The following is a 72,089-nucleotide window of genomic DNA, read 5'->3' on the forward strand; positions in this document are numbered from 1 at the left end:
ACATTTTTTGTTTTTTCTGTGTATTTTTTCTTTGATATGGTGCAGTTTTTTCTTTTAATTCAGTTTTATATAATTTCAGGAAACTTTCATTTTGTTACATTTGATATAATAAATAGATGTTCATGAAATAAATATTGTATATACAATAAATATGTAAATATATATTTCCCATAACAAATGATAAATGGTAGGTCTTCCTTAAGGGACAGATGTTATTGCACCCAAATGTTGATAAAATTCAGTTGCAAATTGAAATACTGTCAAAATAAAGTAGTAAATCGGTATTTATACAAATGATTTCATGGTTTTCAGATACTATAAAAGGGAGCCAACTCATTCATTTTTAAGTAACTGCTTTAAAAATACAATTGTTGTAAAGGTCAGTGGAATAATGTATAAGATTAAAAATACAGAAGAAAGTAAAATGCAAAATTATGTATATGGTAAATATTATAATAATTCATATGCATAATGATCACAAGTTGTCATAAATACATGGCATTTCATTGTATTCATATGATGTTTCATACAATTATTTTGGTGTATATAATTCAATTAATTGACTTTTACTGTATTGAAATTTTCTACCTATATCATTTTATACACTTTTTGTTAATTTTTGATCTACCTTCATTCCTAATGGCATAAAATCAGAGCATTCCCAGTTTGTAATCCTGCCTATGCCATGTGTACTTAAAACTATACATTCGTTAGATTTTTGTTATATTTGGAAATTCATAGTAAATAACATTTTCTGAGAATCATTATCCCAAAAGCAATGGCAAAATTAGATCATGATCCCATATATTAGAATGGTAGTAGAGATAATTGCAGGGAAAAAAAATTTTGAAAACACAATTACCGAAGAGAATTCTATTTAGTTTTTGCATGTCATACCAGTTATTTAATAATGTATAGATACAGCAATTACCACAAAACATTGGAATGAGTTATTTTATCCAAGAAAAGGTTAAAGTTGGTAATCTTTTTGCAAAAACATATTCCAGGAACACAGAAGACTGCAGCTTATAAAAATAAAGTTATGTTTTCTAATATTAGTTGCTTGCTTCATGTGGTGTTTTATGTTCTGTTACTAAATATCTATAATAGAGTTGCTGATTTATACTTGTGTTAGCTGACTCAACAATGAAAAATTCCAGCAAAAAAATTATATAAGGAAGAGCAACTGCCCTGATAAACATTTCCTTAAAATAACCTAGATTTGGAAGCAATTATATCCAGTAGTAGTTGTACTTTCTGTACTTTCTTCTCAATCTCTAAAATATCTCCATTAAAGCATAACTCATTTAAAGACATCTTCCCATAAAAATGGAAATTAAGCAAATATACTTTCAGTGGAGAATGAGCCAACCCAAACAATTTTCTGCAGAGATGTGTTTGTGTTCAGTTTATTTCTTAACTTAACCTCTAGGGAGCAGTTGTAGAAAAATTGACTCTGAAACTATTCTCTAAGGGTAAGTTATCTTCTTGTCTTCTACTTGGACTGAAATCCTGTCAGGTAAAAGGCCACCTCACCTTACTGACTGCTTGTACTAACACCTTTAAATGGGGTACTCTTTGGGATAAGTACAAGACAGAATTTCAGGAGACAAAGAATGAATTGATTTTTATTTCATTTTGTATGTGAATACCCTAGTGATGAACTATGGTAAAGAAAAGTGGAAAATTTAACAACCAAGAAAATATTCAAAATTTTAGCTGTTTCTGCAGATCTTTTCAATGCTTTCTCATTATTACAGGGTTTAAAAGCTTTGTGTTTAGTTTATCTAAATTTTAATAGATTCAGAGCTTTGATTTATTGTATTATAATTAATAAGAGATTGCTTAATCTCAGAGTCAATATAGTTGACTTACAAATGGAAATCTCCCTTTCCAATAGAAAAGATCACCCAGAACATTAAAATCATGAGGTCTAATTCTCATAGTCTGTATTCATACTGAAAATTAATATCAAGAAATCCATAGTACCTTCTTTCTTCTATGAGCTATGATGTGATCTAGAGTCATATTACAATTACCTGCAAATAGAAGATATTCTGTTTCTTACTAATAAAAAATATAGTCTGTTATTCTGGTTTCATCAATCTCATGTCTAAATTCCCTTAATGTCTAAAAGAAGGGGCTACCTCCCTAAAATTTGTTGTATTATGCCTTGTAAGAAAAGGAATGATTTCTTTCAATTTAATTTAAAAAAGTATTATAGGCAAAGCATGTGCAAAGCAATCTGTTATGTGCTGAGGATATGAAGATGAATAGAGCCAAGATCTGGTCCCCAAGTACCTTAGAGTCAAACTATAATACAGGGATATACAATACACATCAAGCATGTTGAGTGCACCACCGGTGGGAAAGTTCAGTGGGCCCTTGTTGATTGTGACAGAAAAGGATGTCTAAGGTGATGTTTAACCAGGGAGGACATTTGTGCTAAACTCTTGAGAATGTGTGAGAATTCACCAGATATTGATGTAGAAAATGCATATTCTATAGAAGGGCAACAGCACCAAATATATACAGTTCTGATAGTGCATAGCTTATATTATTCATTTACGAAATATTTATTGAGTACCTATTTGTTGTCTGAAAATGGGAAACACTCATGTATTACAAATTCAGGATATCTATCCTCAAAAGCTCAAAGTCGGTTGGGGAATATATGCAGTCATCTATGACAATCCAAGACAACAGAGTTCAATAAGGGCCTATTAAATGTGGTCACATGAGAGATTTAGAAAAGATATTTAACCAGTTTGAGTTAATAATATGCAGTTTTGTAAAGGAGAGAGCACCACCAATGTATATAGAATGAATTTAAAATTAATCAACTTTTAGAAACATGCTGAAGGTAAACACTGCAACCCCCCAAAATCTCTTTAAAGATATAACTATGTGTAACAGCGTAGCAACTCTGAGAAGTTGAAATTAGGTGAAAGAGAGATATCATGAAGTGCCCAGCTATTTGAGAAAATTCATTGATTATAGAATATTTCTTTATTTATTTTTAATTATTTTAGAATATTTATTGATTAGTTACTATATGTCAGGTTCTACAGTCATTGTTTGATATACAATGAACAATATATTTTCTCTTTCCTCATATTGGACAGACAAGTACTCATGAAAGTGCAATTAGAGTGATAATTAAATGAGTCTTTAGGTATGAGGAAAAGTTTCGTGCAGATGAAATGTTTTATTTAATTGTATAAACCAGGTTAGTCAGCAAAGATACGGGGTGGGCTGAAGAAAAGAGACATTCCAAAAGTCAGGAATGTTTTGTGTAAAGTAATAAAAGCAAAGAAAGTGTGGAACTTTCAAGAAACTCTAAGTTATTTAGTATGGTTAGAAAAAAATGTGAAGAGGGCCAGATGAAGCTGGAACATAATGAAAGTAGATCCTGGAAAATCCTTTTACATTTTGATAAAGAGTCTGGGCTTCATTCAGAGGGAGATGAGAAGCCATGAGTTAGGAAGATTGTTGTCCTCATATCTGGGTGCTGGAAAAGGCATTTTCCTGTAGTGTGGATAGATGCTATTAATAAGGATAGGAACCAAAACAGGGGACTATTGTAGTCATTCAGTAAAGAGAGGATGGGGGTCTGGACTAATGTAATGGGGATTAAGGTATAGATTTACAAGAAAAATTGTGGGTACTGCTATTTGCTCAGTTGTTTAAAGAGAAAGATAAACCTAAACTGTAACCAGGTTTGGGGCAACTGTATGAAGTGGTGCCACTAAATGAATAGCTGACACTTGTCAAAGAAAAAGTAAGGAGTAAAAAGTAATACCTTTAGTTTGGATGTGTTATTTGAGAAGAATAAAGCACAAGATGAAAATATAAGGAAATAAAAATAAAATAATCTTTGGAAGTGGAGTGATACGATAATGACATTTTAGAATGATAATCAATGAAAATTAAAAGAATTGAAGAAAAGTGGTGATGGAAACAAGAAGTTTTATTTTTATAGATCAAGGTAGCATAGATAGTAGAAGGCTGAATATGTGAAGATTGATAATGAAGTTCCAATGACACAGTTTTTTGATCAGATGAATATGAGGCAAAGAGAGGAGCAGATAGACCGACTCTCAGGTTTTAATCTTGGAAGACGAGAAGGATGACAAACTAAGGAGATGACATGGATAAAGTGAAAGTTTGAGGGAAAAGATAGGGAGTCTCAATCAGCCCTCATCTGTTTTAGATACCTATCGGGAAATAAGTAGTACACAATTTTGAATGTCAAGAAAATCTCAGGGCTGGAGAATTATTGTATTTAGTTACTAGAGTCAGGGGGAAAAATGAAGTCAGTCAAAAGCATTCATAGTTTTATTGATCTTTGCTATCATTTCCTTCATTTCTTTTTCATTTATTTATGATCTGATCTTTATGATTTCTTTCCTTCTGCTAACTTTGGGGTTTTTTTTTGTTCTTCTTTCTCATTGCTTTAGGTGTAAGGTTAGGTTGTTTATTTGAGATGTTTCCTGTTTCTTAAGGTAAGATTGTATTGCTATAATCTTCCCTCTTAGAACTGCTTTTGCTGCATTCCATAGGTTTTGGGTCATTGTGTTTTCATTGCCATTTGTTTCTAGGTATTTTTTGATTTCCTCTTTGGTTTCTTCAGTGATATCTGGTTATTAAGTACTGTGTTGTTTAGCCTACACGTGTTTGTATTTCTTACAGATTTTTTCCTGTAATTGATATCTAACCTCATAACATTGTAGTCGGAAAAGATACTTCATACAATTTCAATTTACTTAAATTTACCAAGGCTTGATTTGTGACCCAAGATATAATCTATCCTAGAGAATGTTCTATGAGCACTTGAGAAGAATGTGTATTCTGTTGTTTTTGGATGGAATGTCCTATAAATATCAATTAAGTCCATCTTGTTTAATATTTCATTTAAAGCTTTTGTTTCCTTATTTATTTTCATTTTGGATGATCTGTCCATTGGTGAAAGTGGGGTGTTAAAGTCCCCTACTATGATTGTGTTACTGTCAATTTCTCTTTTTATGGCTGTTAGTATTTGCCTTATGTATTGAGGTGCTCCAATGTTGGGTGCATAAATATTTACAATTGTTACATCTTCTTCTTTGATTGATCCCTGGATCATTATGTAGTGTCCTTCTTTGTCTCTTGTAATAGTCTCTGCTATAAAGTCTATTTTGTCTGATATGGGAATTGCTACTCCAGCTTTCTTTTGATTTCCATTTGCATGGAATATCTTTTTCCATCCCCTCACTTTCAGTCTGTATGTGTCCCTAGGTCTGAAGTGGGTCTCCTGTAGACAGCATATATATGGATCTTGTTTTTCTATCCATTCAGCTAATCTATGTCTTTTGGTTGGAGCATTTAATCCATATACATTTAAGGTAATTATCGATATGTATGTTCCTATTTCCATTTTCTTAATTGTTTTGGGTTTATTATTGTAGGTCTTTTCCTTCTCTTGTGTTTCTTGCCTAGAGAAGTTCCTTTAGCATTTGTTGTAAAGCTGGTTTGGTAGTGCTGAATTCTGTTACCTTTTGTTTGTGTGTAAAGGTTTTAATTTCTCCATCAAATCTGAATGAGATCCTTGCTGGGTACAGTAATCTTGGTTGTAGGTTTTTCTCTTTCATCACTTTAAATATGTCTTGCCACTCCCTTCTGGCTTGCAGTGTTTCTGCTAAAAGATCAGCTGTTAACCTTATGGGGATTCCCTTATGTGTTACTTGTTTTTCTCTTGCTGCTTTCACTATTTTTTCTTTGTATTTAATTTTTGATAGTTTCATTAATATGTGTCTTGCCATGTTTCTCCTTGGATTTACCCTGTACGGAAATCTCTGTGCTTCCAGGACTTAATAAACTAATTCCTTTCCCATATTAGGGAAATTTAACTATAATCTCTTCGAACATTTCCTCAGTCCCTTTGTTTTTCTCTTCTTCTTCTGGGACCCCTATAATTTGAATGTCGGTGTGTTTAATGTTGTCCCAGTGGTCTCTGAGACTGTCCTCAATTCTTTTCATTCTTTTTTCTTTATTCTGCTATGCAGTATTTATTTCCATTATTTTATCTTCCAAGTCACTTATCCGTTCTTTTGCCTCAGTCATTCTGCTATTGATTCCTTCTAGAGAATTTTTAATTTCATTTATTGTGTTGTTCATCATTGTTTGTTTGATCTTTAGTTCTTCTAGGTCGTTGTTAAACATTTCTTGTATTTTCTCCATTCTATTTCCAAGATTTTGGATCATCTTTACTATCATTACTCTGAATTCTTTTTCAGGTAGACTGCCTCTTTCCTCTCCATTTTTCTGGTCTGGTTGTCTTTTGCCTTGCTCCTTCATCTGCTGTGTTTCTCGGTCTTCTCATTTTGCCTAACTTACTGTGTTTGGTGTCTCCTTTTTGCAGATGGCAAGTTCATAGTTCCCATTGTTTTTGGTGTCTGCCCCCAGTGGCTCAGTTTGGTTCAGAAGGTTGTGTAGCATTCCTGATGGAAGGGACTGGTGCCTGTGTTCTGGTGGATGAGCCTGGATCTTGTCTTTCTGTTGGGCAAGACCACGGCTGGTGGTGTGTTTTTGGGTGTCTGTGACCTTATTATGATTTTAGGCAGCCTCTCTGCTAATGGGTGGGGTTGTGCTCCTATCTTGTTAGTTGTTTGGCATAGGGTGTTCAGCACTGTAGCTTGCTGGTCGTTGAGTGAAGATGGGCCTTAGCATTGAGATGGAGATCTCTTGGAGAGCTTTTACAGTTTGATATTACGTGGAGCTGGGAGGTCTCTGGTACAAATGTCTTGAATTCGGCTCTGCCACCTCAGAGGCACAGGCCTGACACCCGGCTGGAGCACCAAGACCCTGTCAGCCACGTGGCTCAGAAGATAAGGGAGAAAGAAAGAAAGAAAAAAAAAAGAAAAGAAAAGAAAGAAAGAAAAAAAAAAGCAAAGAAAGAAAAGCAAAGAAAGAAAAGCAAAGAAAGAAAAGAAAGTTATTAAATAAAAAATTAAAAAATTATTAAAAAAAATAAGTAATAGAAAAGAAAAGAAAGAAAGACAGAAGAGAGCAACCAAACCAAAAACCAAATACACCAATGTTAACCAGTGCTAAAACTATACTAAAATAAATAAATAAATAAATAAATAAATAAATAAATAAATAAATAAATAAATAAATAAATAAAAACAGACAGACAGGACCCTAGGACAAATGGTAAAAGCAAAGCTATACAGACAAAATCACACAAAGTCCACCACCTCAATTTGGGATGATTCATTGTCTATTTAGTTATTCCAGAGATGCAGGGTACATCAAGTTGTTTGTGGAGCTTTAATCTGCTGCTCCTGAGGCTGCTGCTAGAAACTGCCCTTTCTCTTCTTTGTTCACACAACTCCCAGGGTTCAGCTTTCGATTTGGCCCCACCTCTGTATGTAGGTCACCTGAGGGTGTCTGTTCCTGATCTAACAGGAGGGTTAAAGGAGAAGCTGATTAGAGGGCTCTGGCTCACTCAGGCCAGGGAGAAGGAGGGGTACAGAATGGGGGCAAGCCTGTTGGGGCAGAGGCCAGTGTGACGTTGCAAGAGCCTGAGGCATGCCATGTGTTCTCCCGGGGAAATTGTCCCTGGATCACAGGACCCTGGCAGTGGTGGGCTGCACAGTCTCCCAGGAGGGGGTGTGTGGATAGTGACCTGTGCTTGCACACAGGTTTCTTGGAGGCTGCAGCAGCAACCTTAGCGTTTTATGCTCTTCTCTCGTGTCCGCGCTGATAGCCGTGGCTCTCCTGTCTCTGGAGCTTGTTTAGGTGGTGCTCTGAATCCCCTCTCCAGGGCACTCTGAAATAATGGTCTCTTGCCTCGTAGGCAGGTCCAGACTATTTCCCGGACTCCCTCCTGGCTAGCTGTGGCACACTAACCCCTTCAGGCTGTGTTCACGCAGCCAACCCCAGTCCTCTCCCTGGGATCTGACCTCTGAAGCTGGAGCCTCAGCATCCAGCCCACACCCACCGAGGTGGGTGAGCAGACAAGCCTCTCGGGCTGGTGAGTGCTGGTCCGCATGGATCCTCCATGTGGGAATCTCTCCGCTTTGCCCTCTGCACCCCTGTTGCTGCATTCTCCTCTGTGACTGCAAAGCTTCATCCCCACCCTCCCACCCCATCTCCACCAGTGAAGGGGCTCCCTAGTGTGTGGAAACTTTTCCTTCTTCACAGCTCCCTCTCAGAGGTTCAGGTCCCATCCCTATTCTTTTGTCTCTGTTTTTTTCTTTTTCTTTTGCCCTCCCCAGGTAGGCGGGAAGTTTCTTGCCTTTTGGGAAGTCTGAGGTCTTCTGTCAGTGTTCTGTAGGTGTTCTGTAGGCATTGCTTCATATGTAGTTGTATTTCTGATGTATTTGCTGGGAGAAAGGTGATCTCCATGTCTCACTCCGCCATCTTGAAGGTCTCCCTCAACTTTAATTCTTTAAGTCACCACTTACTGTATTTTAAGTTGACTATCAATATTTGTGTAATCAAAGTGGTAAAATATACTATTGTATAGAACAAAGATATTTTAGATTTGTATTAATTTCTGTACAATCAGTGAATAATGAGAGCTCAAAAAATTGTATATATAGAAATTAAACTCTAAAACCTAAATCTTGAAGTACCAATGTAAGTGTATACATAAACACTTTTCCCAGATGAAATTATTCCCATTGTATAGACTAGAAAATTGGAGCTTCAAGTGGATAATAATTTTTCCATTGTTATATTACTGTTGTGTGGCAGAATTACACCAAGCACAGACTAAGGATAATAACTGACGATTTCACTTCCAAGATCATCAAATACTCCTGAAGTGGATCTGTCTTCTCTCCTTCTCAGTCCCTATGTATTTTTATATGCCATGCTCCACACCTGATATATGTTCCCATCTTAATTCCTGGCCACAATTCTTGTAAGCCCAGATATTAAAAATGAAAAACTGTGATGTGGCAGAAATTTATAAAATATATGAGTAAGTGAGAAGAAACATGACACCTGTTTTCACTTCTCAAGAAATATAGGTGAGGACATTTTGGATCAAGTGAAAATCACTTAGTAAATTTGAAAATTGTTCAGCATTGCTAGGAGAAGCTGTGAAAGGCAGACATCAGTGTTGGCTTTTGATAAGAATGAAGCCATGGGGGCTTCCCTGGTGGTGCAGTGGTTGAGAGTCCGCCTGCCAATGCAAGGGACATGGGTTCGTGTCCCAGTCCGGGAAGATCCCACATGCTGCAGAGCAGCTGGGCCCGTGAGCCATGGCCGCTGAGCCTGTGCTCCACAACGGGAGAGGCCACAACAGTGAGAGGCCCGCGTACCTCAAAAAAAAAAAAATTAAACCATGGACTTCCGGAAATTGAGGACTTCCAAGATGTTCACATTTTCCATTGTTCATTTCAGTGACTTGAAAAAAATATTAAAAATATATTGTTTCTTCAAGAAAATCACAAACAAAAACACACAAACATACTCATATGAAAGAAAGGTAGAAATAAAGAGATGTAAAGAATATAACAAATATTAAAGAAATAGAGAGGCTGTTGTAGTATTAATAACCAGACAGAGGGAATTCCCTGTCAGTCCAGTGGTTAAGACTTAGCATTTCCACTGCATGAGGCTGGGGTTTGATCCCTGGTCAGGGAACTAAGACCCCACAAGCTGCATGGCACTGCCAAAAAACAAAACAAAACAAAAATACCAGACAGAATTTATGACATAAAGAAGTTCTGTACATAATAATAAAAGGACAAATTCAACAAAAAAGGAACTTAGCAAAGAGAATAAGAAAGACCAAGCAGAATACTTAGGACAGTCAACTCCTGGTGAAAGAGAAGACTTGTAAAAGGAAGATCACTCCAGTATATAAAGAAATTAAGAGTCAATTACAAGGAAATATTTCAAAAAAATGAATTCTGAATTATTAACTCTAATTAATGCAGATAATCATGTTGAGTAATGCATTATTAGCATGGAATGTCTAAAGAAAAAATAGTATTCACAAATAAGTAATGCAGGATCTTAAAAAAAAAAGCAATGAATGTGAAGAGAGAGGAAAGAAAATTTAAAAGCAAAGGAAAAAAACCCTTGGAGACCTTATCTGATGATAACACAAGTTCAAAAATAAATAAATAAACAGGGAGGTAGAAACATTTAATAATAAAGATAACAGTATCTATAGACATCTATAGATTGAAATCATTCACCAAGATCTAGACAGGATGGATTAAAGAAAAAAATTACAACAGAAATGTTGTATGGAAAAATATCACTTAAAATAATAATGTGATAACTATTTTCATCTATCAGATTGATAAACATTTAGATTTAAAAGATTGTTAATATTTAGTGCCCTCATGGTATATGGGAAATTCATGTTCTGGTTTAATTTGTGGGACTGAATTGATGGCAATTTTTTGGAACAGAATTGCACAGAGTACATACTTTTGATTAGCAATTTCACCTTAATATTCTATAGAATGATTTCTACCCGGTATAATTATCCTCATGCTTAAGCACAGGTTTGGATACAGATAGACTAAGATTTCAGTAATTCTAATCTATCTGCAGGATAATCTAATAAAGAATAATACATAGTCAACTTTATGATTAGGTAAAGTGGGAAGAGATTTAGAAGAAATGTGGTAAGCTTAATAACAAGGTATAATCATTTATACTGTTTGGCATTACCAAAATGAATTTTTTTAAACAAAGCTATCTGCTAGGTAGTATTTCTTTTAGGTGAAAACTGGTTGATAAAACCAGGCACAATAGGTAAGCATGCAAATATATTGAAATGTATTAATAAAGTCTGTATTCACAGAGGAATGCATACTATATTGAAAGGATTTTTGGTTTACTCATGTCCTCAAAATAGCTTGATAACTGTTAGGAACAGTATATTTAAAAGTTCAGTTTAAAGTACATGTATCATTTTCACGTCTGCTGGCCTTCACCAAGGAGTCTCATATTTTCTATGCCTTAAAAAAAATCCCCAGTAAAAGGGCTTTGAGTGAGGCACCAGTAATGTCTACAAAGTAACTTTTAAATTGGGGATATATCCAGTCTTCAAAATAAGCATCATAAAAGTTTTTACCATTTGTCAAAAATCATTCCTTTTAGGAAAACTGTATTGAAGGAGAGTAAAGGGCTTAACATATTTGGGTTAATATTTCATCATTCATTATTTAATTTCCATCTCTTCATGAGACTCCTAATATGGTAGGACTCAAAATATTCTTTTGTGTTTAATGGTCTTAGTCAGTAGTCAGCTGAATATTATAAGAATCATTGTAGCTGTATCATCTATCATCACTGTAATCATTATTATCAAATATTTATTGAAACTACATCAGATTTATTTCACTCAACTGTGTGTCTTTATATGATATTCCTGACTAAGTTACAGTAATTTTTAAAAATTTATTTATTTTTTTATTTTTGGCTGCATTGGGTCTTCGTTGCTGCGTGCAGGCTTTCTCTAGTTGCAGCGAATGAGGGCTACTGTTTGTTGTGGTGCATGGGCTTCTCATCATGGTGATTTCTCCTGTTGTGGAGCACAGACTCTAGGTATGCGGGCTTCAGTAATTGTGGCTTGTGGGCTCTAGAGCGCAGGCTCAGTAGTTGTGGCGCATGGGCTGAGTTGCTCCACGGCATGTGAGATCTTCCTGGATCAGGGTTCGAACCCATGTCCCCTCCGTTGGCAGGCAGATTCTTAACCACTGTGCCACCAGGGAAGTCCCAAGTTACAGTAATTTTAATACAAGGTTCATACTCTGAAGATTTATTTCCTTTACAACACAATTATAGAGGGAAGAAAACAGATGAAATTCTACAAACTCTGTCCTTTTCTCATTTAGCATTCTGTTGTTCCGTGTGTTGTGTTGAAGTCCCACCAGGTGGCTTAGTCTTTAATTTCAGTAACAGCTATTTACTGTGGGTTCTAAAATGGCATTCCTATTGAAAATCAAAACTAAAGGAAAAAGAAAAAAAATTTTTGGAAAGTGTTTTATATGAAAAAGAGAAAAGCAATTCATTCACAAAAAGTGAAGTAAGCCTGACAGGATCTTCTAGCTTTTCTTTTTCCTACTTATCTATTTTTATGTCTCTAAAAAATATACACATACAGATTTCTAATAGAATATTGATAGAGTATAACAGTTGATATTAACAGAGTTAATTAACAACATTGTATTACAGTATTTAATATATCAACATTAGTTAAAAAAACAAAACACCTATGTCAGCAAGGTGAAGAATCCAGAACAAATTTTATCAAAACATTAAAAATTACAACTGAAAAATATAACATGTTTTGGTTTATTGACTGATTACATTTCACAGATCTATCAAAATATCAGTGCTTTCAAAATATGTAAATGAAATTGCAAAATATCCAGTGTTTTATTAGTAAAAGATCAAAATAAAGAAGTAAGTGAGGTCAGGATATTTACTTCTCAGTTTTGCTTGCTGATTTGCAGTGAGTTGACTGTCTCCCTCTATAAAAGCCATAGTTCTATTCACAGAATCCTCCCACTTTACCATCTTTATATTTTGGAAACTGATCTTTTGTATCCTCAGGCCTTGGGTTGGGAATGGCCCCCTTCATATTCCTAGCTTCAGGGTACTTCAATTTCTTAGTGGTTTCCTTAAACTCTGACCACATTTATGTGGTAAACAGTCAATTTATTTAAGATTCCACAAATTACACAGTTTGGGAAGGCCATTTGTTGATAGGAATCTAGCTGATACAGTTAAAGATTCTAGGCTGGAATGACAGAAATATAGTTCAAAAATAATTATAGCTAGGTTTAACTTAGTTTTTTTGTTGTTGATTTTTTTCTAATTTTTTAATGGATAATACAATGTTCTAAATAGCTATTGACCAGAGCACTATGTAGACTTTTTATCTTATAAAATGTAATCTTATAAAATTTTATATTTTAATATTCATAGCACTGAGAATATTTTACATAATATTAAAGTCTAATAGTGATTATTAAGAAATGACAATATTGGGCTTCCCTAGTGGCATAGTGGTTGAGAGTCCGCCTGCCGATGCAGGGGACATGGGTTCGTGCCCTGGTCCGGGAAGATCCCACATGCCGCAGAGCGGCTGGGCCCGTGAGCCATGGCCGCTGAGCCTGCGCGTCCGGAGCCTGTGCTCCTCAGTGGGAGAGGCCACAACAGTGAGAGGCCTGCGTACCACAAAAAAAACAAAAACATAAACAAACAAAAAAGAAATGACAATATTAACAATAGATTAGTTTCTCTTTCCCTTAGATTGAGTTTTACACATAGGTAACACTTTACTCCTATGGAAAAAAAAAGAGGAAACTGCTAAAGATTATCATGCAAATTTCTCTGCCTTGAGGACATGCACTTTATGAAAATTATAGTTGGAAAAAGACTAGGCATCTATGATGGCAGGAGGAGGAACAATATTTGCTGTTTTAGATTTGTTTTCTGTTCATGCTAAACTAATCTCTTAAATTGTTAAGATGTTTTTCAGAAAACTCAATCACAATCAAGCCATCATGATTTTCTCATTTGTCAAATAACTAAAACATTCTGTATGAAAAGTAAAGTTATCTAAATTTTTAGCTTGGACCTTATATGAAAGAAAAACGTGCAATTTTTAGAATGTTGTAAGTTTTAATAGGTAAAACAACTATGCAGCTGTGATTAGTCATGGGCTAAATGCCTCCTCAGAAGAGTTACATAATAAACCTTTTATTCCTCATGTCTGAATCATGAATATTCTGTTGAACGCCTTCATTGTGTGAGGAAATTTAGAAAGTAACGGATAGATTCTTTCATGCTATACAAACATTCCTAGTGTGGTAAGTACTGAGAACTGCATTCTGAGTTTTAACAACTTACAGAAAAGTGAATTGAATTTCTGAAGCCTGGGAAATGATAAGAGAGAGGTGAAAAAGAGATAGTGTGTTAATGACCCTAGAGAGTTTGAAAATGTTATGGTCATGTCTTGAAAGAATCTCCTAAAAGGAGATAATGGGCATGGCTGAATCTGTAAAGAAAAGATCTTGCTATCAAGTGCCTGAGAGCATGGCAGTCAAGAGCCAGGGACAATCAGCCAGAACCTGAGTAAGTTATTCCATTCCTTCAGAGTGAGGCTGTGCCTACACTACCAGAAATGAATTAACCAATGCCACTTTTTTCCCCCTCCACACTAACATTAACAGACTATTCTTTTTTCCTTTGTTCATATTATTGTAATGTGTGTTAAAACTCACACATCGTGAAAGATATATAAAGGATATTTCATGAGGTTAACTGACATGGTATTTGGGAAATGAAACCTAAGATTTGTAATACTCCAATATTGTAAATTCATAGTTCTTTCTCCTGTTCAGTTAATAGCTTTAAATCAATGTATTTTATTTCTTCTTTATTTCAGTCATGCATTAAAATATGTACCCTGTAGGCACTGCTATCACCCAGAATTATGTCATATTTGATATCTCAAACTCTTGAATTAATCAATTACAATATTCTTATCTTTCCTGACTTTTTATGCCAAACATACTCATGTTACCCTATGTTTCCCTCCCAATTTTTAATTTTTCTCCATGTAATTGTTTTCTCTCTGTATAGACCAAATTTAGGCAATCAATGATACTGTTGGAGGTGCTGAACATAATTACCCCATTTCTTTCTTTCTTTTTTTTTTTTTTTTGACCACACCGCACAGCACTCAGGATCTTAGTTCCCAAACCAGGGATGGAACCCATGTCCCCTGCAATGGAAGTGTGGAGTCCTAACCACTGGACCACCAAGGAATTCCAATCACCCCATTTCTTAATCCATGGCTTTAGCTTCCACTTGGCATTAAAACAGAGGCAATGAAACTTGAGGTTCTTGAATATTATTCTCCTCACCTAAATGACAAGATAATTTCTTCATAGCTAATTTTCTTGTCTCTGCCTCAGGACAAAAGTTCTATTCATTTACAAGTTGTAACAGTGCCAGTGTTGAGGAGCAGAGGAGTGAAGTCCTTGTAGACTTGTAAACAACTGTGTCCCTTCAGGCTTTCATAAAATACTATTCAAAGATGGTTGAAAGCATCCTTCTCAAATTATGTTGCTGCTCCTTATAAAAATTCTGGTCCTATTGTTTTCCAAAACTAAAATCTCCACTTTGAGTTATCTATTTCATCAGTGCTTCTTTCTCTTCCTTCTTTCTCTCTCTCTTCATTGTATTCTACTACATGGTCTATATATACACATTCAAGTCTCTCTTTTATTTTATTTTATTTTTTTTTCAGTATGCAGGCCTCTCACTGTTGTGGCCTCTCCTGTTGCGGAGCAACAGGCTCCGGACGTGCAGACTCAGCGGCCATGGCTCACGGGCCCAGCCGCTCTGCGGCATGTGAGATCTTCCCGGACCAGAACACGAACCTATGTCCCCTGCATCGGCAGGCAGACTCTCAACCACTGCGCCACCAGGGAAGCCCTCAAGTCTCTTTTTGCAGGAATGTTGAGCTGAGTTTTCCCTTCAAACTGCCAGTAACTCAACAGTCATAATTATTAGAAAGCTCTAACCCATAACTCTTTACCTCTTTTCATAATCTCAAACTCCTGGCATCCTGGACTCAATATCCATCATTCTTATAATACTGGTTCCTCAAAACTCACCATGCTTTTTCTTTCTTATGAATTGAAATTTTTATTAAGAAGATTGCAGATTCACCTGCAAGTGTAAGAAGTAATATGGGTAGATCCCTTGTGCATTTTGTCCAGTTTCTCTCAATGGTAATATTTTCCAAATTGATAGTGTAATAACACAACCTGATGACATTGATACAATCTAGGAGCCTTATTCAGATTTCCCAAATTTTATTTGTACTTACTTGTGTGTCTTAAGTTTTACACAATGTTATCACCTGTGTAGGTTCTGTATCCACCACCATAGTCAAGATACTGAATATTTCCAGCCCTAAAAACTTTCTTCCTTTTAAAACCATACCTACTTGTCTCCTGCATTCTGCCTCTGTCCATAATACCTGGAAACAATAGATTGTTCCTGGTTCTTTTCTATTTGAACAATAATCTTCCAGGATGGAAGTCTTCTTGGATTTTTCTTAATGAAGACTTACACCAGACTCTGGTCAGGAAATTCCTGGCTCTTTTATGAAGTCTCTTTGATTTCCTGACTCCTTTTATGGACTCAGTTCTTCAATTCCTCAACAAGAATTGTGTGAGAAACCTCTTTGTCTTCCAGACAAGGATTGTGCATGAGACTTTCTAGCAAGATTTTTTCTTCCTTGTTCCTTTTTCTGCTTTATCATTCTCCTCTGAGGGGTAACTCTCAATCTACTTGGAGTCTACCCTCCCTTACTGACTATATGCTCTTCCACTATGGCACTAATTATGTCCAATGTCTTTTAAAATGGCAAAATTTCACACAGGATAATTTGGAACTCTAATGATGTCTTTGAGAAATTTGAAATCTTCCCAAACTAGCTTATGTGAGACATTTCCCTTCCATTACCCCTTGTCCTCCTTCCACCTTTTTATCACCTTTGACTTTTATCTCTCTTGAATCCTTGGGCCTGTCCCCCTTCAATATCCCTAGCTCTTCCACCCCTTTTCCTTCCACCCCTCTTCTACCCCTCTACTCCTGCCAGACCTTTCCATTCCCATTCCAGCTCCTCAACACACTACAATCACTAGAATTTGAGGCCTTCTGACACACTGGTGACTCTTGAGGGGCCCAGAGACCCCAAAAGTGATACCCAAAGCTTAAAAAGCTAATTGGAAACCATCATCACACAGATGACTTTGGAGATATCTAGATGGCCACATGGTGCCTCCTCCATCCCTCAACCCAAATTTGGTCCATCCATCCACAAGATCAAACATTAGAGCAAAGAAAATTTTAAAATGTTCTCCACAAATACTGATGGGTATGCTTTAGCCCTCATGTTGAGCAAATCATTTCAGCTTGTTTTACCTGCCAAAACCTCAATCATGATAAAAATACAAAAGTGAGGCAAAGACAAAAGTCAACTCTGTATTAAACCAATGACACTTGTTTTTCTATGGTTATGTCTGACTTCTGGCTAAAATTTTAGAATAAATGTGGTAAGCTCTTTATTCATGTCTGTATGTCTATGTTTATATATATATATATATATATATATATATATATATATATATATATATGTCATGTAATGTGATATTTTCTTGCTTTCAGATAGTATTACCAAATTAACCTATAAATACTTTAAAGTATATGTGTTCTGAGTTATCAATGTTAAGTATAAAACAATGATACATTTTTATTCTACTTGGGTATGTTCTTCCTAAGCTTACATGAGCACTTGTTATATCAGTTTAAGGACAGATTCCAAGATTTTTTTGTTTACTTAAAAACTTTAAACATAGGTTAAATTAAGCATGCAAGTTATGTAGGATGTGAGTGTGTATGTGTGTGTGCACGTGTTTTGTTTGTTAAGAAAAAAGACAAATATCATCCTAAAGTAAAATAACTGATTGTTCCAGAAAAAAAGGGGAAATATATGACTGAAAAAAACCTGAACGTTATGAACTGTTATAATATTTTCACAAAAAAATTTATTAGTCATGGCCAAAAAAAGTGGGATGTGTTCATTTATAAGTTTAAAAAACATGGCTTTCCTATCAAAGAGTATACTGAAGCAAAACTAGAGTTTGCCTTTCCCTCTGTTGATATGCCAACATTATTTTTTTGGATATTGGTCTGCTCTAATAGGTTGTAAAAGATTTTCTTTACCTTCTGAGTAACCTGCCTAGAAGGCAAAGATTCTGTGTCTGACCAGAATACATTTCAATGTTTAGGTTGATTTTATGTCCCTAATTATTTAAGAAAAGCAAGTCTTCTCAATTAAAAAAAAAAGTTTTTATTTGTTTTTTTTACAATCAGATTACCTCATATATTTACATTTAAAACATTTTATTGTTTCTGTAATTAAATAGGTAGCCAAGTATTTTTTTTCTCAGTGATCCTATTTAACCAAGTGTTCAAACCTCCAGGCAACTTATGATATTTTGCCTTCCCAACAACTAATCTTGAATGATATCTTTTGCACATGAAACTAACTTTAGTATTTCACAGATGGACTCTGGAAAAATCACAAAAAAATCGTGCTTTCACTTTGTATAAAGAGCGGTATTAAAAATAATTAGGCTTATTTAATATTATTATAGACTTACTTAGGCAGTATTGTCAAACTTTAAAAATGTTTAGCCTTCCCTAGATCAAATGTGTATTGGTAATATTATTTGTAATACTATTAATATAAATATTTTAAAACATATAATATACCTAGAGTTTGGACAATGCCCTCACTGTCCATATGTTTTAATTTATCAGAGTTCACCCATCTTCCCTCCTTGTTGGGTCTGTGTGTCTGTCTGGCAGTCAGGCTGTCTTTGCAGATGCTACCCCATGACTGGGAGGGACCTGGCAGTGTGATGGGAAGTGCCTGAAATGGGGCAGAGAGCCATGTGCTTGACAGGGTCATGGTGTTCCAGCCAGGTGTCAGGCCTGAGCTCTGAGGTGGGAGAGCTGAGTTCAGGATGTTGGTGCACCAGAAACCTCGTGGCCCCACGTAATATCAATCAGCAAGAACTCACGCAGAGATCTTGGTCTCAATGCTAAGACCAAGCTCCACTCAATGACTAGCAAGCTCCAGAGCTGGACACTCCATGCCAAAAAACTAGCAGGTCAGGAACACAACCCCACCAATTAGGAGAGAGGCTGCCTATAACCATAGTAACTTCACAGACACCCCAAAACACACCAAAGGACTCCAACCTGACTACCAGAAAGACAAGATCAACCTTATACAAGAGAACATAGACACTGGTCCCCTCCACCACGAAGCCTCCACAACCCACTGAACCAACCGTACCCACTGGGGGAGTACACCAAAAACAACAGGAACTACAAACCTAAAACCTGTTAAAAGGAGACCTGAAACACAATAAGTTAAGCAAAATGGGAAGACACATAATCACAAAGCAGATGAAGAAGCAAGGTAAAAACCCACTGGACCAAAAAAATGAAGAGGAAAGAGGCAGTCTACCTGAAAAAGAATTGAGAGTAATGAAACTAAAGATGATACAAAATCTTGGAAACAGAATGGAGAAAATACAAGAAATGTTCAACAAGTACCTAGAAGAACTAAAGAGCAAACAAACAATGATGAACAACACAATAAATGAAATTAAAAATTCTTTAGAAGGAATCAATAGCAGAATAACTGAGACAGAAGAACGGATAAGTGACCTGGAAGATAAAATAGTGGAAATAACTACTGCAGAGCAGGATAAAGAAAAAATAATGAAAATAATTGAGGACAGTCTCAGACACATGTATGACAACATTAAACGCACCAACATTTGAATTTCAGGGGTCCCAGAAGAAGAAGAGAAAAAGAAAGAGACTGAGAAAATATTTGAAGGGATTATAGTTGAAAACTTCCCTAACATGGGAAAGGAAATAGTCAATCAAGTCCAGGTAGCACAGAGAGTCCCATACAGGATAAATTTAAGGAGAAACAGGTTAAGACACATATTAATGAAACTATCAAAATTTAAATACAAAGAAAAAATATTAAAAGAAGCAAGGGAAAAAGCAACAAATAAACAAGGGAATCCCCGTAAGGTTAACAGCTGATCTTTCAGCAGAAATTCCGCAAGCCAGAAGGGAGTGGCAGGACATATTTAAAGTGAATGAAAGGGAAAAACCTACAACAAAGATCACTCAACCCAGCAAGGATCTCATTCAGATTTGACAGAGAAAATAAAACCTTTACAGAAAAGCAAAAGCTAAGAGAATTTAGCACATCAAGCCAGCTTTACAACAAATGCTAAAGGAACTTCTCTAGGCAGGAAACACAAGACAAGGAAAAACCTACAATAACAAACCCAAAACAAATAAGAAAATGGTTATAGAGTCAGCTCAACACGCCACCAGTCCCTCCCATCAGGAAACTTGCACGGACCTCTTAGATAGCCTCATCCACAAGAGGGCAGACAGCAGAAGCAAAAAGAACTACAATCCTGCAGCCTGTGGAACCAAAACCACATTCACAGAAAGACAGAAAAGATGAAAAGGCAAACGGCTATGTACCAGATGAAGGAACAAGATAGATCCCCAGAAAAACAACTAAATGAAGTGGAGATAAGCAACCTTCCAAAAAAAAAATTCAGAATAATGATAATAAAGATGATCCAGGACCTCAGAAAAAGAAGGTAGGCAACGATTGAGAAGATGCAAGAAATGTTTAACAAAGACCTAGAAGAATTAAAGAACAAACAAACAGAGATGAACAATACAATAACTGAAATGAAAACTACACTAGAAGGAATCAATAGCAGAATAATTGAAACAGAAGAACAGATAAGTGACCTGGAAGACAGAATGGTGGAATCCACTGCTGCAGAGCAGAATAAAGTAAAAAGAATGAAAAAAAAAATGAAGACAGCCTAAAACACCTCTGGGACAACATTAAACACAGCAACATTCTCATTATAGGGGTCCCAGAAGAAGACAGAGAGAAAGGACCCAAGAAACTATTTGAAGAGATTATAGTCAAAAACTTCTGTAACATGGGATAGGAAATAGCCACCCAAGTCCAGGAAGAGCAGTGAATCCCATACAGGATAAACCCAAGGAGGAACACACTGAGACACATAGTAAGCAAACTGGAAAAAAATTAAAGACAAAGGAAAATTGTTGAAAGAAGCAAGGGAAAAACAACAAATAACATACAAGAGAACTCCCATAAGGTTAGCAGCAGATTTCTCAGCAGAAACTCTACAAGCCAGAAGGGAGTGGCATGATATACTTAAAGTGATGAAAGGGAAGAACCTACAACCAAGATTATTCTCTCCAGCAGGATCTCATTCAGATTTGATGGAGAAATCAAACGCTTTACAGAAAAGCAAAAGCTAAGAGAATTCAGCACCACCAAACCAGCTCTACAACAAATGCTAAAGGAACTTCTCTAAGTGGGAAACACAAGAGAAGAAAAGGACCTACAAAAACAAACCCAAAATAATGAAGAATATGGTCATAGGAACATACATATCAATAATTACCTTAAACGTGAATGGATTAAAGGTTTCAACCAAAAGACACAGTCTTGCTGAATGGATCCAAAACCAAGACCCATCTATATGCTGTCTACAAGAGACCCACTCTGACCTAGGGACACATACAGACTGAGAGTGAGGGGATGGAAAAAGATATTCCATGCAAATGGAAATCAAAAGAAAGCTGGAGTAGCAATACTCATATCAGATAAAATAGACATTAAAATAAAGAATATTATGAGAGACAAGGAAGAACACTACATAATGATCAAGGGATGAATCCAAGAACAAGATATAACAATTATAAATATATTTGCACCCAACATAGGAGCACCTCAATACATAAGTCAACTGCTAACAGCTATAAATGAGAAATTGAGAGTAACACAATAATAGTGGTGGACGTTAACACCTCACTTACACCCATGGACAGATCATCCAAAATAAAAATAAATAAGGAAACTTTAAATGCTTTAAATGACACAATAGACCAGATAGATTTAATTGATATTTACAGGACTTTCCATCCAAAACCAGCAGATTACACTTTCTTCTCAAGTGTGCATGGAACATTCTCCAGGATAGATCACATCTTGGGTCACAAATAAAGCCACAGTAAATTTAAGAAAATTGAAATCATATCAAGCATCTTTTCTGACCACAACGCTATGAGATTAGAAATGAATTACAGGGAAAAAAATGTAAAAAACACAAACACATGGAGGCTAATCAATATGATACTAAATAACCAAGAGATCATTGAAGAAATCAAACAGGAAATCAAAAAATACCTAGAGGCAAATGACAATGAAAACACGATGATCCAAAACCTATGGGATGCAGCAAAAACAGTTCTAAGATGGAAGTTTATAGCTATACATGCCTACCTCAAGAAACAAGATAAGTCTCAAATAAACAATCTAACCTTACACCGAAAGGAACTGGAGAAAGAAGAACAAACAAAATCCAAAGTTAGCCGAAGGAAAGAGATCATAAAGATCAGGGCAGAAATAAATGAAATAGAAACAAAGAAAACAATAGCAAAGATCAATAAAACTAAAAGCTGGTTCTTTTGGAAGATAAACAAAATTATTTAAGCATTAACCAGACTCATCAAGAAAAAGAGGGAGAGGACTCAAATCAATAAAATTAGAAATGAAAAAGGAGAAGTTACAACAGACACCGCAGAAATACAAAGCATCCTAAGAGACTACTACAAGCAACTCTATGTCAATAAAATGGACAACCTGGAAGAATGGACAAATTCTGAGAAAGTTATAACCTCCCAACAGTGAGCCAGGAAGAAATAGAAAATATGAACAGACCAATCACATGTAATGAAATTGAAACTCTGATTAAAAATCTTCCAACAAACAGAAGTCCCAGAGGAGATGGCTTCACAGGTGAATTCTATCAAACATTTAGAGAATAGCTACACCCATCTTTCTCAAACTCTTCCAAAAATTTGCAGAGGAAGGAGCACTCCCAAACGCATTCTATGAGGCCACCATCATCCTGATACCAAAAGGAGACAAAAATAGTATAAAAAAAGAAAATTAGAGAGCAATATCATTGAGAAATATAGATGCAAAAATCCTCAACAAAATACTAGCAAACAGAATTCAGCAATACATTAAAAGGATCATAAACCATGATCAAGTGGGATTTACCCCAGGGATGCAAGAATTCTTCAATATACATAAATCAACCAATGTGATAAACCATATTAACAAATTGAAGAATAAAAACCATATGATCACCTCAATAGGTGCAGAAAAAACTTTTGACAAAATTCAACACCGATTTATGATAAAAACTCTACAGAAAGTGGACACAGAGGGAACCTACCTCTACATAATAAAGGCCATATATGACAAACCGACAGCAAACATCATTCTCAATGATGAAATACTGAAAGCATTTCCTCTAAGATCAGGAACAAGACAAGGATGTCCACTCTTACCACTATTATTCAACATAGTTTTGGAAGTCCTAGCCATGGCAATCAAAGAAGAAAAACAAATAAAAGTAATCCAATTTGGAAAAGAAGAAGTAAAACTGTCACTGTTTGCAGGTGACATGATACTATACATAGAGAATCCTAAAGATGCCAACAGAAAACTACCAGAGCTAATCAATGAATTTGGTAAACTTGCAGGTTACAAAATTAATGCACAGAGATCCCTTGCATTCCTATACACTAATGATGCAAAAACTGAAAGAGAAATTAAGGAAACACTCCCATTTACCATTGCAACAAAAAGAATAAAATACCTAGCAATAAACCTACCTAGGGAGATAAAACAACTGTATGCAGAAAACTATAAGACACTGATGAAAGAAACTAAAGATGATACCAACAGATGGAGAGATATACCATGTTCTTGGACTGTAAGAGTCAACATTGTGAAAATGATTATACTACCCAAAGCAATCTACAGATTCAATGCAATCCCTATCAAATTACCAATGTAATTTTTTACAGAACTAGAACAAAAAAAATCACAATTTGTATGGAAACACAAAATACCCTGAATAGCAAAAGCAATTTTGAGAAAGAAAAATAGAGCTGGAGGAATCAGGCTCCCTGATTTCAGACTATACTGCAAAAGCTACAGTAATCAAGACAATATGGTACTGGCACAAAAACAGAAATATAGATCAAAGGAACAAGATAGAAAGCCCAGAGGTAAACCCACACACATATGGTCAACTTATCTATGACAAAGTAGGCAAGAATATACAATGGAGAAAAGACAGTCCCTTCAATAAGTGGTGCTGGGAAAACTGGACACCTACATATAAAAGAATGAAAATAGAGCACTCCCTAACACCATACACAAAAATAAACTCAAAATTGATTAGATACCTAAATGTAAGACCCAACACTATAAAACTCTTAGAGGAAAACATAGGAAGAACACTATTTGACATAAATCACAGAAAGATCTTTTTTGATCCACCTCTTAAAGTAATGAAAATTAAAAAATAAATAAATAAACAAATGGGACCTAATGGAACATCAAAGCTTTTGCACTGCAAAAGAAACCATAAACAAGCCAAAAGGAAAACCTCAGAGTGGGAGAAAATATTTGCAAATGAGTCAATGGACAAAGGATTAATCTCCAAAATATGTAAACAGCTCATGCAGCTCAATATTAAAAAAAACAACAACCCAATCCAAAAATGGGAAGAACACCTAAATAGACCTTTCTCCAAAGAAGACACACAGATGGCCAAGAAGCCCATGAAAAGCTGCTCAACATCACTAATTATTAGAGAAATGCCAATCAAAACTACAATGAGGTATCAGCACACACCACTTAGAATGGGCAGCATCAGAAGATCTACAAACAACAAGTGCTGGAGAGGGTTTGGAGGAAAGGGAGCCCTCTTGCACTGCTGGTGGGGATGTGAATAGATACAGCCACCATGGAGAACAGTATGGAGGGTCCTTAAAATCTAAAAATAGTATTACCATATGATCCAGCAATCCAACTACTAGGCATATACCCAGAGAAAACCATAAATCAAAAAGACACATGCACCCTAAAGTTCATTGCAGTGCTATTTACAATAGCCAGGTCATGGAAGCAACCTAAATGCCCATAGATAGACAAATGGATAAAGAAGTTGTGGTACATATATACAATGGAATATTACTCAGCCATAAAAAGGAATGGAATTGGGTCATTTGTAGAGACATGGATGGATCTAGAGACTGTCATACAGAGTGAAGTAAGTCAGAAAGAGAAAAACAATCATTGTATATTAACACATATATGTGGAACCCAGAAAAATGGTACAGATGAACTGGTTTGCAAGGCAGAAATTGAGACACAGATGTAGAGAACAAACGTATGGACACCAAGAGGGGAAATCTGCAGGGACCTGGGGGTGGTGGTGTGATGAATTGGGTGATTGGGATTGACATGTATACACTGATGTGTATAAAATTGATGACTAATAAGGACCTGCTATATAAAAAAATAAATAAAATTAAATTAAAAAATTAAAAAGAAAACAAAAAACCAAAAAAGGGCATCTACTATTAATTTTACAATTTCTTCTCCATTCCAAATTTTGATTTAAAAAAATGGTAATAGAAACATACATATCAATTATTACCTTAAATGTAAATGGATTAAATGCTTCAAACAAAAGACATTGACTGGCTGAATGGATACAAAAACAAGACCCATATATATGCTGTCTACAAGAGACCTGCTTCAGACCTACGGACACATATAGACTGAAAGTGAGATGATGGAAAAAGATATTCCATGAAAATGGAATTCAAAGAATGGTGGAGTACCAATTCTCATAACAGACAAAATAGACTTTAAAATAAAGACTGTTACAAGGGACAAAGAAGCACACTATATAATGATCAAGGATCAATCCAAGAAGAAGATATAACAATTGTAAATATTTATGCACCCAACATAAGCACACCTAGATACCTAATGCCAATGCTAAGAGCCAAAAAAGGGGAATCCATAGTAACACAATCATAGTAGGGGACTTTAACACCCCACTTTCACCAATGGACAGATAATCGAAAATTAAATACATAAGGAAACAAAAGCTTTAAATGAAATATTAAACAAGATGGACTTCATTGATATTTATACGACATTCCATCCAAAAACAACAGAATATACTTTCTTCTCAAGTGCTCATGGAACATTCTCCAGGACAGATCATATCTTGGGTCACAAATCAAACCTTGGTAAATTGAAGAATATTGAAATCGTATCAAGTATCTTTTCCAAAATGAACGTTATAAGACTAGATATCAATTACAGGGAAACCTAACTGTAAAAAATACAAACACATGGAGGCTAAAAAATACACTACTAAATAAGCGAGAGATCACTGAAGAAATGAAAGAGGAAATCAAAAACTACCTAGGAACAAATGACAATAAAAACGTGACAACCCAAAACCTATGGGATGCAGCAAAAACAGTTTTAAGAGGGAAGTTTATAGTGATACAATCCTACCTCAAGAAACAAGAAACATCTCAAATAAACAACATAACCTCACAACTACAGCAGTAGAGAAAGAAAAACAACAACAACAACAAAAAACAAAGTTAGCAGAAGGAAAGACATCATAAAGATCAGATCAGAAATCAATGAAACAGAAATGAAGGAAACAATAGCAAAGATCAACAAAACTACAACCTGGTTCCTTGAGAAGATAAAAAAAAAATTGTTAAACTATTAGCCAGACACATCAAGAAAAAAAGGGAGAAGACTCAAATCAACAGGGTTAGAAATGAAAAGGAGAAGTAAGAACTGACACTGCAGGAATACAAAGGACCATGAGACATTACTACAAGCAACTATATTTCAAAAAATGGACAACCTGGGGCTTCCCTGGTGGTGCAGTGGTTGAGAGTCTGCCTGCCGATGCAGACAACATGGGTTCATGCCCCAGTCCTGGAAGATCCCACATGCCATGGAGCGGCTGGACCCGTGAGCCATGGACATTGAACCTGCGTGTCCAGAGCCTGTGCTCTGCAACGGGAGAAGCCACAACAGTGAGAGGCCTGTGTACCACAAAAAAAAAAAAAAAAAAAAAAAGGACAACCTGGAAGAAATGTATAAATTCTTAGAAAAGCACAACCTTCTGAGACTGAGCCAGGAAGAAATAGTAAATATAAACAGAGCAATCATGAACACTGAAATTGAAACTGTGATTAAAAATCTTCCAGCAAACAAAATACCAGGACCAGGTGGCTTCACAGGAAAATTCTATCAAACATTTAGAGAAGAGCTAACACCTATTCTTCTCAAACTCTTCCAAAATATAGCAGAGGGAGGAACACTCCCAAACACATTCTACGATGCCACCATCACTCTGATACCAGAACTGGACAAAGATGTCACAAAAAAAGAAAACTACAGACCAATATCACTGATGAATGTAGATTCAAAAATCCTAAACAAAATTCTAGCAAACAGAATCCAACAGCACATTACAATGATCATACACCATGATAAAGTTGGGTTTATCCCAGGAATGCTAGGATTCTTCAAAATCCGCAAATCAATCAATGTGATAAACCATATTAACATATTGAAGGAGAAAAACCATATAATCATCTCAGTAGATGCAGAAAAAGCTTTTGACAAAATTCAACACCATTTATGATAAAAACCCTCCAGAAAGTGGGCATAGAGGGTATTTATCTCAACATAATAAAGACCATATATGACAAACCCACAGCCAACATCATTCTCAATGATGAAAAACTGAAACTATTTCCTCTAATATCAGGAATAACTCAAGGTTGCCCACTTCCACCAGTGTTCTTCAGCATAGTTTTGGAAGATTTAACCACAGCAATCAGAGAAGAAAATGAAATAAAATGAATCAAAATTGGAAAAGAAGAAGTAAAACTGTCACTGTTTGCAGATGATATGATAGTATACATAGAGAATTCTAAAGATGTTACTAGAAAACTACTAGAGCTAATCAATGAATTTGGTAAGGTAGAAGCATACAAAATGAATGCATAGAAATCTCTTGCATTCCTATTCACTAATGATGAAGAAGCTGAATAAAAAATTAAGGAAACACTCCCATTTACCACTACAACAAAAAGAATAAAATACCTAGGAATAAACCTACCTAAGGAGACAAAAGACCTGTATGCAGAAAACTATAATACACTGATGAAAGAAATTAAAGATGATACAACCAGATGGAGAGATATACCATGTTCTTGGATTGGAAGAATCAACATTGTGAAAATGACACTGTGACTCAAAGGAATCTACACTTTTAATGCAATCCCTATTAAGCTCCCAATGGAATTTTTCACAGAGCTAGAACAAAAAATTTCACAATTTGTATGCAAACACAAAAGGCCCTGAATAGGCAAAGGAATTTTGAGAAAGAAAAACCGAGCTGGAGGAATCAGACTCCTGGACTTCAGACTACACTACAAAGCTACAGTAATCAAGACAGTATGGAACTGACACAAAAATAGAAATATAGATCAGTGGAGTGGAGAGAAAGCCCATAGATAAACCCATGCACATATGGTTACCTTATTTTGATACAGGAGGCAAGAATATACAATGGAGAAAAGACAGTCTCTTCAATATGTGGTGCTGGGAAATGGACAGCTACATGTGAAAGAATGAAATTAGAACACTCCATAACACCGTACACAAAAATAAACTCAAAATGGATTGAAGACCTAAATATAAGGCCAGACACTATAAAACTCTTAGAGGAAAACAGGCAGAACACTCTATGACATAAATCACAGCAAGATCCTTTTTGACCCACATCCTAGAAAAATGGAAATAAAAACAAAAGTAAACAAATGGGACCTAATGAAATGTAAAAGCTTTGCATAGCAAAGGAAACCATAAGCAAGACAAAAAGGCAATGCTCAGAATGGGAGAAAATATTTGCAAATGAAGCAACTGACAAAGGATTAATCTCCAAAATATACAAGCACTTTGTGTAGCTCAATATCAAAAAAACAAAAACACAATCCAAAATGGGCAGAAGACCTAAATAGACATTTCTCCAATGAAGATATAAAGATTGCCAAGAAACGCATGAAAGGATGCTCAACATCACTAATCATTAGAGAAATGCAAATCAAAACTACAATGAGGTATCACTTCACACTGATCTGAATGGCCATTATCAAAATATCTACAAACAATAAATGCTGGAGAGGGTGTGGAGAAAAGGGAACCCTCTTGCACTGTTGGTGGGGATGTAAATTGATACAGCCACTATGGAGAACAGTATGGAGCTTCCTTAAAAACTAAAAATAGAAGTACCATATGACCCAGCAATCTCACTACTGTGCATATACCCTGAGAAAACCATAATTCAAATAAGTCTTGTACCTCAATGTTCATTGCAGCACTATTTACAATAGCCAGGACATGGAAGCAACCTAAGTGTCCATTGACAGATGAATGGATAAAGAAGATTTGGCCCATATATTCAATGGAATATTACTCACCCATAAATAGAAATGAAATTGAGTTATTTTTAGTGACATGGTTTGACCTAGACTCTGCCATACAGAGTGAAGTAAGTTCCAAAGAGAAGATCAAATTCCATATGCTAACACATATGTATGGAATCTAAAAAAGAAAAAAAAAAAAAAACAGGTTCTGAAGAACCTAGGGGCAGGACAGGAATAAAGATGCAGATGTAGAGAATGGATTTGAGGACATGGGGATGGGGAAGGGTAAACTGGGACAAAGTGTGAAAGTGGCATGGACATATATACTCTACCAAATGTAAAATAGATATCTAGTGGGAAACAGCTGCATAGCACAGAGAGATGAGCTCGGTGCTTTGTGACCACCTAGAGGGTGGAATAAGGAGGGTGGGTGGGAGACGTAAGAGGGAGGGGATATGGGGATATATGTATACGTATAGCTGATTTAGTTTGTTATACAGCAGAAACTAACACACCATTTTAAAGCAATTATACACCAATAAATATGTTAAAGAAAAAATGTTATCAGAGTTCCAATCCTGCTGTGCCTGATGTTAGATAATACAATGTAATTGCTTATCATCTCAATTATTTTTTAATTATCCTGGTCTCTATTTTCCATCTTTAACTTAAATCCATTATATTCTAGACCAGTTATTTCCAACTGGGGATTCACCTTTGGAGTTTTATTTATATACAGATGTGTAAAACCTTTTCTTAATTTGCTGTTAAATTTTATTCAGCTACCTAAATATCATGGTTATAAATATGTTCTTAGAATCATATAGATGTTCTCTCACTGCCTTAAAACTGTCCTTTGTAAGAAGGCCATTATTGTGGTTAAATTTTTATCAAAACAAATGCTCCCCACATGAAGAATTCTTTTTCACTGGTACAGTAATTAAATCCAACAGTTCTCCCTTATTCCCCGAAATTACGTTGTTCTTGTCATTCTCAGTCATCTGAAATAATAGAACAAATAGATCTTTAAAATTAAAACTTACTAAACTGACAGGAAAAAAACTCAATCTCCTATGACCTAACATTTTGCCCTTTATCCTTGATTGATTTTCAGTCCTGTCCTACTGGATTACACCATTAGCTCCCTAGAAAATAACTGGATGACCCATGAACATTCCCTACACTGCCTAGGATTTCAAATCTGGCCAATTCAGATATTCTAAAATGCAACAAGGGACTGATTAATTATATGCACACATATCATAAATAGAGGCTGTTTTCCTTCAGTATTGGAGACTTTGTTCTCTGGAAACAACTCACTTGAAAACAAATCTTAACAGTCTCGTTGGAAGTGTCCTTACATAGTCCCTTACTCTATACATTGTGCCAAACCCTAGATGGTCCAACCTTAGATTCACGTCCCTAAATTAAAAAGATGCAAAAACTACTCTGAATAAAAGTCCACCTCCAATTGGAGACTAGAAACAGGCTCTCTTAAGAGTCCTGAGGAAGCAGATGACACCACGGAGTAGTTTTCTGGAGAACTTTGGACAAGCAGATGACATCACAAGGTGGTTAGCTTCAATTCTAGATGTTAAAACAAGACCCCAAGGATTACCTGTCTACTTCTTATTCTCACCATTTTTATTGTCATTCTTTGCTATATCCTATTTCTTCTCTATTCCTTCCAGTATCACTTTTGCTATTCACATAACTCTCCCCATTACAACTACACCTGTCCATAATGAAGCTTACTTTGTATTATTTTCTCCTTCTCTTCACTCAATCTGTTCCTCCTATAATAATTTTCCTATACCTATAAGGACCCAAAAATGTATGGCATTCCTTCACTGAACTCAAAGCACAATCTGACAATCCTAATTTTGATAGCTGACTATGTATTTGTGTTCCTTTGAAAGCCTCCAGTTTACCCCAAATTCCCATCCCTGTCTCAGATTTAAGGACGTTCTTTGTGTCATCACTTAGAAACAATTTAGCTTTTCTCTCTAGACTTCAATAAGAATCTAATCCAATCTCATACTTTTTAAAAAGCTCATGTGAACTCCAAGATGTAAGTCCATAAGTAAATTAGTTCCATGAAACTTGGATAACCCCTATGGCACATGTTTTATTTCTGGCAGCTTGCAGACACCAATCTCTGGGTAGGGGAGGAAAGCCTTGGGCCCACAGGATGAAGAGACTTCCTGTTCTGGGTCACTGAAACTGGATCTCATTTTCCTGTTCTGCCTGCCTAACCCAATGTGTCTGTGTGGAAAAGAGTCTTGGTGCACAAAGTCTAGATGCTTCCTGGAGTGTGCCACATGCTGTAGCTCAGTTTTTCTTGTTATTCTGCCTTTCTACTTCAGTATCTCTTAGCAGAACATGGATATCTCATGTTTGGTAGGGAAGGGTATCATTTTACCTGGACATTTATTTTTGGTGGAGCTTCCAATTCCATCTTGCTTGTGGTGTTGGGCTCATGTAATATTGCTAGAGGGACTCACATTTCAATCCAGGGGAAGAATAAGCCTACATAGGATGCCTTCTCTTACTAGGACAGAAATTGGGAAACACTGAGTTTGGATGGCCTTCCTCTGTTGGATGAGGAGATGCAAGATGTTTTGTCCTCCAGTCTTCGGGTCCACAACCTGTCTGCCTTCTCCTTAACATCTTTTAGCTTTTCTTTTGTTGTTTCTTATACTATTTTCTGGATTTATAAATGTAATTAGCAGGTGAGAGCTGGGAAAATAAGTGTATATCACTGATTTGGTCTCACCATGATTTTTTAAATCTAAATAACTTCTTTTAACTTAGATATTTTTAAAGTGCATTGTATATTGCATAGAGATGACTAATCCTGTCTGAAATTCTCATTTTTCTTATTTCTGTATCACTGAAATCTACTTTTATATATTTTCTTCAAAACAATCTTCCTTTTCCTTCTTGGACAATCTTCTTGTGCTCAATATTCAAATACAGATACTCCAAAGAGGATTATTTTGTCTGTTTCCTATAATCATGCTATATTTTATCTCCTGATTTACCACCATTTGTTCACAGTTTTTGTAATAAAGTAGGGACACACAATTTGTAATAAAGTAGCAACACCATTTTTTTCTGATTCCCACCTTTATGTTCATAGTCTGTTGCTGGACATAGTTTTATGAATGTGCTGAGAATTTGGCAAAAACAAATGCTTAAAATTTCTCTCAACAGCTATCCTACTGCTGGTGTTTCCCTCTGTATTTCCTAATGTAAATTCTCAAGACTCAAAAACTTAATAATGTTCTTTGTCTTTTGGTTGCTACTTCTAAAAATTCCCCTTTTAAAGTTTACTCACTAGAACAAGTCAGGCCATCATTACCTTGCTCATAGAGTGTTAGGACAATATCTTCCTAACTGCTCTACTTATATCCACTCTCTTCCTCTTATAAATCATTCTTTATCCTATCACCACAATGAAACATTGGAACATCTTCCCACGGAAAATGCATTAGTCTCAAATCCCCATACGTGCTTCAGCTTTACTCAAATTATTCAATATTTATTTCTAGTCCTTTTCTAATTTTATATACATATATATATATATGTATGTATATATAAAGTTTTGAACCCATACTCATGTCCCAATTGAAATCTTATTTCTTTATAGATATAAACCTTCCATAATACTCCAAGATGAAGTTATTATTCCTTTTCATTTATAATGTAAATAGTAATCCTTTTGTCCTGTGCATGCTTCTATTATATCACTTATGGGAGAAATGCTTAGATTTGCATGGCTCTATCATAATATTTTCTATGTGAAAAGCATAGATAGCTCATTTATGTTTGTATTCAAACCATTCTAGCACAGGTTACATTAAAATACACTAAATCATTATTTTCCATAAATTGTATATGGTAGGTAGCTTTAAATATATTATGGCAGCTCAACTACATTAGATATTATAATAAATACATTACTTTCCAAAATTCCTGTCTAAATGCCAACTTTTCATACAAGTGGTATATATACAATTTAAGAAAATTTAGATCAAGAAGGAAAGAATTAAGTTAATTATTATTATTCAGATATGTGAATACAAAGATGATTTACCATTAAAATGTTTTATTTATTACTTCTGTATTGGTACAAGTGAACATGGCATATAATTCAGAAGGAACAAACTGCTAATCAGTTTTCTGCCTCAAAAGACTATATTTTTCCTGACTATTTTTACTAGCTTTTAAGACACAGTCTGCCAAATAGAAGCACACATATTTATGTATCTGTCTCTCCCTCTCTCTCTCTGTCTCTTTCATTTTGTTTACACAATGGTATCAAATGTTACAAAATGTTTTTGCCTTATTTTCTTCCTTAAAATATAAATCTTGGGGATTGTTCCATATCAGTAAATGTAGAACTAACTTTATTTTCAGTGACTTAATATTAAGTTTTGGTTATACATTTTATATATATATTATATACATATAATTTATTTAACTTGTGCCATAAGTTGGACATATAGGTTTCAATATAATTTGATATTGCAAACAACAATGCATTGACTATTCCATCAACACTGGGAATAGGCTGAAAATTTACCCTACTTTCAAATTTGAAATTTATCATGCCACAGTTTTGTGGATACTGGCAAAAGATATAACACTCCTTGGTTAAAGGCAAAAGACATTACTTGTTGGCAGAGTATGGTATTTGCACTGATTCCTGGTGCCCTAGTTTCTACAGGGTGATGAGATGAGGGTCAGGTGACACCTGCACACTAAATGCATGATGTTACAAAAGAGGAAATTTGAGTTTAGAAAAACCAGGACAGTAAGTCTACCACCCAAATTTTGCCCCAGAGGGAGACATTTTCTTTATTATACCGGGCAGAAAACAAGATTGATGTTCACTCTGGATGGAACATTATCTCTATTTTCCAAAGCTATTCTGTACGCAAACTTCCTTGAAGAGATAGTCTAGACTATCAGTAACTCTGCTCACAAGACATGTGGAAATGTGAAAGATTTTTGGAGGATTGTCTCCCAGTATGTCTATATTCAAATGACATGTATATGTTTTTAACTGGAGGTTACATTTCCAGTAACAAAACTGCTGAGTTGCATTTAAGCATTTTTAATTTAGACAGACATTTCCAAACCATTGTGTAGCAATGTGTAGTTTCCACTCTCTCCAGCAATATTGAAGAGTGCCTATTTTGTGAAACCCACTCCAACTCAAGGATTTATCAAACTTAAAAAATTATTTAGATATAATTAACATACAACATTATATTAGTTTCAGATGTACAACATAATGATTCAATATTTGTATATATTGTGAAATGTTCAAACCATACATAATTACATTTTTTTCCTGTGATGAAAACTTTTAAAATTTACTTTCCTTGAAACTTTCAAAAATACAGCACAGTATTATTAACTATAATCATCATGCTGTACATTACATCCCATGATTTATTTATTTTTATAGCTGAAAGTTTGTACCTTTTGACTTCCTTCACTCATCCCACCTATCCCCAGCTTCTGGCAACCACCAGTCTGTTCTCAGCACCTGTGAGCACATTTTTATTTTCTTAATTTTATTTTTTTTAGATTCCACATATAAGTGAGATCACACAGTATTTGCCTTTCTCTGCCTGACATTTCACTTAGAATAATGCCCTCAAGGTGTTATAGTTCTCATGTGTAACACAGATAGCTAGTGGGAACCTGCTGTGTAGGTCAGGGAGCTCAGTTCAGTGCTCTGTGGTGAAATAGAGAGGTGGGATGGGGGGAAGGGAGGTCCAAGAGGGAGGGGATTATATGTATACATATAGCTGATTCACTTGGTTGTACAGAAGAAATTAACACAACATTGTAAAGCAACTATACCCCAATTATAAATAAATAAATAAATAAATAAATAAATATCATACTAGCACATATACAAAAAAAGGTGTGGTAGTTCTATTTTTCATTTTTTGAGGAACCTCCATACTGTTTTTAATACTAGTTGCACCAATTTACATTGCCACTGACAGTGCAGAAGTGTTCCTTTTTCTCCAAGTCCTCCCCAACAGTTATTTCTTGTCTTTTTCATAATAGCCATTCTAAGAGCTGTGAGGTGATATGCAAATCACCTGTGAGGATTTGTGGTTTTGATTTGCATTTCCCAGATAATTAATGACATTGAGCACCTTCTTATATACCTCTCATATTTATATTTTCTATGAAAAAATTCTTATTCAGATCCCCTGCACATTTTTTACTCAGATATTTTGCTTTTTGCTGTTGAGTTGCCTGAGTGTTTTTATATATTTTAAATATTAACCACTAATCAGATATATAATTTGCAAACATTTTCTCCCATTCAGTAGGTTGTCCTTTTATTTTGTTGATTGTTTCCTTTGCTCTGAAGAAGCTTTATAGTTTGATGTAGTTCACTTGTTATTTTTGCTTAAACTTTTTAATATTTTTAAATTTTATGGATGAAATACTCTTTTCATAATATAGCAGTTTTCATGTTTGAGAGACATTTATATTTCATTTGTTGTGTCTGTTCATAGCTTATGTTAATTTTCCTACAAGATTGTAAATCATTATTCACACTAATTTTAAGAGCTTTTCATATATTAAGGCAATTTTTAGCTCTTTTTATTTTGCTTGAGTTATAAATATTTTCCTTTTCGGTAATGTATATTTTGGCACTTTTACTGTGTTTTGTTTGTTTCGCAGTCTAGATGTTTGGCTTTTTATATGCAAAAGTACCCATCTATGTTTTTCAAGGCAGTTGGGTTTGTGTTATCTTTATGAAGTCCTTCTACATTCTCCTTTGCTAACATGTAATAGCTTTATTGTCTTATTTTCACTTTTAACATTTAAATCCTTTTGTAATTTAATTCTAAGGTATCAGCATAAGTTATCAGAGGCCAAAAACTTTTCTTGTTTTCCTAACTTTTTAAGTTTAAAAAATACATTCATTATAAATAACACTTTCACTATATTTTATATTCTTGTATATAGTGAGCTTATTTGTGGACATTATATTCTACTAATCTATCAACCACAGTTACAATATTTTAATTATTTAAGATTTAAAATTCAAAGTAATGACAGAGAAGAATAATCTACCCTCTATACTCTAAATGTTACTGATATTTTAATTTATTGTTTCTTACAAATTTTACCAAACCTGGCTCATTCCCTTTATTCCCCAAAAACATTTTAGATCTTTAAAAATCTACTTTAAGTTTTAGGTTTCTAGACTTCTTTAGAGTGAATTGACATATATATTCTTTTCACAACCATATAATGCCTTGACACTTGTTTGATTTCTTTGATATCCTTAGTAGTGCTTAAATTTTTTCATTATATAAATCCTACCTATTTCTTATTAATTTTTTCTAGTTATTTCATATTTTGTTGCTATTTAAGTGAGTGTATTTTTTTCCAGTTAAAAAATTGTTTATTAGGGAATTGATTTATGCATATTATTTTATACTCAAACAAATCATTGAATTATGTAATAGATTTTCCAGAGAAACAATTATATATTCTGTAAGTAAGAGTTTTTACACATGACATTCCTATATTTATTTATAGCTCTCTATGATTGTATTCACTTTTACTCCTTATGGTTTAATATTGGTTTTTAATATTGGTAAATTATGGCATCCTTATCTTTTCCCTCATTGTTTTGCCTCATTTTAATGAGAAAAACACTTTTAGTCAATTTACAAATGTAAGTAGATCATTTTTCTATTATTCTTTTATTAAGAATATTTTAGTATAAATATTTATTGATTCTTTGACAGATGTTTTATTAAGTATATGGAGATATTCATCTTCTTTATATATCAAAATTTTTATTTATTTTAATGGATTTCCTTATATTTAACTTTTGTATTGCTCTAAGAAACTCTCATTAGTCATGATAGACTATTCTTTTAAATTGCTGCTAGTTGCTATTTGATTATCTTTTTTCTCTGGTTCTTTGCTTTGATGTTCATAAGTAAATTTGATCTTTGTTTTTTAAATTTATCTTCTCTTTGTTGGGATTGTTCACTTATATTTATCTAGAATGTCACTCGTTTTACCTACATTTTCAAATTTAATTTGCATAAAATTGTATAGTTTCTTCTTTTTGTTGATGGTTATCTCTCCATTCTTGTTTTACTTTCTGTATCTGATAATTTCCCTCTTTGTTCTTCACTAGATTGGTTGAAGGTATGTTCATTTATTTTCCAAAGAAACAGTTCATGGCTTTATATATTTATCATGATTTCTGTTTTTCTAAATTGTTATCTTATGGTTTCATCTCTTAAATTCTTTCTTATGCTCTTTTGTTTGGGGTGGGAGGGAGTGGTGTCCTACCTTACTGCACAAAGTACATAATCATTTTTTTTAAACTTTTTTGAATTGAATTCATAATTCATCTATTTTTTTCTATTTCATAGGGTTTTTTTTAAGGCTAAGATGTTTTTGCTTTTAGAGTTTCTGATTTGAAGAAATATTGTCATTATTCTGGATCAATATTCAAATATCGTGTATTGGATTTTTGCTTTTATCCCTTAAGAAATGTGTTTTTAATATTTGTTTCTTTGTCATAAGTTTCCAGGAATTAGATATTTTTAGTTGTGAATGTTCCTAAATTATTAGTATCCAGTTTTGCTGTCTTTGCCATCAAATAATTATTTCCGTTATTTGTGTTATTTGGAACTTATCCATTTTTGTGTTAATTATTATGAATTTTCCACAGAAACTTTAAAAGAGATACATTCTCTCTTTTAAGGTGTGTAATTAGTTATATTTAATTTTATTGCCTTATTTATTTATCTTCAATTCCCTTTTTGTTGTTTATCCACTTGATCTATCATGAACTGAAGAAATGAATTAATATTGTCTACTAAGAACATGTTTCTAGTAATTTCTTCTCTTCTTCCTGAATGTCTTGTTTTTTGAATATTGCTTACTTTATTGGACCCACAGATAACATTTATAATCACAAGTGACTTCCTTGTTTTGTTTAATAATTTTTACTTCAAATTCTACTTAATCTGATGATAATATTGAAGTTCTACCTTTTTAAATTGTAATTTTCTAATTTATCTCTGGCCATGTTTTTATTATAAATATTTTGGCATCCCAAGTTTTGGTAATCCTTTATATAATACATATAGTTGAATTTTGCTTGCAATTCCATCTAAACTTCTGTTTCTTTCACTGTTCAACTAAGCAGAAAACAAAACAATTGCATCCTTTGTTTGAGGTCTTTATAGAAAAATATCTTTTAAATTACTGGTCTGTTCTTTTTTAACAAGTTTCAACAACCTTAAATTCATAATCCCAGCCTTAAAATTTTGAAGTGTTACTATGATTTACCATTTTATAATCTCAATATATGCTAAAAATTTCTTTAAAATGGTAAGTATAGAATCGAATGACTTTTTTTTAGACCACTACTGGTAATGGAGACAGAATTTCCATTTTTTGCAGAAAAGGGAAATCTAGGAAATTGAAGGTGACAAAATAAACTTTTGCCTTAATAAGAGATAAGCAGAAAGATACTATACATTTTTCCAATATATTGAAATATAGTACTACCAATTAGAATTTTATGAAAAAATATGTTGCAATCTTAAAACACAATATGTGAAACCTCTAGGAATAAGTCTGCGTAGAAATTTAGAAGATTTATATGAAGTAAGTATAGAATTTTAGGGATTGGTATAAATAGATAATTGCAAATACCTTATAAGACCAACTATTTTGAGGCTATAATAGTACAATTAATATTACAAATTTAATAATTCCTTTCAACTTATGTTTAATGGTTTTTAACTCATAACAGTTCTACCAATTATCTGGATTTTAGAAAAATAAATGTTGTAAAAAAGTGGATTATTAATGGGAAGAAGGAGATTTCCATTACAGATTGTGATTACATATTAAATATGCAACAATATAAATATTCTTAAAGCCCAAGAATAAGCAGATTGACCAACAGAAGATATTTGAAATCACTAAAATTAACACTGATATATAAGGAAATGTATATGTAAAACACATCACAATATAAAGCACACATTATTGGTTACCAATATTTGTATCTATCAGAATCCAATATGAGGAATGTATTTTTAAACTTAAATCAAAAACAACAAATTCTGAAAACATTATTTAATGACAATAAATTTGACAACTTAAATATTAAACTTTCAATATAACTTCAAATATAGTGAACACAGTTTTTAAATAACTGCACAATGAAAAAATATTGTAATTTTTGTAAAGGTTTTTTCTCTTTATACATACACACATATATATATATAAATATATATATATATATAGTTTGGTTACAACAAAATTATAGGATGTGTGTGTGTGTGTACATAACAAAAAAATTACTGTAACAAATTTTTTAAGAAAGCTAAAGTACAAATATCCATAAAGAGATTTATGTTTTTGTGTTATTTTATTTTTGTATTATTTTTTAATATTTTGGCAAGTTTAAACAATTTGCCATAAAGAATACTATACCCAGCAAAACTGTTGTTCAGAAATGGAGAGATGAAGATATTCCCAGACACACAAAACCTGAGGGAGTTCATCACCTCTAGATCAGCCTTAAAGAAATGCTAAAGAGAATTCTTCAAGTTGAAATAAAAGGATTCCAAGTAAAACATGAAAATTAAAACTTGCTGGTAAAGATAAGGGAGAAAACGATTTGTCATGAATAACTAGTATGAACTATAAATGAATTTTAGTGTAACTATCTGAGATTTTTCTTATTTATCATCACCTATAGATGTATATATATGTTTTGGGAAGCCTTGGGCACATGAGGTAGTGTTTCAGCTATACTTATATTGATCACATTTTTATAGAAATATTAAAATCTATCTTCTCCCTTTAACTTATAGATCACAAGAATGTGATTGAAATAACGTACTATTTGAATTCTACCTTAGGATGCATATGTCTAACTTCTCACAGTGAAAAGATGGAATTGTGTCCTTCTATTTTATTATATATGCCATTTATTTTCTTTTTTTTTTGCTTTATTGCACTGTTTAGAACCTCTAGTGCAAGGCTGAAGGGAAGTGATAAGAATGTATATCCTGGCTTAATTGCCAGTCTTAAGTGGAAAAATATTCATGTTTTCATCATTAAATATGTTAGCAGTACATGTTTCATAAATGTCCCTTATCAGTTCAAAAGATGGTTTACTTCCTTCTTAGTTTGCCTTAAAATTTTTCATGAATATATATTGAATTTTATCAAATGGTTCTACATCTTTGGAGATAATCATATAATTTTTCTTGTTTATATTGATACTATAAACAAATGCATTGATTGATTTTCACATGTTGGACCAAATTGCATTTCTGGGATAAAACACATGTGGTCATGCTGCATTATATTTTATTATTTATTTTAGGGAGATTTATTAGCTAAAATTTGGTTAAGAATATATGTATCTATATTCATAAAGAATACTTGTATATAGCTTTATTTATTTGTAATATCTATGTCTGACCGTGATGTCAGGGTAACGCTAGTCTCATAGTATGAACTGGGAAGTTTTTACTCCTCTTTTATTTTCATGTAAAATTGTAATTTAATTCTACCTTAAACTTTTCGTAGGATTCACCAGGAAAGACTTCTGAACCTAGATTTTCTTTTTTGTGGGAAAATGTTTAAACAAAAATTCAGTGTCTTAATAGATATAGAACTATTCTTGTTATTTTCAAAGGAGTTTCAGTATCTTTCCAAAAAATGTGTTTGTTTCATTGAAGTAGTCAAATATGTTGGTATGTAGTTATTCTTAATATATACTTAATTGTATTTTAAAGTTTATAGGAATTTCTAATTCTGTAAGTCTTTCCACTCCAGTATGTAACATCATGAACTAGTCTCAGGCCTGTGTGTTTCTTAATGATTGATGTGACTGATTCTTTCTGGTAGTCTCTCCATGGCCTTGGAGAGTTTTCTCACAAGTGTGCCCTGATCTGTACGGAACTCATGACCAGAGAAGAACCCTTCTCAGATATCTGAAACCCTCTCTATTTATGTGCAGCTCTCTTTTCTCCACTCACCTGCCCTGGGAATTTTACTGACCTTGGCTTCCATGAATTCTGAATACTGTCTCTTCTTTGCAGAGAGACTGCTTGCTCTGTTCAAGTATTCCTTCCCTGTATTGCAGCCTGGAAATTGTCTTCATGCAGTAAACTGGGGCTATTGTAGGATTTACCTCATTCATTTCCCTTCTCCCAGGGATAACTATCCCTTGTTGCCTGATGCCCAATGTCCGAGGAACTGTATATATATATATATATATATATATATATATATATATATATATATATATATATATATATATATATATATATATATAATGTATACACATACACACATATGACTGAAAAAGGAGATAGAGGAGACCTGAATGTTATATTCTTACAGAGGGACAAATAGAGTGAGTCAGTCTAAGATAAAAGAACACTTTTCCAGATTTGTGCTTGTGGACATTAAAAAATAGTTGTATCTCTTTCATAATTTTCTTAAGTTCCCCTTTTATTCACATTAGTTTTTATGTTTAGTGTAGCTAATTGGCTTGTTGTTTGTTTTAGCGAGGACATGAAACCTAATTCAAATATAAATGCTATAACATAGAGGAAAAAATGTAGTTTAAAACATCTCACATTGGTTGAAGAAAAATGCATTTTTCAATCAAGGACAATATAATTCTATCTTAATATACAATGTGACAACCGTATAGCAAATTTCAAAGCTTACTGGCAATACAGGAGACTATTTGGTTCACAGATTTATATTTGATTTCAGTAAAGGAGAAAAGTACAGATGCTTTGGACCTTAGTTCAGAGCTGAATTAACTCTGAAAGATTTGAAAGTAATTTCCAAGACCATACAAGTATTTAATGAATCAAGTGCCAAGGGATGTGAAAGTGCTTGAGCAAGAGATAATAATAAACCTCCCCCTTTTTGACCCACAAATCATGGATGACTTTCTGTACCCTGGTAGGTAGGACAACAAATTTTTCATGCTCAGGATGAAGTAAATCAAATAAATATAAAGAAAATAAGTGTGCTCTTTATAAAGTAAACAAAACAAATATAATAAATACATTTTGAATAAAGTTATTATTTATCAAAGAGCTTTTCCCTGGAATTCCTTTATATCTTTGTAGAATATGAAATTGTTTGCTGAAGGAGCTTCAAGGACCAGTTTTTTTTTCTGTAACTCTACCTCCTCCCAGAAAATATGGGTGTCTGTCAAAAAGTTACTTGTTTTTATTCTTTTGATGCTCTTTTTAGATGATTTGACAATACTATCCTACTGGCTTAGGGTCATTTAAACAAATAATGTGTGTTCTCTCTCTCTTCTCTGCTTAGTTTTTACTAAAATCCTCTATAGTCTTATTTTGAAAATAACAAAAAAATGCCTTTTTTTCCATAATATGAGACCACCCCAGTATGAAAACTCATGGGTCCATATATCACATTTCCCATGTTATCTAAAGTTTACTATGGTTTTGTATATTGTGATTGCTTATAACACTGATAATTTTTGCTGCTAAAAATCACTTGTACTAGAATATATAATAGAAGAATAACAATGAGCTTTTAAATTCCAGCAAAGTACATTAGTTAATATACTAATCATTAGAATTAAATAATTTACCATCAAAAATTGCTTACATTGACATATATAATAGAAAATAAGCAGAGATTTTTTCCAGAATAATACATTAATTAATGAATTAATAAATAGTTTTATGTAAGGTCAAAGAGCTCCATAGATTCTGAGTCTTATTTAGAAATAATCAAATGTATCTCTGAAAAATTAATAATGGAATCCAGTGCCTCATCTTAGAACTGAAATATTAAAGTGTTGGAAGAGCTATTCAAATCATGTTAAATATATATGTTTTTTACAGAAGATTTTACTTTGAGAATTCAGTCCTATACCATAATTATTTCTAGTAAGTACTCTTAATAGCGTGCTATACAAACACATAATGTTTAATCACAAAAGAAGCATGGAAAGAATCTCTATAACTTGCCAGTGTGTAATCTTAGGTAGCCAATATGCAATTTACCTTCAGAGTTCAAATGTTCCAGACAAAAGTTGTCTATTACCTTGCCTTTAAAAAAATTTAGTTTATTATATGGTATCCAAGATTGTTAAAATTACTACTTTTTTCTCAATTTACCTGAATTGGGGCTAATCTCTACATTTTTAAAAACTCCTCGTAGATCAAAACATTTTCCCGAATACATAGTGTCAGACTAAACTTCCCTTTGAAACTCTGTCTTTCCCTTATGTTTCTCTTCACCTGCATAAATAGATTTTTTTCCTTTTGTTATTTACACACCTCTCAGCTAAAATAATAGGAATTCTAAAGTGTTGTTCACCTGTTTTTGAATTGCCCTTCAGTTAAACTTAGAAACATTAAAAATAAACTTCTTTGTTTAATATGTAATGAATGAAAAATATTGCAAAATGGCATCCAAAAAGCCACATGGAATTCCTATATGGTCTATCCATCACTCAATGAAGTGCCAACATATACAGATATCAAGTATATAATTAGAATCATCAAAAGAGTACAAATGGGAGATATTTGCAGTTTCCTTCAAAATAATGAAAATAGAATAAATAAAATAGAATATTGCTTTTAGAAGATATTTTATTTGAGGAAAATTAAAAATTTTTGAGAAAATAAAATTTATGTTATAAACAAGGAAAAATTGGTACTTAATTCTTATTAGATTTGTAATATCAAGGTAGAAACTTCACTGAATAAGCGATTCAATTAAAACAGGTTTGAATATAATAATTTTAGAAGGAAGCTGGAATTACATATATTTTTAATAAAATTTCCTTTTTGATGTATCTCTAAATGAGACCTCAGAGGGCTATTTCAGAAGTAGAGGCCCATTCTTTTCATTAACATTCATAAAGCATCAGTTATTAAAAATCTTAGCTTGCTATTAATACCTTGCAATTTAATTCACAAGTATGAAATTTTCTCACATTTGAAGAACTGCATGTATGGAATCTCAACTTCTTTAAGCAATGGTTCATCCAATGATTAACCTTTAGGGATTTTTTATATTAATAACATATTTGTTGGTAGATATTTATAGATAAATGTTTATATCTGTTAGTCATATATATGAATGTAACTGTAACATTAATTATCACTGTTAAATGTGCCTTTTATTGAACTTGTAAATAAATACAGTGAGAGTGAACTTGAACAAAATACCTTAACCAAATTGATAAAAGGGAATTTGGCTGCATGATCCCAGTAGTAAATTACTCAATGTTTAATTTAGAGACCCAAATTGAACCTTTGACATGCTTGACTGCTAATCATATTTTATGCAGATAAACCCTTTTCCAAGACTTGGGAAGTATATAAAAGAGGCACTGATTTTATTAACACCCCATGAAAAGTGTTCCTACTTTTCTCTCAATTTCTAGAAAATCTGTTTATTAAAAATGTGTAATGTAGTATAAAGATAATCACATTGGGAAACAAAATTTGCTTAAGATTATGAAGACATGTTTATTTCTGTCTGCATTGTGCAGTCACTTTTTCATCTGTACACCTCACCTCATCAGCTACCATATTTTACTTTTTGATGTTGCAAAATAGAATATACATCTCACAAGACATATAGTAAACCAAGTTGGTTTTTAGCTATTAAAATTAGAAACGTTTTGGGAATTCCCTGCTGGTCCACGGTTAGGACTCCGTGCTTTCACTTACGAGGATGTGGGTTCAATCCCTGGTCAGGGAGTTAAGATCCTGCAAGCCGTGTGGTGCAGCCAAAATTTTTTTTTATTTTAAAAATCAGAAACATTTCTATAGTAAATAAACACTGTCTACTTGTCTATAGTAAACGGAGGGTATCCTTATACTTAGCATATTAGACATGTAAAAACAATGAGGCAAACAAAATAATGGTATTACTGAGGTGTCTGATATGTGGGAATCTGAAATCTATATCAAGCTGAATAGATAGTTATATAGGTAAACCAGTAAAAAGGAAAATAAAAGTGCCTCATTGATAGATTTGTTTAAATACTCCTGACAGAACGAAATCATAGCAAATCACTGCTTAAAATGCTTTGAATGATATTGGTAATCTGGGGAGGAAAACGAAGAAATCAAAAATTACTTTTGCAAGGTTTTTTCTTTTTCTTTTTTTTTTGCGGTACACGGGCCTCTCACTGTTGTGGCCCCTCTTGTTGCGGAGCACAGGTTCTGGCGGCGCAGGCTCAGCGACCATGGCTCACGGGCCCAGCCACTCCACGGCACGTGGGATCTTCCCAGACCGGGGCACGAACCCGTGTCCCCTGCATTGGCAGGCAGAATCTCAACCACTGCACCACCAGGGAAGCCCTGCAAGGTGTATTTTTTAAAAGGATCCTTATTGTGCATCAGTTCTTCACTTTGCATTTGAAAATATGATCCACATGTGCAAAAGACTTTTTAAATATGAAAGAATGCATCAAGTATCTTAGCAATTACCATCAGCACTGAACATGAGTTTCAAAATATTGTAGATGTTATTATTTAAAGGTTTCCAAAGCTCTACAAATTACATGATAGATTATATAATAAATAAAAATAATTGATAGGAAGTAATTTTATATGGAGATAAAACTACATTTTCTAATTACTAAGTGAAATAAACTGCCTCTTTGATTTCTTCAAATTAATTTGACAATTTTTTGCCATTGTTATGGGAGCTATAAGTCTCTCTATGTCACTCACTCTGGATTAGCTGTTTTTTAACCAAATACGTGGAATTGTAACTAAATCTCATGTAATATTTTATTTAATTTAACTATTACTATGATAAGAGATGATCAATTACTGTTTATTACACATAGAGATTTGAGTTTTATAAATATGCTCATTAGATTTGGTGATGATATAAATAGTAGCTGTTAATCTCATTTTCTTCCTTATACTGGAAATAAGATGGGAAGGCCTATATGATTATACAGATCCGTCCATTAGGGCTGCTATAACAAAATACCACAGATTGAGTAGTTTATAAACTATAGACATTTATTTCTCACAGTTCTGGAAGCTCAAAGTCTGAGATCAGGGTACCAGTTTGGTCTGGTAAGGGACCTGTTCCAGGTTGCAGACTTCTCTTTGTACCTTCACATAGTAGAAGGGACTGTGGTGTTTTCTGGTATCTCTTTTAAAAATACACTAATCTGCCTTCATGACCTTCGCATCTCTCAAAGGCCCCACCTCCTAATACCAACACCATTAGTTGCTTGTAATCACCTCCTAATACCATTAAGATTTCAACATAAATGAATTTAGGAGGGTCACATTCAGATATTCAGACCAAAGCAGCAGCTTAAACCAATGAACTTAGTAGTTATCCTTCATCAACACAAATTTAGATAGGTCTGACAGATAGTTACCCAACAATGTTTCTGATAACAGGCAATCTAACTGTCCAATTTAATTGAACAATAACTTGTTAACTGTTGTAACAAAGTATATAAGTATGTTGAGTAGAACAATGGTCAAACATCACAAATTATAGCTTTTCTTGCCAATGTTATCTATTGTTAATGCTGCTACTTTCACTCCTACCTGTGTTTTTTAAAAACACAAATCAGTAATACAATAAAGAAAAAAAAGTAAGTTTCATGTTAGGTTGAGACTTTAGGTGATGAAACCCCAACTCAAATATTCAGAATAATTGGCACGTAGAGTCTCTTGCTTAAAAGTACAACCAGGACATTTAAACTAGCTCCAGGGACTTCCCTGGTGGCGCAGTGGTTAAGAATCCACCTGCCAATGCAGGGGACACGGGTTCAGTCTCTGGTCCAGGAAGATCCCACATGCCGCAGAGCAACTAAGCCCATGTGCCACAACTACTGAGCCTGTGCTCTAGAGCCCATGAGCCACAATTACTGAGCTGCCTGCCACAACTACTGAAGCCCACGTGCCTAGAGCCTGTGCTCTGCAACAAAAGAAGCCACTGCAATGAGAAGCCCGTGCACTGCAACAAAGAGTAGCCTGCTCGTCACAACTAGAGAAAGCCCGCTCGCAGCAAAAAAGACCCAACACAGACAAAAATAAATAAACTAATTAAAAAAAAAAAAAAAACTAGCTCCAAATAGTTATTGGTAAGAGATACAGAAATGCCAGTAATGACTATTTCAAATTTGCAGATGCAATACATTTGGTTTAAGATGAAAACTTTTACGTTATAGATAGAAGTTAACTTATAAATATGAAATTATTTTTATTTTTCAAACATCAGAAGTTTAGCTTTCATATCTGGCTGAAGTTTTAAATTGAGAACTTGAGTGAAATTCACATTTATTTTATCAACAAATTTCCATGGGACTTCGCATTTCACACTATGTGAATCACATAATGATTCAAATATTTCATAGCCTACTTTCAGTGGTAGTAATATCAGGCACCATCCACTGTGCATTTGATTTAAACTGCAACTGAGCATATATTAAAAACAACCTGTTTTAGAATCTCATGCACATTTTCAGTGTTGAAAACTTTTATTCTTAGGAAAATGTATACTTCATAAGGCCACTGCTTTATATACAGAAGGAAAATTTAAGAAACAAGATGTAAGTACTGGTAAGTACATGATGTGTCACTTCTTTGAAATTGTTATTTGTGTCACTAAAACTTGTTTTCTTGTTACAAAAGAAAGACAAGATAGGAAGTAATGTTCTGTAACATTTAAATTCAAACAAAATCCATTTGAAATGATCATGAAATTGAGGCATAAGTGATATTTTGACTCCTTAATCTTGAAAAGTTTTAATTACTTCATTTTTAATAAAAATTTATGAAAGATTATTAGAAACAGGTTTATTTTGACTCTGTGCATTAAGGTAGTAATGAACATCAAACATCCAGATACTCACTTATTTATTTACCAACACATATTTTGTAAACCTATTATATACACAGTATTTATTTGGTTACTAATAGGATAAAAAGCTTGATCAACAATACATGTCTCTAATAGAGATTATAGTTGAGTAAAGGAGGATATAAACCTAAATAAGTGTAATACAAGGGGAAAAAAATGTGTCTTAAAGAAAGCACATTGATAGATAAAATGCTGTGGAATTTCAGAGAAAGAAGAAATATTTGTATTTGAGGGACCAGGGAAAGCTCAGTTGAGGAGTTCACACTTGAACCAGGAACTAGAGGATTCTTTGTGGGGAAATGGGAAATTAAAATTATTCAAGTCTGTGAGATAATTATTAGAAAGTATATAGAAATATATGTAGAAAATTGAGTAGAGTTCCTTGTGCTATACAGTAGGTCCTTATTAGTTATCTATTTTATATATAGTAGTGTGTATATGTCAATCCCAGTCTCTCAGTTTATCCCCCCACCCTTACCCTCTGGTAACCATAATTTGTTTTCTACATCTGTAACTATATTTCTGTTTTGTACATAATTTCATTTTTACCCTTTTTTAAGATTCCACATATAAGCAATATCATATGATATTTGTCTTTCTCTGTCTGACTTACTTCACTCAATATGACAATCTGTAAGTCCACCCATGTTGTTGCAAATGGCATTATTTCGTTCTTTTTATGGCTGAGTAATATTCCGTTGTATAGATGTACCACATCTTCTTCATCTATTCATCTGTTGATGGACATGTAGGTCGCTTTCATGTCCTGGCTATTGTTAATAGTGCTGCAATGAATATTGGGGTGAATGTGTCTTTTTGAATTATGGTTTTCTCCAGATATATGCCCACGAGTGAAATTACTGGATCACATGATAGCTCTATTTTTAGTTTTTTAATAAACCTCCATACTGTTATCCATAGTGGTTGTACCAATTTACATTTCCATCAATGGTGTACTTACTTACAAAACAGAAATAGAGTCACATATGTAGAAAACAAAATTATGATTACCAGGGGGGAAAGCTGGGGGTGGGGGGAGGGATAAATTGGGAGACTGGAATTGACATATACACACTACTATATATAAAATAGATAACTAATAAGGACTTACTCTATAGCACAGTGAACTCTTCTCAATACTCTGTAATCATCTATATGGGAAGAGAATCTAAAAAGGAGTGGATATATGTATATGTATAACTGATTCACTTTGCTGTACAGCAGAAACTAAAACAATATACTATACTCCAATAAAAATTAAAAAAAATAAAAAATAAATCTATGCTAAGTGAAATAAATCAGACAGAGAAAGACAAATACTGTATAATATCACTCTTATATGTGGAATGTAAAAAATACAACAAACTAGTGAATATAACAAAAAGAAAATGGACTCACAGATATAGAGAACAAACTAGTGGTTACCAGTGGGGAGGTGGGTGGGTGGAGGGGCAAGATAGGAGTAGAGGATTAAGAGATACAAACTATCATGTATAACATAAATAAGCTATGAAGGTATATTGTAGAACACAGGGAATATAGCCAATATTTTATAATAACTATAAATGGAGTATCACCTTTAACCTATAACATATAATATTGTACATCAACTATATCTCAACAAAATATTTTTAAAAGAAAATATATAGAACAAGAAAATATTTGACCCAGAAAAAGAAATAATATATTGCCATATTTTAAATTCTAGAATATGTATTCTTTCTCCCAGGAATTATCTTTTGTTCTAGAACAAACATATTTTGCAGTTTATATCCTAAAATCATTTTTTACAAAATAACTCATAATTTAAAAAATTGATTTTAGAAAGGTAAAATATACATTTGCCTATTGAGAATCTGAGTCCCCTAGTGTGAGTCCCCTAGTGTGAGTTTCAATATGCATTAAAAATTATCAAGGCATGTCTGAACACAAATAGACAGCAGATACTTTAAAGTATTAAAAGTATGGCAATTTATTATTCTTTTAAGGGCCAAATATTTTCTTGTTGCTATATACCATGAGAGAGAGAGAGAGAGATTACAGAAAAGATTTTAACAACAATTTCACACACTTTTATAAATGAAATAATAATAATAATTAGACATTTTCCTTGCATGTTAATCTTTCATTAAAGAACACTGGATATTTAGATATAATTTTTATATTCTATACTGAAAATGCATAGATAAGTGTCTCAAATTAATTCTGTTTTTTGCCATATGAATATGCACGTTCATATTCCTATGTATTTATAGTTCTTTATCATTTGAATCAAGTCTTTAAAGAAAAGCAAATGGCTAATTAGATCATTGCATTTCTTGAGAGATGACTCCATAATAGCTCAAATTTGTTAGTAAAACAAAATGTAGGATTCAGTTTTAAACACTGCAGTCATATGAAAATCTTTGATTAAAAGAAACATGCAGAGTTGTTGCTTTGTTATATTAGCTCCTTAGAAAATCTTATCTAAAAAAATGTATTTACTAACTAGTAATTCTAAAAATAATTGCATTAAATTTGGTCTCATGAAGAATTCATAAGATCTAATTTAACAATATTCCTGTTTTTGAAATGCATTTTTTTCATGCTGTTTATAATGAGTTTGCAAAATAAAAATAATAAAATAATACAAATTCACATTTGAAATTAAAGTTTGAAACAATAATTTTGAATAATAAAACTACAACATTTTATAACCACTTTGAAAGATTGTTGGTACATTTTTTGGCTTTTTTTCTTTTGGTTTCTTGTTCTGTACTGAATCATGTACTAAATCTGAAAATACATAGATTAGTTTCCTTGGGGAGGTATCAATATATATATTGCTATTTAAAAAAAATATTTTTTTATAATGACATTTAAAAAAATTTAACATGGCATGTCCTTTATAAGAAGCCATGAAAAATAAAATGGCTACTTTATAGTTTTACATTAGTTATTCAAAAAAAATACCCCCCAATCAAAGATATTACTTTTATAAATTTTTTCCAAATCAAATTATTCTTAGTTTCTCCAAGTTTGTAGTCTTGAGTTTTCAAACAACTTACAAGTGTCAGAGGACACAGATGAAAAACATATCTCACTTCCATGTTCTGGAGTCAGAGATTTTTCCTACTGCTTTTCTGCCCTGATTAAAAGTTTTTTCTTCCTACCTGATCTTCTAGTCTTTCCATCTTGATGACTCCTTCTTATTTTGACATGATTGGGTTTGGATTAAAAACCACAGCTTAGGACATCTTACTGACTTAGCACCTATTCACAAAAATATTCTGGAGCTCTATACTGTGCACGCACCTAGAAGATGTTGCATCATTGCCCATTGGAGGTTTTTAAGATAACTGTGCCACTGTTTCTCACAAAGAACACCAATACATGCTCACACCCACATCCACACCTCCACTGCCATCACTCTCTTACATGGGAGAGGCATCATACATTTATAAGTATCATCACACATTTTATATCTTTTGTCATGCTTATATGGATAACTTTTCATAGGTCCTAGATTGGGGAAAAGAAAGAACACACGGTAAATGAAGGAAAGAAGTCATATTATATGAAAAATTTAATATACTATCAGAAATGAACTTGATAAGTTTTTAGGTGCAATCAGTCTTCTTGTCTGTAGTTTTCTTAGGTTCAACATTGATTTCTATAACCTTTTCTAGTAGACAATGAATTTTAAATGCGTGCTAATAGTAGTTGGTGTAGAGTTTTATGAAGTGGATGGATGTTTTCACATTTTCAACTTGAACTCTCATTGCCCCTTTCTAAAGCTCTATTTTTCTTCCCTGGTTAGAAAACCAAAGGATCTAGTTCTCAAGTTTTGTTTTTATCTTTGCATTTCCCCTCTCTTGAGGCTATGGTGGTAAGAGCTCTTTCACCTTGTAAGTGTTGAGGAAATCACAATTAAATGATCCTCTAAGATATGTTTCAGGCTGTCGCCATGTTCCTCAGAGACTCCAGGTCTAAGGTGAGGATTTGAATTCAAAATTGTTAATGTTTCATAACATCATAAAATATTAAACCTAGAAGGTATAGTAAAAATAATCCTTTCCCAATTTCCTTGTTATATCTGAAAGAAAACAGTTTAAAAGTGACAACGTCTAGTCCAAAGTCACAACTGAAGACAGAAGCCTAGACTTTCTGATCTAACATAACCTTCTGCAGCTAATTGGATATGGAATCTTTCACATGTCAAAGTAACGATGGTGTAACAATACATCATCTACCTTGATTAATGACCATAACGAAAGGCTTGCTTATCACAATGAAAGTAAATACAGCAAGCAGATTTATTGAATTTTAAAAGCTGTAATGTCTTTCTCTCTGTGGTGTGCTTGTATTGCAACCATGGTCTTTTAAATCTGCCTATGTTATAGTTACCAGGTCTATAATACCTTGTTATTCAGATGGCCATGAAGAAGGAAAAACAAGAACCTCAGAGATGAATAATTATGTAGGAAAATATGTAGTTAGAAAAAAAAGTCACTCATATGTCAGAGAAAACTGTGTCTGTGTTCTGTTTGTGTGTGTGTTTAATTTATACATGTAATAGAGGAAAATTCTCCCATATGTTCATTGGAAATATTTAAAGAATAAAATGTAAAGGAGAAATGAAAAGAAAAAAATACTACTTGGCTTTTTAAAATTAAAGTAATATTAATTTTAGACATTTATGAGAGCTCATTAACATTTACAACTAATTATAACAGCACCGAATTTTTTAATAAAACTTTTGTTTTTCAAGAGCCTTTGTAATCACCATCTTAATTTAGCCCCATAATAGCTGTGGGACATAGTCAAGGGAAATTTTATTTTCTTTTTTGCCCAAGATGAATAAATGAAGTTGTTTAGATCTTTGACCAGTAATCATCTATTATACTGATATATCAAATTAACAGTTTCATGCACTTTCAATACCAAATTATTTATAAAAACACAATCATCTGTAATTCACATGGTATGAGTATCCGTTTACTGTTGTTTATTGAAAAACTTTCATAAAAAAGTTTCATAAAACTTTCATTTCCTCTCTTCCAAAGAAACCTTCCTTAAAAAGCAACTATTACCATTAACTCTTACCAAATGCATTTCATAATAGCACACTTCTACCTATAAAATTATAATTATAATTAAGATATATATAATTTATATAATTATAAATAGTTATAATTAAGATTGAAGTAAATTTTTATCTGGATATTTTTGTTTATAAGCATAATTTTGTTTTTCATGGTGATTTTTATAATTATGGGTATCTCCTTTATACATTTACTATTAAAATATTTTATATAGATGGTAGGATTAGTATTAAATTGAAATATAAAGATAAATTATCACTAAGATCAGCAATCACCAGTTCCTAATTTTTTGTAGTAACAAATACTTCTAACTATATGCCTATATATATACATACATATTATTTCATACAATTCCAGATATTGTTTTTTGGAGTGGGGCAGGAAAAGAGTTTAATTTAAGTTAATCACAAACATATGGATACTTTATTATTTTTTAAAATAAAATTGTCTTTCAAGAAATTGTTGAATATATATTACATGTAAGCCACAGTATATTTTGCTAGGAATACATATATGAGTAAAATATGTTCCCTGATCTCAAGGACATCAAAATTTGTGGAACAATGAATTTATGTAACTAACTGTATCTCATAATTATTAGAGCTGTGCCAGTGATATGGACAAAGTGTTATGGGAATACAGAGTGCAAAAATAATTAGTTCTTTCTTTGACATTGGAAATGCCTTCCAAGAAAAAGCAGATCATGAAAAATGAGTATCATTTCACTAGTGTAAGAGAGACAGAAGAGAAATGTGGAAGATTAGGAGTCAAGCAGATACACAAATAAATAGGGATTGTGCCTTACTTGAGACATTTGCATAATCAGAGACTGGTATAGTTTGGAGTAAAAAGCAAATATTAAATAAAAATTCAATATATTAAGGTTGAAGATTCACTAAAATAGACATAGAGGAAAGACATTGGGAGCAGAGCTGGTAAAGAGAATGTTGAAGTGACTGACACAAGGCCTAAGAAATTAATTAGGGTGAGGATTTTGTTGTCATTAAACTCTGTATTAAGAAAAATAGACTTTTTCCTGTAGGTAATGTGAAGTTCTGAAACATTCTTAAACTGTCCTTTAAAATGTCTAAATCTATGAAAGATTTAGGAACAGAAAGTGGCAACATGATTTGTGTACTACAAAAGAAAGAACTTGAGGTGTGAAGGAAGCTATTAATATTATTTCCAGTATAAGTGTAGGAAAGAGTAGATGAGAGGAAGATGAGGAAAGTAGAGTCAATATTTTGAAAGAAAAGCAATACCTTTTTTCCAAGGCTCTGAATTCATTGATTTACTTTTTGTAAGTTTTTATAAATAATATGCAAGAAATTATACTGTCCAGTGGACATACAAGATTCAACCACTATCCTCAAAGAACTAACGATCTATTACAAATTTATAAACCAATGAACCTCAAATTCTACACTAAGTTGACTACAATCAGCTGTATTTTGAACTTCTAACACTAGGCATTTCCATTTTTAGGCCTTTTAGAATGTAGATGCTTCTTTGTATTATATTTCTTTTATGTACCTGATTTTTAAATGATATCTGCAATCCTTTACAAATGCAGAAGCATAAGAATAAATATTCCCTTATCCTTGTAGCATATAAAGTAGCATATAATAATATGTCAAGTGCGTCCACAAAATAATGGAAAATACATAATCAGCTCAGTAGTCACAAGGAAATAAATCATGTAGTGACTTTTGAGAGTTTCTTTCTTCATGCACAGTTAAAATGGTTAACTTTAGTGAGTGCCTTTGTTATTTTTGAAACAGCATATAAGATTAGCATCACCTATATGCAAGAGGTTAGAACATTTAAAATATAGTTTTGTGTGTATATATGTATATATATATATGTGTTGCTTATATGTGTATATATTTTTGTATGTATGTATACATATTCAACCAAAATATTATAAGATGCTAGTTTTTCTTTCAGTAGTATTTTTAGTTCTCTCTGACCAAGCAAATGTGGACCTACAAATATGGAAGTTGGATAATTTCTAGTTCTGCTTGATAACCTATATCTAGATAATCTGTATAAACCACTGCTTTGTATAGTGAATAACATGTTGGAATTTCTACCTTTTTAACATGTTAGTTATTTATTGGTTCTAGTAGACTTCTTAAATGGATTTCTCGGGACATGTTGTTTAACATGTGAAGAAAATACATTGAAATTTGATTACATGGACAATTGATTTTTATATTTTTATTGTATATCAGTTAAATCTAAATAAAAATAGTGTACTTTTTAATATTCTCTTCTACACAAAACTGTCAGTAATTTTTTTTCTTTCTTTCTAAGGATTTGCAATGCAATGATTCTATAAATCTTTCTTAACTCCTGTAAGGATGGTTGATCTTTAGAATGCCATTGAAAATGAACTTGTGGGACAGGTAATTCTTATGTGGCAAACCTATTTGCACACTGCTATCAGCATTAAATGAAAAGATATAAAAACTGTCATAGCAATTCATGTGAAGAACATCACATCAAATAACATCATAGAGGACCACTGTAACCAATGATAACACATTTTTTTCCTGATCTTATTAATGCTATACATGTAGTAAATTATTCATCTGATTGCATACTATAAAATCTACATTTTATTCATACTACGTTGTATGTTCCTATAAACAATAAACACACATACACACCAGTTTCCAGTGCATTAAGTTCCAGTGAGAAGAAATATGAGACACAGGCAGAATTGGAGAGTGTCTGACAGAAGCAAACCTTTAATAACACATGGCATCACTGTAGTAGTTCTAGCCAGCAATCCCACAGACTCTTAAATCTAAATTAGTTAATGGTCCTTGTCAGCAGCCTGTAAGTTCTAGGGAGGCTGCAAAGTATTTCTTTCTTCCAGTCACAGAGAGCCTTGACTAGAGTGAAGGATATTGAGGAAGTAGGGCATGTGTCATCAATGAAATATATTGGATCTCTAATGTATGTCTCCTAGAAACTGTTATTAATCCCAAGTTTCTCAACCTAGAAGTAGTCTAGCAGCTGCCAAAGGAAACAGTGGTAGTGGCAATTAGAGCAACTGAGGCTTAAAAGGTAAATGTCTTCCAGGCATGGATAATTGATTGCTAGAGCTCAAACAAAACCTTCTACTTCTGAATATAAACCTACTTTAAAACAAAACTAAATTTCCAAATATGCAATGACTTTATTACATGGCAAAGTCTAGTTATATATGTCCATATATTGAAAAGAAAGTATTCATATGCTCTGTGATCTTGAGCAAGTTACTGAAAGTTTTTGGCCCCAGTTTCCTCTTCTCTGAAACAAAGATGACAATGCATAACTTGTAGAATTGTTATGAGTAAACATTTTTTATACTTTTAAAGCCCTTACAGCGCCTGGCAAATAGAGGGTACAACATAAGTGCATGGTAAATAAATCCAAGAGAGAGTTGAGAAAACTAATCATAGAAAGCTCAGATCAAATGAATGACTGTTTAACTAAGGAGATGGCATGAGGCAGATCCCAGCCTTGCCATTTACAAGCTCAAGGTTCTTGAACAAATTGCTTAACCTTGCTAAACATCATCTGTGAAATGGAAATACCACTTGCTTCTTAACAATAACTCAGAATTAAAGGAGCAAGTGCCTGTAACCTAGTAGATTGAACAAAATAGATGTTCAGCACCAAAGAGGTAATATTATCCAGGCTTTCTTGTCAGTAATTAGTGCTGGGCTTATCTCTGGGTTACTTTCCAGTTGTCATCCTTGTAACCTATGCTGAACCTGATTCAAGCTTCTGTCAAAACTTCGATAGCAAAAATGTTTCTAGGCACTGCTTCTATAGTGCAGGCCTAGTGGAAATGAAATTGTTAAAAAGAGAAACTTCAGAGTGCTATAGCGAGAAGCATGTCTGAAAGTATAACCTAGGATGTTACTTGGAATCAATGACTTTTAAAAAGTGGAGAAAACTTGCTCTGGTCGAATTCAACTTAGAAGTTTTTTTTTGTTTGTTTTTTTCTATCAAAATCAGAAGCCAAAGAAGACTTGATTTACTCATTAGAATGAATAAGGTGCAGTTCTATATAGCACAGAGGTACAGTTGATAAAGTCTCTACATTTGAGTTTAAAGAGAGAGCAAGTGCAAACAGAGAGACTGAAGTTATTATCCAAGTAGCAACATAAGATAATGACCATTTTGACTCAGATTCATTTGCAATGGAGAAAAAGATCAGTTGATGACAGAGAACATGGATGAAAAATAAGATATTCTGCAGAAGACTAGGTAAAAACATGGATCTTAACAACATCTAACTGAAAGGTATCAGCTTTTTTTTTTTTTTAACGTAAAGAGCTGCATGCTAACATGAAAGTCATACTGAATATTATGTGGTGTTTTTTGAGTGAAAATATTTATGCTGCATAAATATGTATAGTAGGCATGTGAACTTCAAGAAATTAACAGAAAGGCAAGAGAAGATGATGTAATACATAAATAGAAATATTCTTGAAGTGTTAATGAGGAAAAGAAAACAGATCAAATAATTGAAAGGATTGTTCCAGGGATCTCACAGGAAAAGGAAAAATGGAAGAAAGTATGACAACAATGACAGGAAAGTTAATTAATTTTCCTGTTGCCCCTTCAGTGGACTACAGAATATAAGTTTGGAAATAAGCAAAATAAAAATCTGGATAAATAGAAGTGGTACCATATATCCACACAAAATTATAATAGCTACCATAACTGAGTGTAGCATAATCCTGCAGAGTCCTACTTAGGAACACAATTTGCTATTGGAAAAATATCAGTCTTGGCATTAGTAGATTAGTCATGGGGAGCTCATATGATCCCAGAGTAGCCCTTGGAGATATAAACACCTATACTAATCTTCAACTTCAAATATAAGATTATTTGTCTAAATATACAAATGAGATAATCTTGTTACCAATAAAATAAGAGATGCATAATTTCAAATACCCTAGAGTAATAATCCAAAGACCTTATTACAGTAAAAAAAAAAATGAAAAAATGAAAAGAAAGGTGGCATTAGAACCTGACAGAACTGAATTTAAAACATGACAATGCATTCCATTTTTTCTTACCTTGAGGATTTTAACAGTGTAAGCCTCATTAATTCATTTATTTATGAAAAAATATATTCAATGTTTATCATATATTAATATATATGATAAAGACATAAAACCCACAGTCCTGTTCTTGAAGAAATCTCTGTTTAGTGAGGTAGAAGAACAGTGAGCAGATACTTATACTAGAGTATTATACATGCTAGGTGGATATGCATAGAAAGGTCTATGTTCAAGACAGGGATCTAGGGGATTGAGGATGTGGTTAGGTGTTTAGGAGGAAGTAAAATTTTAGCTAAACTAGGAAAGCTGATATGAAAATGGAGCCATTTGTTCAAAAAGGGTACAAATACATGTAGAAGATAGCATTTTAAAAGTTATAAAGAGATCCATATAAATAAGTTGTAAATATGGATAAACTGAAAGGGAGCAAAAGCATGCAATGTTATGTAATTTGGAGTTAATATTGAAGCCTGTAGGAAACCACTGAAAGATTGTCAACAGGGGAGTGGAACGTTTTAGTAAATCACTTGGATGATGTAATGGATGTGGTTTGTGCTCTGTTAGATAGCCTTTTCTGAGCCTATTTCTTCCCAAAACTGCTGCAGCTGCTGCTGCTGCTGCTGTGGCTCATAGTTATCCCCTTTAGAGAACTGCCCTCATCCGTGGTGACCTGCTATACCCAGTATGTTATGCTCCTCTCTGTCTGGAGGGCTCCACAGGCAAAACAACTGACTGACATGGAGGTATACAAGCACACCTCATATATATGGGAGTTCAGTTCCAGACAACTGCAGTAAAGTTGTGTAAAATAAAGTGAGTCACACAATTTTTTTGGTTTCCCAGTGCATATAAAAGTTATGTGTAAACATAACTATACAGTTATCTATTAAGTGTGAAATAGCATTATGTCTGGAAAACAATGTACATATCTTAATTTAAAACTGCTTTATTGATAAAAATGCTAACCATCATCTGAGACTTCAGCAAGTAGTAATCTTTTTGCTAGTAGTGTCTTGCCTCAAAATTGACGGCTGCTGACTGACTGTTCAGGGTGATGGGTGCTGAAGGTTGGGGTGGCTGTGGTAATTTCTTAAAATAAGACAACAATGAAGTCTGTTGAATTGACTGACTCTTCCTTTCATGAACAATTTCTCTGTAGCAGGCAATGTTATTTGATGGCATCTTACCCACAGTAGAACTTCTTTCAAAATTGGAGTCAATCCTCTCAAACCCTGCCACTGCTTTACCAACTAAGTTTATGTGATATTCTAAATCTTTTATTGTCATTTCAACAATCTTCACAGCATCTTCACAGAGTAGTTTCCATCTCAAGAAACCACTTACTTTGCTTATCCATAAGAAGCAACTCCTCATCCATTTAAGTTTTATCATGAGATAGTAGCAATTCAGTCACATCTTCAGGCTTCACTTCTAGTTCCAGTTTTCTTGCTCTTTCCACCACATCTTCAGTTGCTTTCTCCACAAAAGTCTTGAACCCCTCAAAGTCATCCATAAGGGTTAGGAATCAGATTCTTCCAAACTTTTGTGAATGTTGATTTTTTTTTTTTTACCTCTTCCCATTAAGAGTGTGAATGTTTTTAGTGGCATCTAGAACAGTGAATCCTTCCCAGAAGATTTTCAATTTACTGTGCCCTGGTCCATCATAGTAATCACTAACTATGGTAGCTCTATCCTTAATAAATGTATAATAATAATAAAATAATGTAAACAATAAGACTTGAAGTCAAAATTACTCCTTGATCCACGGGCTGCAGAATGGATGTAGTGTTAGCAGGCATGAAAACAACATGAACCTCACAGTACATCTCCATCAGAGCTCTTCAGTGACCAGGTGCATTGTCAATGAGCAGTAATATTTTGAAAGGAATTTTTTTTCTGAGTCATAGGTTTTAGCAGTGGGTTTAAAGTATTTAGTAAACCATGTTATAAACAGATGTGCCATCATCTAGGCTTTGTTGTTCCATTTGTAGAGCACAGGATGAATTGATTTAGCATAATTCTTAAGGTCTTTAGGATTTCAGAACGGTAAATAAGCACTGGCTTCAACTTAAAGTCACCATGGATGCCTTAGCCCCTAACAAGAGAGTCAGCCTATCCTTTGAATCTTTGAAGCCAGGCATTGACTTCTCCTCTCTAACTATGAAAGCCCTTCATGGCATCTTCTTTCAATATAAGGCTGTTTTGACTACACTGAAAATCTATTATTTAGTGTAGCCACCTTTATTAATTATCTTAGCTTGATCTTCTGGATACCTTGATGCAGCTTCTACATCAGCACTTGCTGCTTCACCCTGCACTTTTATGTTATGGAGATAGTTTCTTTCCATAAACCTCATGAAAGTTTGGCTTCAAACTTTTCTTCTGTAACTTCCTCAATGCCCCAGCCTTCACAGAATGGAAGAGAGTTAGGGTCTTTCTCTGGATTAGGCTTAAGGGAGTATTGTGGCTGGTTTGTTCTTCTATCCAGACCACTAAAACTTTCTCTATATCAACAATAAGGCTATTTCACTGTCTGATCATTTGTGTGTTCACTGGAATAACACTTTTAATTTCTTTCAACAACTTTTCCCTTGCATTCACAACTTCCATTCACTTGAACACTTAGAGGCCATTGTAGGGTTATTAATTTGCCTAATTTCAACATTGCTGTGTCCCAGGGAATAGAGGGGGCAGAGGAGAGGGAGAGAGATGAGGGAACAGTCAATCAGTCTAACAGTCAGAACACACACAATATTAATCTATTGTTTGCCATCTTATAGGGCACATTTCATGGTGTCTCAAAACAATTACAATAATAACATCAAAGATCAGTGATTACAGATCACCATAGCAAATATAATAATAATGAAAAAGGTTAAAATATTGCAAGAATAAACAAAATGTGACACAGAGACACAAAGCGAGTAAATGTTGTTGGAAAATGGTGCTGATAGACCAGTTTGATGCAGAGTTAGTACAAAAATTCTATGTGTAAGAAAATGCAATGTATGTGAAGAACAGTAAAGCAAAGTGCAATAAAATGAGGTATACCCATACAAGGTTGTCAAAAACAAGCACTAACCCTATAAAGTAGTTCCTGCTCCAGCACACCCTGAGGGATCAGTATGAGTGTAGATATGCATAGAAACCACCACATTCTGGCCTATCTTTTCTCTCCATCTGTATCCTGTATCCATCATTTCCTTTCTGTGGAGAGCATTCCCTCAGTGAATTGTTTGTGCAGCAATTTCCAAGCATGTATTTGCTTTTAGAAACTCCAAATGAGTCATGTATGTAGAGGATGGGCCTGAATGGGAGACAGAAGTTTGGAGAGAAGAGTTAATTTCAAAATCAGAATAATTACAGAATTCTTACTAAAACTCAGATAAGAAGATAAATGAGGACCAGAACTAAAGCATAGCATTTAGACTACAGAAAATGGTATAATTGCCAGAGATACTAAATGCAGAGTTGACGGGACTGAGAGGTATGGGATAAAGGAGAAGGTAGTCTCCATCTTTGACATCAGGCTCTAGTTATTGGTATTAACATTTACTGAAAAAAAATAATGCATTTAAACAATTTATGTAAACATTCAAACACACAGAAAACAGAACTGAATTTTTAAAATATACATTCACTTTTAAAGACATAAAAAACAATAAAATAGGTGTCTGAGTTGGGACCAGGAATTGAGGATGAGGATAAAGGAGAAAAATATAAAATCAAATGAGAGGGTCCTATACTAACAAATAATAATAAAAGGATATAACTTGAAGGATGTAATTAATTCAGCTTTCCATTTTCATACAGTTGAAGTAGGAAAAACAATTTAAGAGATGAGAACAGAGTGAGTGAAGGAAATTTGATGAGAAAAGAGCTTATTTATTCATTACATAGATGTGTCTACTAGAATGTTGAAAATTCTAGACTCAACTTTAGAAAATTATGATTCCAACATATTCATCTGCAATGGGGAAACACTTATCACACATGGTGAGAAATTGCACTATATGCAAAAATACCAAGCCCTGCCTCTAACACATGAACTCAATAAATGTCAATTTTCTCTTATCATTCCTACCCTATTGTTACTGTGATTGCATTTGATTGTACATCAACAAGTTGAAAATGCTGCTGTCAGTTTGCACAATTTCCCTTATTCTCTAATATTAGTGTTTTTGAATTTGCTGTTTGGTTCTGCTCAACTTTTCTTTTCTTTTTTTTTTTTTTTTTTTGTGGTAAGCGGGCCTCTCACTGTTGTGGCCTCTCCCGTTGCAGAGCACAGGCTCCGGACACGCAGGCTCAGCGGCCATGGCTCACGGGTACAGCTGCTCCGCGGCATGTGGGATCTTCCCGGACTGGGGCATGAACCCGTGTCCCCTGCATCGGCAGGCGGACTCTCAACCACTGTGCCACCAGGGAAGCCCTCAACTTCTCTTTTTACCTGATCCACTTTTAAACTAAGGACTCCATTTTTTGCAGGCACTCTGCTTTGCTCCTACGTGATCATTTCAACCAATTCATACAACTTCCTTTACATCTTATTCATTTACCAACAAACTTGACTATCAAGTAAAATCACTTCATCAATCAATGCATCCTAAATTCTTTGTGTGGGTGGGATGGAGTGGGAGAGAAATCTGCCATTCTTGATACAATTTCCTAGTTTTAGACACTGAAATTTTACTTCCTGATCTCTGCTTGTTAGCTGAGAAACAGTAGCAAACTATGATAAATATATCTAAGATAGTATTAAGTCCCTTAATATAAAGAAGAGGAAACCAGGCCCTAATGATTAATTGATACCTATATCTATCTATCTATACTCAGATGGAAAATAGGGGTGGACCATTATCATTATATTTGGATTGCCACAGTCTCCTGTTTGATTGTTTTGATGTCACATAAATGTATCTCATAGAAGATCAACAGCATCTCATGAGAGAAGACCCAATTCCAATAGCAGCATCTGAGGCCCAAATGGCTTGCAGACTATGTGGAGACAGCAAACTGAAGAAAGATTCCAAACATGAGAGCTAGAAAGAGATTGCACAATTAATCACACTATAGCCAGAGCTAAATTAAGAGGTCCCAGATAGCCAGAACTTGATACCATGCTCCTTCTTATAATCTAGACCAGACGGCATTCACTTCAAGCCAAAGAGTTAAGGACAAAGAGTAACACTAGAACCTGAGAGAGAACAGGGAAAACACTAAGATTGAATATTGAGATGTTGACTGATAAATTCACCCTTGTGGTTTTAGGTAAGGATGATCATAAAGCCATGCCCATTCTCCATGTGTTCACATGCGCGTGCACACACACACACACACACACACACACAGATACACACTATACAAGGCCTACCAGGAAAGAAAATCTTTCTATATTAATGAAAATTTGCCATGCCTACTTAAATTATATCATTCAGAAAGAGAGGGTTAGTGTTAGTGCAGTGGTTTCCAAAGGTTTAATTTTTTTATTTTCATTTTTTGACATTAATAAATATATTTATAACATTACACAACATGAGTGTATAGACATTTAAATGAAAATAAATATGTGACTGAAATGAAAATAGAATTACTCATTCTACAATTTCTGTTGTATTCTCCCTTTCCTTATTTTTTCTTTTTTGCTATTCTTTTGTTTTCCTTCTTTCTTCTTTTCTTCCTTCTTTCCTTCCTTCCTTCTGTTCTTTCTTTCTTTCTTTCTTTCTTCCTTCTTTCCTTCCTTCTATCCTTCCTTCCTTCCTTTCTTTCTTTCTTTCTTTCTTTCTTTCTTTCTTTCTTTCTTTCTTTCTTTCTTTCTTTCTTTCTTTCTTCTTTCAGGACATTGGACTACCAGAGATCTCCTGGCCTCATGTAATATCAATCAGTGTGACCTTTCCCAGATATCTCCACCTCAATTCTTAAACCCAGCTCCACTCAACGAACAGCAAGCTCCAGTGCTAGACACTCCATGCCAAACAACTAGCAAGACAGGAACACAAACCCACCAATTAGCAGAGAGGTTGCATAAAATCATAATAAGTTCACAGACACCCCAAAACACACCATTGGACTTGGTTCTGACAGCTATAAAGACAAGGTCCAGCATGATCCACCAGAAGACAGACACAAGTCCCCTCCACCAGGAAGCCTACGCAATCCACTGAAACAACTTTACCCATTGGGGGAAGACAACAAAAACAGTTGGAACTATGAACATGCAGACTGTGAAAAGGAGACCCCAAACACAGTAAATTAAGCAAAATGAGAGGACAGAGAAATACACAGCAGATGAAGGAGCAAGGGAAAAAAACACCAGACCAAAAAAATGAAGAGGAAATAGGCAGTCTATCTGAAAAAAGAATTCAGAGTAATGATAGTAAAGATGATCAAAAATCTTGGAAATAGAATGGAGAAAATATAAAAAACACTTAACAAGGACCTAGAAGAGCTAAAGAGCAAACAAACAGTGATGAACAACACAATAAAAGAAATTAAAAATTCTCTAGAAGGAATCAATAGCAGAATAACTGAGGTAGGTAGAAGAACGAATAAGTGACCTGGACGATAAAATAGTGGAAATAACTACTGCAATGCAGACTAAAGAAAAAAGAATGAAAAGAATTGAGGACAGTCTCAGAAACCTCTGGACAACATTAAATGTAACAACATTCTAATTACAGGGGTCCTAGAAGAAGAAGAGAAAAAGAAAGGGATGGAGAAAATATTAAAAGAGATTATAGTTGAATATTTCCCTAATATGGGAAAGGAAATAGTCAATCAAGTCCAGGAAGTGCACAGTGTCCTATACAGGATAAATCCAAGGAGAAACAGCCAAGACATATATTAATTAAAGAATCAAAATTTAAATACAAAGAAAAAATATTATAAGTAGTGAGGGAAAAGCAAAATAACATGTAAGGGAATTCCCATATGGTTAACATCTGATCTTTCAGCAGAAACTCTGCAAGCCAGAAGGGAGTGGTAGGACATATTTAAAGTGATGAAAGGGAAAAACCTACAACTAAGATTACTCTATGCAGCAATGACCTCATTCAGATTTGATTGAGAAATTAAAAGCTATACAGCCAAGCAAAAGCTAAAAGAATTCAGCAACACCAAACCAGCTTCACATGTGCTAAAGGAATTTCTCTAGACAGGAAACACAAGAGAAGGAAAGACCTACAATAACAAACTGAAAACAATTAAGAAAATAGGAATAGGAACATACATATTGATAATTACCTTAAATGCAAATGAATTAAATTTACATTTAATCCACCCAAAAGACATAGAGTGGCTGAATGGATAAAAAAACAGGACCCATATATATGCTGTCTACAAGACACCCATTTCAGACCTAAGGATACATACAGCCTGAAATTGAGGGGATGGAAAAAGATATTCTATGCAAATGGAAATCAAAAGAAAGCTGGAGTAGGAATACTCATATCATGTAAAATAGACTTTAAAATAAAGACTATTACAAGAGAAAAAGAAGGACACTACATAATGATTGAGAGATCAATTCAAGAAGAAGGTATAACAATTGTAAAAATTTATGCACCCAACATAGGAGCACCTCCGTACATAAGGCAAATGCTAACAACCATAATAGGGGAAATCAACAGTAACAAAATTATAGTAGAGGACTTTAACACCCTACTTTCGCCAATGGACAGATCATTCAAAATGAAAATAAATAAGGAAAAACAAGCTTTAAATGACAAAATAAACAAGATGGACTTAATTGATTTTTATAGGATATTCCATCCAAAAACAACAGAATACACTTTCTTCTCAAGTGCTCATGGAACATTCTACAGGGTAGATCATACCTTGAGTCACATATCAAGCCTTGGTAGATTTAAGAAAATTAAAATTGTATTAAGTATCGTTTCTGACCACAACACTATGAGACTATATATCAATTACAAGAAAAATACTTTTAAAAATTACAAACACATAGAGGTTAAACATTATGCTACTAAATAACCAAGAGATCACTGAAGAAATCAAAGAGGAAATCAAAAAATACCTAGAAACAAATGACAATGAAAACACGATGACCCAAAACCTATGGGATGGAGTAAAACCAGTTCTAAGAGGGAAAAATATAGCAATACAATCCTACCTCAAGAAACAAGAAATATCTCAAATAAACAAACTAATCTTACACCTAAAGCAATTAGAGAGAGATGAAGGAAAAATACCCAAAGTTAGCAGGAGGAAAGAAATCATAAATTTCAGATCAGAAATAAATGAAAAAGAAATGAAGGAAATGATAGCAAAGATCAATAAAACTTAAAGCTTGTTCTTTGAGAAGATAAAGAAAATTGATAAACCATTAGCCCAACTCATCAAGAAAAAAAGCGAGAAGATTCAAATCATTAGAATTAGAAAAGAAAAAGGTGAAGTAACTACTGACACTGCAGAAATATAAAGGATCATGAGAGATTACTACAAGCAACTATATGCCAATAAAATGGACAACCTGGAAAAAATGGACAAATTTTAGAAATGCACAACCTTTTGAGACTGAACCAGGAAGAAATAGAAAATATAAATAGGGCAATCACAAGCACTGATATTGAAACTGTGATTAAAAATCTTCCAACAAACAAAAGCCCAGGACCAGATGGCTTCAAAGGTGAATTCTATCAAACATTTAGAGAAGACCTAAAAAACACCTATCCCTATCAAATTCTTCTAAAATATAGCAGAGGAGGGAACACTCCCAAACTCATCCTACGAGGCCATGATTACCCTGACACCAGAAGGATTATACACCATGATCAAGTGAGGTTTATCCCAGGGATCCAAGGATTCTTCCATATACACAAATCAAACAATGTGATACACCATATTAACAAAATGGATGATAAAAATCATATGATCGTCTCAAAAGGTGCAGAAAAAGCTTTTGACAAAATTCAACAACAATTTATGATAAAAAGCCATCCAGAGAATAGAAATGGAGGGAACTTTTCTCAACATAATAAAGGTCATATATGACAAACCCACAGCCAACATCATTCCCAATGGTGAAAAACTGAAACCATTTCCGCTAGTAGCAGAAACAATACAAGGTTGCTCACTCTTACCACTTTTATTCAACATAGTTTTGGAAATTTTAGCCACAGCAATTAGAGAAGAAAAAGAAATAAAAGGAATCCAAATCAGAAAAGAAGAAGTAAAACTGTCACTGTTTGCAGATGACATGACACTATACATAGAGAATCCTAAAGAAGTTACCAGAAATCTACTAGATCTAATCAATGAATTTGGTAAAGTAGCAAGATACAAAATTAATTCACAGAAATATCCTGCATTTCTATGCACTAATGATGAAAAATCTGAAAGAGAAATTAAGAAAACACTCCCATTTACCATTGCAAAAAAAAGGATAAAACACCTAGGAATAAACCTACCTAAGGAGACAAATGACCTGTTGCAGAAAAGTCTAAGACACTGCTGAAAGAAATTAGAGATGTTACAAACAGATGAAGAGATATACAATGTTCTTGAATTGGAAGAATCAACATGGTGAAAATGACTATATTACCCAAAGCAATCTACAGATTCAATGCAATCCCTATCAAAATACCAATGGCATTTTTCACAGAACTAGAACAAATAATTGTACAATGTATATGGAAACACAAAAGACCCTGAATAGCTAAAGAAATCTTGAGAAAGAAAAATGGAGCTGGAGAAATCAGGCTCCCTGACTTCAGATTATACCACAAAGCCACAATAATAAGGACAGTATGTTACTGGCACAAAAACAGAAATGTAGATCAAAGGAACAGGTTAGAAAGCACAGAGATAAACACACGCACATATGATCACCTTATCTTTGATAAAGGAGGCAAGGATATACAATGAAGAGAAGACATCAGCTTCTTCAATAAGTGGTGCTGGGAAAACTGGACAGCTACAGGTTAAAGAATGAAATTACACCACTCCCTAACACCATACACAAAAATAAACTCAAGGGCTTCCCTGGTGGCGCAGTGATTGAGAGTCTGCCTGCTGATGCAGAGGACACAGGTTCGTGCCCCGGTCTGGGAAGATCCCACATGCCATGGAGTGGCTGGGCCTGTGAGCCATGGCTGCTGAGCCTGTACATCCAGAGCCTGTGCTCCACAGTGGGAGAGGCCACAATAGTGAGAGGCCTGTGTACCACAAAAAAATAATAATAAATTTTAAAAAAATCTCAAAATGGATTAAAGACCTAAATATAAGGCCAGACACTAGAAAACTCTTAGAGGAAAACATATGCAGATCACTCTATGATATAAATCATAGAAAAATCCTTTTTGACCCACCTCCTAGAGAAATGGAAATAAAAAAAAAATAAACAGATGGAACCTAATGAAACTTAAAAGGTTTTACAGAGCAAAGGAATCCATAAACAAGACACAAAGACAACCCTCAGAATGGAAGAAAATATTTGCTAATGAAGCAACTGACAAAGGATTAATCTCCAAAATTTACAAGCAGCTCATGCAGCTCAATATCCAAAGAACAGACAACCCAATCCAAAAATGGGCAGAAAACTTAAATAGACATTTCTCCAAAGAAGATATTCAGATTGCCAACAAACGCATGAAAGAATGCTCAACATCACTAATCATTAGAGAAATGCAAATCAAAACTACAATGAGGTATCACCTCACACTGGTCAGAATGGCCATCATCAAAAAGTCTACAAACAATAAATGCTGGAGAAGGTGTGGAAAAAAGGGAACCCTCTTGCACTCTTGTTGGGAATATAAGTTGATATAGTCACTATGGAGGACAGTATGGCAGTTCCTTAAAAAACTAAAAAAAGAACTACCATATGACCCAGCAATCCCACTACTGGGTATATACCCTGAGAAAACTATAATTCAAAAAGTCATGGACCATAATATTAATTGCAGCACTATTTACAATAGCCAGGACATGGAAGCAGCCTAAGTGTCCATTGACAGATGAATGGATAAAGAAGATATGACACATAATACAATGGAATATTACTCAGCCATAAAAAGAAATGAAGTTGGGTTATTTGCAGTGAGGTAGATGGACCTAGAATCTGTTACACTGAGTGAAGAATGTCACAAAGAGAAAAACAAATACTGTATTGTAATGCATATATATGGAATCTAAAAAATAAAATAAAAAAAGGTTCTGAAGAACCTAGGGACAAGGCAGGAATAAACATGCAGATGTAGTGAGTGGACTTGAGGACACGGGGAGGAGGAATGGTAAGTTGGGAAGAAGTGAGAGAGTGTCATGTATTTATGCATACTACCAAATGCAAAATAGCTTGTGGGAAGGAGCTGCATAGCACAGGGGGTTCAGCTCGGTGCTTTTTGACTACCTAGAAGGATGGGTTAGGGAGGATTGGAGGGAGACACAAGAGGGAGGGGATATGGGGTTATATGTATACATATAGCTGGTTTACTTTGTTATACAGCAGAAACTAACACAAAAATGTAAAGCGATTATTCTCCAATAAAGGTGTTAAAAAAAATAAAACGTGGAGTGAATTCAAGAGAATGTAGATAACACAACAGAGATAAGAAGTAATGAAGTTGTATAAGAAAGCATTGAAGATGGAGTTTCATAATCTTTAAATTGTATCTGGCCTAGGTAACTCAGAAGCTGAGTTTAGGTCCAGAAATTCTTATTTAAATTTTGTAAAAATAGATACTCTCAACCAAGAGGATGGATGAAGAATATTATAATGTTCCAATTGGAACTGAAGAAAGATCATGCCTTCCAAAGGGCCACCAACCTTCTCTATCAAGCTTACGAAAATCAATTAACAGTAGTCCCAGAAACCAACCAATTATACCAGAAGAAATTCCTAAGAAGACCACTCACCTCTCAAAGGCAATCAAACCATCTACACCAAAGGTCCAGAATAAGGACTTATGTTCCACTATCTAAAACATCAAAAGATTATAAAAGACCTTTCTACATTCCCTCAGACACCAGTTTGTAGAAGAGCAGGAACAAATATTCTCCAAAGTCTAAAGGTTATAAATAGCAACAATTTAAATTATTAGAGCTGACAAAATTGTATATTGGTCAGGGTTAAATTTTACCCTAACACAAACATGAGGCTCATGAATTTCCAGTCAGTTATAGTCAAGATAAAGGACCAGCAATTTCTCTGTACAAGTTGTGGTATGATAAATTTTGATATGTCACAGATAGCAACCGGATTAACTTTTCTAGATCGTATATGATACTGAAGCACATATACCGAAATAAAGTTAATATTCCAGAAAAAACATTGAGACACATTTTCAATTTCCTTTTGTTAACAAATCTTAATACCAAAAATATATAAATTCTCAATTTAGCATATTTTCCTCCCAAATAAAGAGGATTACCTTCAAGACTGCTCAGGTGGCTAATCCACTTATGCTGGGTTTTGCTGCTAATCTTTTTCCTATTTTCTTGCATGTTCTAAAAACAATGGTACTTTATAGAATTAAACTGATGAAAAACTGTAATAAGTCATAGATTGATTTCCTTTGCCTTCAGTCAAGACTGAAAACATATTCTAAGACATAATTATTTGTAAAAATTTTTTAAATATACAGATTATATGTATGAGAATTTATAATTCATTAATTATGCTAGTAACTATGCTTACAATCTAAATATAAGAATATATGAAAGATGAATATCACTTCATAGCACCTTTATATCTTTCAATATTTTTACCAATTTATTAAAATAATACATTTTCTATGTAAATTTTGTCCTAAGCTTCTAATATTTTAGCTTTTTTTAACATGATTTTTTACCTAAAACTATGAGCAGACAATGAACAGTTTTTATCTTTACATTGCATCACAGAGGATAAATTCATGGTTTGTAACATCCTCCTAAAATAAAAAGCTTGCAAGTGCACACATGCAGACACATCCTTGAGAATCCATCCACAGAATTCCAAAAGTTCACATATAAATGTGTTGTGAGATCAAGATTTCATTATTAGATTGTGTGGCAAAGAAAGGCCATACTGAGAAGGTCACAATTTGAATAATGAATCAATGTTAATGAAGAAACAAAACAGCAGACATTTGGGGCATTCCAGACAAGAGAAAAAGCAACTGCCAATGGTCTGAGATGGGAGGGTGACTGATGTGTTTGAAGACTGGCAAGGAGGCCAAGGTTGCTGGAATGGAATGAGAGAGAAAGACGTGAGAACAGAGAGGTAACTAAGGGCCATAGTGTGTGATCTTTGGCTTTTACTCTGAGATGGGAAATCACTGGAGGATTTTGAACAAAGTAACATGAATTGACTTATGTTTTATTATGATCAGTGTGACTATTTTATTAAGAAAAGATTGAAATTCAGAAGACATGATACCAGTGGGATCCCATTGAGGCACTTAAATCATTGAAAAGAGTCTGCTGGAAAGTTAGGATCTTAGTTCTATAATTTTCAGCTTTTCTTTTTTTTTTTAATTTAAAATCTATTCATTCATTAAATTAGATTTTTTTAAAATAATCATTTATATTTTGTTATGCACACTTCTGTGTAGAATGAACAGGGTCACTGACCTCGGTGACGTTAGAGGTTAGAAAAAAGAAAGACTTGAATAAATATATTCATATTATGTAACAGGAAGGGAAGAAATTATATTTTCAGGAGATCCTCTTTGTGCAAGTAACTTGAATTAAAGACGACTAAGGGGGCTTCCCTGGTGGCACAGTGGTTGAGAGTCCACCTGCCGATGCAGGGGACATGGGTTCATGCCCTGGTCCGGGATGATCCCACATGCCATGGAGCAGCTAGACCCATGAGGCATGACCACTGGGCCTGCAGGTCCAAAGCCTGTGCTCCACAATGGGAGAGGCCACAACAGTGAGAGGCCCGTGTACGGAAAAAAAAAAAAAATGACTAAGGGATGTC

The sequence above is a fragment of the Pseudorca crassidens genome, chromosome 5 (assembly GCF_039906515.1).
Source record: "Pseudorca crassidens isolate mPseCra1 chromosome 5, mPseCra1.hap1, whole genome shotgun sequence".
Taxonomy (NCBI): Eukaryota; Metazoa; Chordata; class Mammalia; order Artiodactyla; family Delphinidae; genus Pseudorca; species Pseudorca crassidens.